Consider the following 60,948-nt stretch of genomic DNA (forward strand, 5'->3'; position numbering starts at 1 on the left):
CGCGTCAACCACATCAACGCGCAGGAGGCTCAAGGAGCTCAGGGCGTAGTGCTCGTTGAGTACCTAGTCAGCTCAGCTCTTGCAACGGTATTATTTGATTCTGGAGCATCACACTCGTTCATATCCTCAAGTTTTATGGAAAAGCACAATATACCTACAGTACTACTGAAAACACCCCTATTAACCCGGACGCCTGGAGGTGACATCAAGTGTCAACTAGGTTGGCTATGGGTAAGGATCAATTTAAGTGGGGTAGAATTTTCAGCAGACCTAATAGTACTTAAGTCTAAGGGAATAGACATGATCCTTGTAATGGACTGGTTAAGCCGACACAATGGTCTCATAGGTTGTACTGACAAAGTGGTACACCTAATGAACCCAGAAGGAGTACGAGTGACCTGCCATACCCGGGGAAGTAGATCTGACCCAATGGTGTTTAGCATGGAAGCCAAGTCCTTGGAAGAAGTCCCGGTAGTAAACGAATACCCAGATGTTTTCCTTGAAGAACTTCCCGAAATGCCACCAGATAGGGATATAGAGTTTGTCATCGATCTTGTCCCTAGAACCTCTCCTATAGCCAAGAGATCCTATAGGATGGCAGCCTCTGAATTGGCAAAACTAAAGAAGTAACTGGAAGAACTACAACGAATTGGCTTCATCAAGCCAAGCTCGTCGCCTTGGGGAGCCCCAGTCCTATTTGTCAAGAAGAAGGATGGGAGTATGAGGTTGTGTGTAGATTACCGGGCGCTGAACGAAGTTACCATCAAAAATAAGTACCCCCTCCACAGGATTGATGACCTTTTCGATCAACTAAAAGGGGCCAAGTACTTCTCCAAGATCGATCTGAGGTCAGGATATTTTCAACTCAAGATTAGAAAAAGTGACATCCCAAAGACAACTTTTGTCACCAGTTACGGGCAGTTTGAGTTTACCGTAATGTCTTTTGGACTAACTAATGCACCTGCTTATTTCATGAACCTCATGAACAAGGTGTTTATGGACGAGTTAGATAAGTTTGTCATAGTCTTTATCGACGACATACTTATTTACTCCAAGAGTGTCCAGGAACACGAGCAACATCTGAGGGTAGTATTGGAAAAGTTGAGAGCAAGCAAACTTTATGCAAAATTCAGCAAGTGTGAATTTTGGCTAGAGAAAGTGGCTTTTCTTGGACATATTCTGACCGCAGAACGAGTAGCAGTCGACCCTGAGAAAATCGAAGCGGTTTCCAATTGGCAGCAACTAACTAATGTTAGTGAAATCAGAAGCTTTCTTAGATTAACTGGGTATTATCAAAGATTTATTGAGGGATTCTCCAGAATAGCCCATCCCATGACGGAACTACTTAAGAAGGAAAAGAAGTTCATCTTGACAGAATCCTGCGAAAGGAGTTTTCAGGAATTGAAGCGAAGGTTGACAACCGCTCCAGTACTAACCCTACCGGACATTCATCGGGATTTTGTCATTTATTGTGATGCATCCTGACAAGGATTAGGGTGTGTACTGATCCAAGACGGGAAAGTTGTTGCATACGCTTCCCGCCAACTCAGGCCTCATGAGCAGAATTACCCAACACATGATCTAGAGTTTGCAGCTGTAGTGCATTCCCTCAAGATTTGGAGACATTATCTAATTGGAAATAAGTGCGAGATCTACACCGACCATAAGAGTTTGAAGTATATTTTCACCCAGCCAGACTTGAACTTAAGGCAAAGAAGGTGGTTAGAAGTGGTTAAGGATTATAATGTGGAAATTCATTACCACCCTGGCAAAGCTAATGTGGTAGCCGATGCCTTAAGCCGGAAATCTTATGGACCCAAGAATGCCCATCTGCAGGAAGAAATGGCAAGATTGAATGTGCACATTGTCCCTTGAGGTTCCATTCGCAAGATGAGCATTCAACCTACTCTGGAGGATAAAATCAGAAAGGCCCAAAGTTCGGACAAGGACTTGATGGAAATCCGAATGCAGACTGGAGAAAATAAGGCACAGGATTTTAGAGTGGATAATAAGGGAACTTTATGATATAAAAATAGAATTTGTGTGCCCCAGAAAGGAGACTTCCGGCAAATAATCATGGATGAAGCCCATAACTCGGCCTACTCCATCCACCCAGGATCCACCAAGATGTATATGGACTTAAAACAAAAATATTGGTGGAAAGGAATGAAGGCGGATATTGCACGGTTTGTCACCCATTGTGATACTTGCCAAAGGATCAAGGCCGAACATCAGAAGCCAGCAGGATTGTTGCAACCCCTACCCATTCCGGTTTGGAAATGGGATGAGATAGGAATAGACTCTATAGTGGGTTTGCCCATAACACAGAAAGGACACGACTCCATATGGGTAATAGTGGACCGACTCACTAAACCGGCTCATTTCATACCCGTGCGGACCAATTACGGTGGGGAAAACCTAGCTAAGCTTTATGTGGAAAATATAGTAAAATTGCATGGTGTACCTAGCCGAATTGTTTCAGATAGAGTGACCCAATTCACCTCTAGGTTTTGGAAAAGTTGCATAAAGCCATGAGCACCAAATTGGATTTCAGCTCCTCTTATCACCCACAAACGGATGGCCAGACAGAAAGGGTGAATCAGATTATGGAGGATATGTTGAGAGCATGTGTCCTTACCTATGGCAAGGATTGGGAGCAGAGTTTACTCTATGCAGAATTTTTGTACAACAACAGTTATCAAGCGAGCCTGGGCATGTCACCATTCGAGGCTCTCTATGGAAGAAAATGCAGAAGTCTCCTAATGTGGTCAGAAGTTGGAGAACGTGCCCAAGTCGGACCCGCACTCATAAAGGAAGCAAAAGAAAGAGTGTCCGAGATTAGAGAAAAGCTGAAGGTCGCCCAGTCTCGACAGAAGAGCTACGCAGACAAGAAGAGACGAGAAATAAGCTTCAACCCGGGAGAGTTCGTCTACCTTAAGGTTTCACCTATTCGGGGAACTCGAAGATTTCAGGTACAAGGAAAGTTGGCCCCTCGGTACATTGGACCGTACCAAGTTCTGAAGAAAGTCAGAGCCGTAGCATACTGACTGGAGCTACCAGAAGGAATGTCGGATATACACCCGGTGTTCCATGTGTCCCAGCTAAGGAGATGTTTGAGAGTACCGGAGAAAGAGCATGTGCCAGAAGAAGAGATAGATCTACAGACAGACCTTCGGTACCAGGAAGTACCTGCCAAGATTTTGGACAATGTCACTAGGAGAACAAGAAACTCTGAAGTACGGATTTGCAGAGTTCAGTGGAGCAGACACGGAGTAGAAGAAGCCACATGGGAGCGCGAAGATGCTCTGAAGAAGGAGTTTCCCCATCTGTTTAGGAGCCATCCGAATCTCGAGGACGAGATTCATTTTAAGTGGGGTAGGTTTGTAACATCCCAAAATTCACGTAAAGAAATTACTCGAAATCATTTCAAAATTTCGGTTCGTCGTTGAGCTCCCCAATTCCCCGGAACCCTTTCCAATCTCTGTCCCGACATCCGAATCTAATCACTGTCATGTCTCCCTGTTCCTCCTCGTCCCGCTTGTCACGCCCGACCGGCGCGCGTGCACGACCAGTCGCGGTAGTCGCCGCGATCGGCGCCGGCGTGATCTCCTTCCCTATCTCTCTCTCTCCCTCTTTTTCTTTTTCCCTCCCCTTTTCTTTTTCCTTTTTCATTTTTTTTTTCTTTTCCCTCCCTCTCTCTCCTTCCTCTCCTCTGCCGCGCTCTCACACGCGCAACGCGCCGTGCGCCGCTCGCCGTCCACCGCCCTCACCCCGGCCGCTCCCCTCTCCTGCCCACGCGCACGCGCGCACCCCGCTCCCGGCCGACCCCACGCGCGGCAAGCGCACGCGCGCGCGCCACTGCTCATGCGTGCACCATGCGGCCGAGCCACCCGCCGCGCCGCTCGCCGCTCGCAACTCGGTGCTGGCCGCCCCTGCCACCCCGCCTTGCTGAGCCGCCGTGCCGCTCGCCTGCCTCTTCGCGCACCGCGCGCCCCACGCACACCGCGCCAAACGTCGCCACGCCGGCCGTCGTCAAGCCAGGGACACACAGCGCCTGCTCCACGCGCGCACGCGCACACGCGCTCTGCGTGCCTGGAAGACTCGTCGCGCACGCTCTGCTCCCCGCCCACGCGCATCCCTGTGCGCCCTGGATGCTCGCCGCGCCGCTCGTGCCTGCCCGAGACGTCCCGTCGTCCTGTGGCCGCCTCACCGCCTGCGCCGCTGCTCCACGACACCACGGTAGCAGCCAAACGCCATTAAAGGCGCCCGCGAAGCTCGCCGGCCGACCAACCCGCGGCCACCGCCCCACCTCTCCCCCACCGCCTTGCTCGGCCTATAAAGAGGCCCCCGCGCCGCTCCCTCAGCTCCACAACCACCTCCACTGCCGCACGCCCTCCTCCTCTGCGCAGCAACGCTGCCGCCCGAGAAAGCTTTGCCCGCCGCCGTCGGCCCCCGTGGCAAGCACGCTCCGCTGCACCCCAGTCCATGGTGAGTGGGGGAAAAGAATCCCACCGTCGCCCTCTTTCTTTTCCCCCTAGCCTCGGCCACCGCCAGGACCTCTAGCGCCGCCGCCGCACCGGCCAGGGCCGCCCGCCGCCCGCCACCGTGGCTCCCCTCCCTGCGGGGCCCTCCTCCAAAATTGAGGAGGGGAATCCATTCCCCGTGCGCCTCTCCTCCTTCCCCCTCCCTTTCTTGGCCGTCGCTGTGCCTCGGACGGCCGGCAAGGGCTGCCGCCGCCCCCTCATGCGCCCTCCCCTGTTTCCCAGTCGGGAGGAGGAAGAAGGAAGGCAAAATTGCCTTGAGCCCCCTCCCTTTTTCCTAATTCCATTAAGAGCCCCACCCTTTCTAACCCTTTTTCCAAAAAGGCCCTTCCTGTTTTCCCTTTTTGCAAATAAACCCTTCCACTATATGAAGATAATTCTAAATAGATCCCTGCTCTTTCCAAGAGTGACCCTGACATTGTCAAATATTATAATCAAGCCCTTGCCATAATTACGAATAAGCCCCTGAACCCCCAATTAACCCCTAACCACTCCTTTAACTCGTCATTTCATGTGCCAAAAATCCTCCGATCGACCTGAAACTTTACCACGCTATTTCTTATATACCTTTGACCATGCCATTAGAGAACCGCCCAAAAATATTACTCCTATCCTCATATCTTAATTATTTCCGATTCGAGCTCATCGATAAAGCCTTTATTTCTTTTTCTTAATTGTGTGCCTGTTTGTGTTCGTCGTAGATCACGGTGTGAACGAGGGAGAACCCGTCGACGAGCAGTACTGCGAGCAAGTGAACGAGGACCAGTACCGCGACGCCGAGCCCGAAGGACAGTACCTCGATCAGGACTTCCCGGAAGGCTTTGAAGACGGCAAGTTCAATCTCATCCTTTGATGCATGTTTTGTCCTAGTTTTTATAAACACAACCTATTGACCTGTTTTACAAAACTACATATGGTTTGCCTGCTGAAAATATGGTTGGATAGCCACCCTTGATTTGTTATAACCATTCCTTGACCACCTAGATTAATGTCTGAATGTGAATTGTTTGGACGTTAATCGCTGCTAGAACGCTTAGGACCTTAAACACGATACAATTTGTTTTATAAAAGGAAAATGCGTGAGTGTGGGAAAGGAAAAATATGAAGTTTTCGAAAGATGAGTTTAGATGGAATGGATGGCACTTCTGTGTGAACTGCCGAATGGTGTGCTCCAACCTGTGTGGTTGAGCAAGGAAGAGAGATATCCATCTTGTCACAATTAAAGACCGAGTTGGTGTGTCATCTCACCTAACTCCACCATCGTGCAAACCACTCGACCGTTGTATGGGCAACGGCTTAGCATAAACCCCACTAGTTAGTCTGATAGCCATCAGGAGAGCTGAGAGCAACAGGTGATCAAGGAGAAGGGATTAGCTTTGTGTGACTTATGCCCCGGTTAAAACCTCTGTGATAGGTCAATGACCCCTTGGTGGATCCCGTGATGGCTAGTCAGGTCTAGCTAAGGTGGGTAATGGCTTTATTGGGATCTGCACCGACACTACGGTTATCGAGCTGTGGTACCCCGCTTGTGGGTAAAGTTGCACACCTCTACAGAGTTAAAATCTATTCGAATAGCCGTGCCCACGGTACTGGGCGAGTTACGGTGTGGTCACATAACTAGTGTTTCTTCTGGGAATGGATGGGTTGGCGTGAGTTGTTTTGGAAAAATGTCCGGCAGTTGTGCCGTGTGCTACGGCGAATGAGGAGTCCGGTAGTAGTTTAAAACTTGGATCCTGTGTGGGTCAACACTATGTGTTACTCGGTGCAAGAAAAACTTGCTTTGAAAATCCTTTCTTTCAACTGAATCCCTGCATAAAAATTAGCTTTCCGCAAATTAAACCCTAGCCTTATCCTTGATTTACCCTGTGCATTATATTCTGTTTATACCCCTCCGTGGGTGTGGTTGGACTTGCTGAGTACGTTTGTACTCACCCTATTCTTAATTTTTACAGAGGAAGATCCAGACTTCGTTCCCGAAGACGTTGAGTAGAGGTTCCGTCCTGCACCCAACTTTGCCTGTGGATAGAGTCACTCGCAGGAAGTTCCGTATGGCGCAAGACTCTGATGACCCCCTTTTCGTAGTTAATATCGTTGTGTGGGTGTTGGTTGTTATCCTCGCGATAGTGGCGCTTCACTGCCTACTTCCGCGTAGAGTTGTACGGTGATGTACCATCTAATGTAATAAAAGTGTTATCAGTCTCCTGGGACTGATATTGTATCACTTTTAAGTATTCTCTTATGAGGGGACGCTTCAGTATTCGAGACTATCTGTGTTCGAATCCGAATCCGATAAAAAATGTGAAAACAAATACAATATTGACAATATCCGTCCGTATCCGATCCGTTTACATCTGAACTTGACAACATCACAGCCTATGTTTGGTTTTCCATTGCTACCACTAGTAAACTATTACATAGTCAAATCCTGCGACCTAGGTACCGTCCGAGAAAAGACAGTATCCGACCTGAAAACCCCCGCAAGGGCCCAAAGCTTCTCCTCGGCAAGGAAAGATTCAGAGAGAACCCACGGCATGGACGCCTTCCTGTCGAAGACACGACTGTTGCGTTCTTTCCAAATCATCCAGACGGTGAGCAAAACAAAAGTGTCAAATAAACCCTTTTCTACTCTGTTTTGGTAAGTGCTTACTACGAAGCAAAACTCTCGTTGACAGCTGGGCTGAGCTGCTGAAGGCTGGCCCGTTGCAGGAGCCTATTCCACACCTCCCTGAAGGAACAGCTCGCAAGAAGGTGGTCATTGTCAAGCGTCTCCGAGGCCTGATCACAGAGGGCCAGTCTCTCTCTGGCTACTTCAATATAAGGCACGGACAAATGATCACAGAGGCCTGATCACCTCTTAGGATGTCTTTTCGCTATAAAAAAACAAACCGTAGCAACATTTTAATTTTTTTCCAGAGACGAACCAAAATATCACCCCTACAAAGTGATCGAAGTTATTGTAGCAACTAAACCGTCTCTGGAAATCTATTTATAGTAGCAGATCACCCCTCACCCGCACCCCCTACAAATGGGCGCTATTTTCAAGGTGCGGTTGGAGGGGCACAGTCCATTTGTAGAAAAAACATGTGGAACGAAATAAATTTCACCAAACGACCATGAAGAAGGTTGCGACCTACGTATCTCTTATAATGTCACGATGGAAAGGTATGAGTGTCATATATGAGTTACACCACGCCCCGTAAGTCTAATATCAATAGTTTGGTATAATAAACACTTACTCCCATCCATCCTACAAATCATATATAATATTTTATAATATCTTTTTTCATAAATCATTGGATTAATTTACACCTACAGCCAAAGTTTGGAAAAATCCTCGTATTGGACTCTTTGGATTGGCCAAAGAGTAAATACAAAAAATTCACAGACATTCTAGAAATATGAGTGAATTTTTTATCCTCCCTATGTGCATCATCGTAATTTCTTCACAGAACTATACATATAAATTGACTTTCTATTTCTTTTTTTAAATAGGGCTTACTGGTACTACGTCCATAAAGGATGAGCTCTTCCCACCGGCATAACAAAGCAAATGACTATGCGCACACGCTTCCCATGCCACAAGCAACCTAGCGGTTCTGTGTACCATGGGTACTACATGTGCGAGCATATGAGGGTGCAAAGGAAATACACTACAGATCCCGAACCTGTAAGGGGCTACTCTTTATTAGGGATAAATGCATATATATATATATATATATATATAATTTTACTATAACTAACACTTGCTTTATTATTTTATTATGGATCCAATAATTACAGATTCACCCAAAAAATGCACAGTGACCGGTTCCACGAGAAACAACTTCTAACTGTAGTCGACGATTTGTGGCATTTCATCTGCAAGAAGTGGTTAACATGAGGGGTAAATTTTTTCATGAAGCATAAGAATTAGCAAATGTGAGAAGAATTTCAATTCAACGTGAGGGGTAAATTCCAAGTGAAAGTTCACAATCCACTCTGATCTCTAACTCCAGAAATTCTATTTGTTCTCTGTGTGTGGTTGCTCACTGGTCACAGCTCGATCATCGGTGTCTCAACCTAGATGGGCTGCTGTTTGAACACTGCTCTAGCCCGCGTGCTCTCCTCGTAAAAACACCTATCATTATCATTATGGGATCATGGGAGCAGCGTACCATCGTTACGGGAGCATGGCCCGGACCAGCGTGGGCAGGAGGTGATAGCTCATCACGGCAGGTCTGATGCGTCATGACCAGGTTTCATCTGACGGGTATGTAAGTGCAGCTCTTGACTTGGACGGATTTTTTCTTCGTGTTTAGATATTCGGAGGGGACCCGTCATATCAAACTATATTTATATATAATACCATATCTTATGGAGCTGAAGGCTAGAAAGCGATTCCGTACCTAGAGACAAATTAATCGATAGTGAGCTCAGCATCTAAGATCCCGTTTGTTTGATCTTCTGATAACTTTTGAACTATTAGCTTTCAGGATGTCCAAAAGCCTGATGTCCCTAAAAGTCCGAAGCCGAAGCTCATGACTGGATACTTCTTGTTTTTGGTTTTTGAGGCTATTTCACTATTGAAGATTTCGATAGCTAATGGTCGAAAAGTGCCTATAAGCTCAAGCTCATACAACATTGTCCCTCCTTTCAAAAAAAATACAACAGTCCCCATCAACCATATTACTAAGTACTCCCTCGATCCCAAAATAAGTACTACCTCGTCTCAAAATATAACAATATTTTGATTTGGTGAAAGTCACACATTTTCATTTTTGACCAATAAAAACTAATTGCGGAACTCCTGGACTAATTCGCAAGATGAATCTAATGAACATAATTAATCTATGACTAGTGGATATTTATTGTAGCATCACTGTAGAAAATAAGGATTAATTAGGTTCATTAGATTCGTCTCGCGAATTAGCACTATGCAAAAAAGTTCAACAATTAGAATTTATTTAATACTCTTAAAATAGTAAGATTCTTTGTGACGTGACACAGCTAAAGTTTGCTTTTGTGAAAATGAACAGAGTGGGTACTAAATATAAACTAATTGCAAAAGTTAGGACTAATTCTCAATAACAATCTAATGAGCCTATTTAATTTATAATTAGCATAAGTCTATGTTTAATACCCTTAATCATCATCCAAACATTCAATGTGATTGGACTAATTTTTTTTTGAAAGTAGGCAGAAACAGTGGCCTAGGGTGGAAAAGGCCAAGATTTTGAACTAGAAAATCTAAGGGCCGGACTCTAAAAAAGCTGGGCTCTAATCTTATACAATTTTAAATTAAAAAATTTAAAAGTCTTGTTAAGCTATGAAGAGACCACTAGGATTATGGGCCCATGACTCATTACCACCTTATGTAAGAGGTTAGACACCCACGCTAACCAAGTAACACAGACGAGATTGTCCGAAAAAAATCTCAGGACGCGACGTACCGAAGCACTCGCACCACACGCACACAACCACCCCCCCACCCACGCACGCACGGCTCCTCCGATCTACCTCCACCCTTGGCCAAAGACCGTCCAATCTAGAGATGGCAGACCGTATCCTGACGCCCGTCTTCGCATTGTTTTACGTACATTACAATAGGGTGCGCGTGGTGCAGATGGGGAGCAGCGATCAGCTCACGTGGTCCTTTCTTTATTCGTATCACATGGCCTCTGTCGCGCCGTTCGGACGAGAACGCTTACCAACTTACCGTTGATCCATAACAATTACCATCTTTACCCACTAGCGATCTCTCTGGACATAACAATTACCGACTGACCGTGGGATGCGGAGCTTTACCTACCGATAAATATATAGATATTTTTACCCACTAACGATCCCTAAGGACATAGTAACAATTACCGACTGACCGTGGGATGCGGAGCTTTTACCGGCTGACTATTCATTGATAACACTGCACTTGTACCAACTAGTGTCTGTTGATAATATGGTGCACTGCCACCCCAAGATGCAAGTGGGTACCCAATAATTTTCTATCATCTAATAATTAATTACGATAGCATACCGCCACTGCCTTCCAAATTATTTACGCACAATGCTATTATAGTTCATTTTATCAAGTTTTAGATCGATCCATTAACTAAGGTCGTGTTTGGTTGGGGAGCTGAGTGGGATGGAGCGAGTCCATCACGCGTTTGGTTCACGAGTGTGAGAGTGGAGTCATTCCAGAGACCGAATATTCGCTCCAGATTCGGGATGGTTACATCCCGTCAAATTGGGCGAACCAAGCGGCTCTAGTTGAACGGCGTCTCTCGCCGTGACGCTCCAATGCGACGAGGCACCGCGTGGGGGGAGGGGGGGTTGGAGTGTGGCGGCCGGCGCTCGCGGGCCGAGCAGGAGTGGAGCTCCGACGGCGCTCGAGCAGAAGCGGACGAGGCACCGCGTGGGGGGAGGGGGGTTGGAGTGTGGCGGCCGGCGCTCGCGGGCCGAGCAGGAGTGGAGCTCCGACGGCGCTCGAGCAGAAGCGGAGAGGGCAGAGCTCAGTGGGGCAAAGTCAGAGCTTGGTTGGGAGCGATGGGGCGGAGCTTGACTGGAGCTTGGTTGGGAGCGACGGGGCGGAGCTTGACAGGAGCTCGGAGTGGAGGGAGTAGGTGGAGCAGAGCTCCGCTGGAGCTCGGGGTAGGAGCGGAGTGCGAGGGGGAGCAGGGAGCGGACAACCTCTGCGGCCGCGGCGGCGCGGCGAACCGAGGGCGCACGACCTCCACGGCGGCAGCGCGGCGGCCCGAACGACTTCTGCGACAGTGGTGGGGGGCCTCGGCGGCGGCAGCATGCCGGCGGATCGAGCCAAAAGGATGGGAAGCGGATGGTGGTAGAGGAAGATGATATGGCTAACACGTAGGGCCAACAAAATAGATGTTGACCGACAAAAACTTCTGTTATCTCATCCCTCCAACTCCTTTCAAAACAATCTCATCCCTCCAACCAAACAAAAAATGAAATTGCTCCGTTCCTCTAACAAAACAGTTGTATAGGAGCCATTTCATTCTAAAAAATAAAGATGGAACTATTTCATCCAACCTCGCTCTCCAAGCAATCGCATCCTAAAATTATATAACTTTGCATCTGCAGTTACCAAACTTCACGGGAAAACCTCCTCGGGGACACACGAGACCTCACGAGTCACGAGGCGATTCCACCATTTTGAGGGGAATCTTTCCATGGTGGGGCTTTTCTGTCAGGGTAGTCCCGGCCCATTTGTGAATCACAAGGGATCGGAGACCCCGGTCCTGAACGTTAACAGTATCCGATCCGTCTAAGTATACAGGTCCTTTCCTAAAAAAAAAGTATACAGGTCCTGCATATGAAATTGAAATGATTATTTATCATATAACTGTTAAAAACGAAATGAGATCGTCACAATGTTTGACTTCGACTCCCTAGTTTTCGTACTCCCTCCATACTCAAAATAATTGACATTCAAGACACTGACACGGTCTCCAAAACACAATTTTGACTTCTTATTTCTCTAAAAATATTTATCAAAATGTGATATATATATATATATATTTATAAAAGTATTTTTCAAGACAAATCTATTCATATAATTTTTATATTTTCAAACTCAACAACTTGAGAGTTATCCGTGATTTATAATTTCAAAGTTTGACTCAAATCTTGTCCAAAACGTCAATTATTTTGGGTATGGAGGGAGTAACAATTTACTAGAAAACCCGACAAACTATGAGATTATGGAAGTAATTTTGAAGGCAAATATACACAATTTACCGTGCGTTCCAGTGTCTCACGTCTCAGTACCCAAGTACGCAACCCTGTGTTTTTGGGTTATACACCTATAAAAAGGGCGGCATCATCCTAGCTTTTTCATTAATTTTCCGCGCTGCGCTTGTAGACATCTATCCAGCAGAGCGCAGCAGGATGGTGTACGCGCTCCTGCTGGTCGCCTTGGCGGCCGTCGCCGCCGCAGCGGTGCTCCGCCACTACCTCCCGCTGCTCCGCGGCGGCCTCCCCAAGGGCAGCTTCGGCTGGCCCCTCATCGGCGAGACCATCGGCTTCCTCCACGCGCACCCGTCCAACACCGCCGGCGGCTTCCTCAAGGAGCACGTCGCCAGGTACGGGACGGTGTTCAAGTCGCACCTCTTCGGCTCGCCGGCGGTGGTCTCCTGCGACGAGGAGCTCAACCACTTCGTGCTGCACAACGAGGAGCGCCTGTTCGAGTGCAGCTACCCCGGCGCCATCCGCACCATCCTCGGCGAGTCCTCCGCGCTGGTGGTCACCGGCGAGCGCCACCGCCAGATCCGGAGCATGTTCCTCGCCCTCGTCGCCTCCACGGGGCTCAAGGCCTCCTACGTCGCCAGCGTCGACGAGTCCGCGCGCTCCCTCATCGCGTCCTGGCGCGGCCGCGAGACCATCAGCTTCTGCGAGGAGGCGAGGAAGTTCCCCTACAAGGTGATCATGGAGCAGGTTCTGGGCCTGCCGCCGGACGGCCCGGTGGCCCTCCGGATCCTGGAAGAGTACCAGATCTTCATGAAGGGGATCATCTCCCTCCCTATCACCCTCCCCGGGACAGCATTTTCCAAGGCCGTCAAGGTATTCACTTCTTTTCGAGCATCGATCGATCTTGAGTTTATTAATTCGCAGGCTAGCTATAGCTATAGCTGCACATCCTCTGAGGTTTGGACGATGACCTGCGGCAGGCAAGGAAGAGGATATCCGAGACCATGGAGAAGTTCATCGAGGACAGGAAGCGCAGCCCAACCAAGCAGGCCGTCTTCCTCGACGTGCTCCTCGCGAACAAGGAGCTCACTCACGACGACAAGGTCGCCTTCCTGCTGGACTCGCTGCTAGCAGGCCACGAGACCACCTCTGTGCTGCTCTCCATTCTCGTCTATTTCATTGGGAAATCTCCCAGCATCATCGACCAACTCAAGGTAATATATGAGTTTACAGTGTTAAACTACTACTACTACTACTACCACTATTTTTACTTGTGCTGATGATCTCTGCACCTGCATGCCTGCAGAAAGAGCATGAGGCCATCAGGTCCACAAAGGGGAAGGAGGAGCCCTTGACGCCTGACGACTACAGGAAGATGGAGTACACCAGTCGTGTAAGTAGCTACAGACCACACATGTGTGGCCAAATCCATCCGCGGTTTGACTTATCTGTTAAACTTTTAGCGATTTGGGTTAAATGTTTGCTGATTCTTTTGCTCGCCCTGCTGCGTCGTTCCAGGTTATCAATGAGGGACTGAGATGTGGCAACATCGTCAAGCTAGTGCACAGGAAGGTTCTCAAGGACGTCACCTACAAAGGTAAAAACTACAGACAAGCTGCGGATGTTACGGCTGAATGAGAACTAAAAACAACACGAAACCACGTTATTTCTGAAACTCTGAACTCTGAAGCAAATAACATAATACAATGGCTCTCTGATTGATGTGTTCCCTGTTCATTTATGATGGGTAGGATACGTGATCCCGGCTGGTTGGAAAATCCTGCCCATCTTGGGTGCTGTCCACGTGGACCCATCGCATCATCTGGAACCCGAGCAGTTTCAGCCTCGCAGATGGGAGGTACATATATCTATCTATCTGTTTCTGTCCTCCGTGTATCTTTCTTCTTTTAATTTGGTAATATACATCAGGGTTGAGTGAGAGATCTCTTTGATCCATATGATTCATCTGTCTTCCGAATTGCAAACAGGGGCTGAACCAGCCGGCTGGCAAGAGCTTCGCGCCGTTCGGAGGTGGACTGCGGCTCTGCCCTGGATCGGAGATTGTCAAAGTGGAGGCTGCTTTCTTCCTGCACCACCTTGTGCTCAACTACAGGTCCTTGTTGTTAAATAAACTGAACAAGATTTCAGGCGTCAGTCATGAAAAACCCGAGGAAAATCGGGCAAAACCAACCTGCGGTTCTCTTCTTTCTAGTAGTCGTTTTAAGTAGGACTGCAGTAGAACTACTCTGCTATGCAATTTTGTTACCTAATCAGTAACGAAATTCATGTTCGTCCTTAGTGGAAAATTATACTATCTTGCACAGTAGCTGAAGGTTTTCTTTCTTTATCAATTCAATTCAACAAGTAAATGCGTGCAGGTGGAGGATGGGTGAAGAGGACGCTCCCATGCTGCACCAGTACGTGGAATTCAAGAAGGGCCTGCCCATACAGCTCGAGCCGGTCAGCTGATGCTCATCAAGCCTTTGCCTCGCTCGCTCTTCGTCAAGACTCCAAGAGAGATGAAATAAGTTGAGACGTCGGACCCCCGCCAGCCAGCCAGTCCTGAATCGCGATTTACAAGTCACAAAAAAACAAAATAATAAAATAAAAATAGCTGTCTACGTTTATGTAATTTTATTTTTTACGCGTAATTTACTGTTATTATGATGCATAGGCATCATGGTTTATGTATCACCCGAGATGGGGGACACGTACGGTACGGGGTTTGGCACGAGTCATGCAGGTCTCAAACCTGAACCTCCAGTTGTAGCACTCGCCATATCTATCATATCCTCCCGTTGGTTTTCCATTGCTACCGCAGTCATCCATTTACAATTATGCATAATTTGTCTTGTTTCGTATGAAAAAAGTCTTTAATCAATAATCCTCTTAATGAAAAACATGCTCAGATATATGGTCGCAAAAAAAGTCTTTAATCAACAAACACCTATTAATATATAATTTTTTTACACAAATTCATGACATGGTGTACATATGAAAACAGTGTTTCTCTAAACAATACACTTTATCACGTAAATTAGATACTAATAGAGCAATTATTGATCAAAGACTTGTCCTGAAAAAACTAAGTACACTTTTTTTCTAAATTAAAAGAACGAACACTATGTAGTCTCTTCATAAGTTTTTTTTTTCAACCTTTTTGAAGCATGATTTGATCCATACGGTCTCAAATCTGGGCGGAACCAGTAGAGGTGCATAGGTGTACATCTTCCCAATAATTTGGACAAACAAAATTTCAGTAAGTATTTATATACATATAGGAATGCAGGTAATTGGGCCAGATCTTGTTTATTTGAGCCCGAATTAGAGAAATAGGCCTGTGGGCTGGCCTGCGTGCTCAGCTTGCTGGTGCCAATGCCCTCTGCGGCTCGGCAAGACGGAGAGGGCAGCAGCAATTAATGCTGTTTGCTACCGGTTGCAACAAGTGTTGAAAAGGCAATTTTCAGCTTTGAATTTTTTGAAAAACAAGCTAAAAAATAGCATGGGAGTCAATACTTAAGTGATTGTTTGGTTCCATTTACTGAAGAGTTTTTCTATATGATGCTAATGAAGACATTAACTCATCGATCAAAGATTGAACCGAGAAGGATGATCAATTGGTTCAGAACGCAAACTCATCTCGTACCGAATGAACTGAACATCGATCAGACTAGTTCTTCCCGTGCGGCTGCGTCTCATACCGCTACAGACCGCACAGTCTCACCCGCCCCCTCCCACTTTTTTTCCCCTCGTAGTCCCGAAACTGCTTCGGTATAAGAACTAAGGCACAGACAGATTACACAAACTGAGTGCACTCAGCACTACAGCAAATTTAGTGCACCGGAAAGGACGGACAGGCTAGTGAATAAACTTCTATCACCGGCCCAAAATTCTTGGCAGCACAAGCACAAAAATCACTAATCAGCATAAACTTTCGCTTAGTGTGCAGTAGCACAAATAGGAATTCTTACTCTTCCATTCCCAGAAGGAACAAACCATCATTGTCACCCTTATATGTACATTTTATTGCTCATAATCTGTAAACTGCAAGTCTGCAATGGTACTCCATCAGACGGCCGGCAAGAATTTCTCGCCTTCGACAGCAGATTTTGATTCCTCACCCACCTTCCGGAAAACAAGCTTTTGCTGTGGAAGCTGGCCATTCGATGGCACTGTGACCTGGGTGTCTACCAAGATGCTGTCCTCGTCCTTGAAATCACCTCTGAGGATGCCCTTTGCGAGTTCGTTCTCCACATACTGTTGAATAACCCGCTTCACTGGCCTTGCGCCGTAGTTCGGGTCATACCCAAGGCTTCCTAGGAATTCAATTGCTCCAGGTGAGACTTCAAGTTTGATCTTCCGGTCAGCAATCCTCTTTTGTACTCTTGCCAGCTGCATCACAGGAAGAACCAAACCAAGATAATACAACATATGATCAGTATTCAGTAGAAAGATGATTATAGTTTATTTTTTGCATCTCATAGGCACCACCAATCTTGGAACATGGTTGTTTTCACTATCTTATTATTCCAGCTGAGGTATTTGTAGATGCAAAATATTTTGAAAGGTATTAAAATTGAACCCTGCAGAAGTACAAAACTTTACCTGTAATTTGACGATACTATTGATTTGTTCTCTCTCCAGAGGCTTGAAAACAATGTACTCATCTACACGATTCATGAACTCAGGGCGGAATACTGATCTTGCAGCATCCATAACCCTCTTCTTCATGTTCTCGTAGCCTGAATCAGATGATCCACCTTCATCATCCATGTTTAGTATGTACTGTGACCCAACGTTGGATGTCATGATAATGATAGTGTTGGTGAAGCTCACTTTCCGGCCTTGGGAGTCAGTAACCCTACCATCATCCAATATTTGAAGGAAAACATTGAAGACATCTGAATGAGCCTTCTCAATCTCGTCAAACAAGACAACAGAATATGGCCTCCGGCGAACAGCCTCTGTTAGCTGACCACCCTCTTCATACCCAACGTAACCCGGGGGAGCACCAATCAATCTTGAGACTGAATGCTTCTCCATGTACTCACTCATGTCAATCCTTACAACAGCTTCCTCAGTGTTAAACATAAAAGCAGCAAGGGCTTTTGCTAGCTCCGTTTTTCCAACTCCTGTAGGTCCCATGAACATGAAACTGGCAATAGGACGATTCGGGTCAGACAGACCAGCTCTGGATCTCTGAATAGCTTCTGCGACTGCTTTTACAGCAGGGTCCTGACCAACAACACGCTTGTGCAGCTCTTCCTCCAGATACAGCAACTTCTCTCTGTCGGATTGCTTTAGTTTAGAGACTGGAATACCTGTCCACCTGCTCACTATTTCTGCTATATCATCTTGAGTCACCTCTTCTCTTAGCATGGATTTTCCTGAACTCTGATATTCATCTAGTTCATTCTCTGTTGTTTGAAGCTGGCGCTGCAAGGCATTCAAACTGCCATACTTCAGTTCAGCAGCACGATTGAGATCATACTCACGTTCCGCCTGCTGTATCTCCACATTTACCCTGTCAATCTGTTGCAACAGTAAATGTAAGTCAGTTGTCTGCTCCATTTATCAATCATACAGCAAATCTTTGTGGACAAGTCATCTTACCTCTTCTTTGATAGATTGAATTTTAGTCATCACTGACTTCTCATGCTCCCACTGCTCAGTCAATTTACGTTGTTTATCCTTCAAGAGTGATAGTTCTGCTTCAAGACGGGATAGTCTGTCCTTTGATGCTTTGTCTGTATCATTTGTAAGTGAGAGACGCTCCATCTCAAGCTTCAGGACAGCACGATCGATCTCATCCAGAGCAGTAGGTTTTGATGTTATCTCCATTTTCAACTTAGCAGCTGATTCATCAACCAGATCAATTGCTGCAACAAAGAATAAACTACTATTAGAAAGACCACACCTTGCAGTAGTAATAGCTAGTCAGCATCTAGTAGGTTACAAGCTTCGAGTAAGAATGGTATGGAGTCAGATAAATCACCTTTGTCAGGCAAGAATCGTCCACTGATATAACGGTCTGAAAGAACAGCCGCAGCCACAAGGGCACTGTCAGATATGCGCACACCATGGTGCAGTTCATATCTCTCACGTAGTCCCCGTAGAATTGAGATTGTATCTTCAACTGAAGGCTGATCAACATAAACTTGTTGGAAGCGCCGCTCTAGTGCTGGATCTTTCTCAATATATTTGCGGTATTCATCAAGTGTTGTTGCACCAATACAACGTAACTCTCCTCTCCCGAGCATTGGTTTGAGAAGATTACCAGCATCCATTGCACCATTTGTGGCACCTGGAATACGATGAAAACCTTCATAAATTTCCTAAAAATAATGATGGATAAGACTGGAAAAGGCATGTAAAAGTTGCCTAGAAGTTGTAGAACAACAAATATTTCGAAAATCATAAACAAGGCAAAAACAACAAGCCTTTTGACTTATAAGGAATATAGTTTGCCCTAGAGCATCTACTTTTTCCACCAACCCACTACAACCTACAAACCTAGTACCCCAATCCCTAGACCTTTTACACTTCATACAGGAAACCCATTATGAATATAATTCTAAAAAATAAAGAAAAATAGGTGGGCTAACACCCTCAAGTTAAATGATATCAGAGTGGTGCAAATGCCAGCCTAAGTGGCATTGAGTTCAATGGCCTGTGTGAGATGACGATGGGCTTATGCAAAAATATAGCTATAGCCTAGGCTCAGCTCAGAGCAATTAAATATGGTGTTAAATACTGGGGCCCTACAAGGAACAAAGGATGTATAAAATTTTTTTATATAAAATAATGGTCTCAAATACTGAGGCTCTACTAAGGGATCACCAAGGTAAATTTGTTATTCATAATATTTTTTTGAAAAAAACAAATAATGGTATTACCAAATAAAATGATTTCACTTGAAATTAATTAAATGTGAGGCAGAAAAGATCTAATAATAAAAGAAACAACAGAGCATCCTACATATAGTTACCTGCTCCAACAACTGTGTGAATCTCATCAATAAAAAGAATGGTCTGTCCATCAGAGTCTGTAACTTCTTTGAGAACAGCCTTTAGCCTATCCTCAAATTCTCCACGATATTTTGCACCAGCAATCAAAGCACCCATATCAAGTGCAATGAGCTGTTCAAAAGAAAACAATAGAAAGAATATAGAAAGAAAGTTAACAATGACAGGTTAAATTCTAAAAAATTAGCTACAGAAAGTACAATAGTTTACAGTTTAAAAAACACTAATACTTCCGAGATCAGTAGATGGTGCATTAAAACAAACAATAAACTTTGTTTAGTGATAGTTGAATACTTCTGAAAATGATTAATTAAAACATCTAAAGATACATGAATACATCGCCAGAAATTGCCCATAATATAAAGGACTCAGTAACTTCCAAGATATTTCAATCTCTACGTAAAATGCATGTACAGAATGAATTTGTGTACATCAAACATTAACATAATACTAGTAGCAACTTAAAGGTCAAAGAAATTGAACAAATGGATAGCCTATGTACAAATCACAAATGAACCATTCAAATGTTAGTTGCAACATGAAAAAAATTGTCATAATGGCAACTGAATTTAATTTTCATATATATAGTTGGGAGCCAACAAGGGCCACCTCTGTGCAATGTATTCCAGAACCATGATGAAAAAGAATTATGTTAAACAAGGTTTTCTGATGTCTATATGACGACAGAACATGATACATTAATGAATAACTTACTCGACGGTTTGTCAGAGCTTGAGGGACATCTCCTTGTACAATCCTCTGAGCAAGCCTAAACAAGGAACAAGACTCAAGTTAGTGGAGCTGTTTCAATACTCGGTGAGATGCTGTGTAAAATGTACTGTTCACCTACCCTTCAGCTATAGCTGTTTTTCCTACACCAGGTTCACCAATCAAAACCGGGTTGTTCTTAGTTCTCCGCGATAAAATCTGTATGCATCTTCGAATTTCATCATCCCTTCCAATAACTGGATCAAGCTTCCCTTGGCGTGCCATAGCTGTCAGGTCCTTTCCATACTTCTCCAAAGCTTCGTACTTGCCCTCAGGATCTATTGAAAATTCATAATTTCAGGTGAAAATTTTCATATCTAGCAAGTATAATATGCACGGAAAGTTCGCTCCTAATTCAGCACACATTGCATTACTTCCCCAGTTTCATCATGCAGGTTACAAGAAAATACATCATGCAATTTTATTGGGGCACAAACAGGGAAACAAATGAGTTTCAAGCATTCTAATGTCAGTGTCGTTATAGCAGGGAGAACAAATCTTATTCTGACACTGTTACAATTTTTTCAAGAATTAAGTCGGCACAGAAGGCCCATACCTTGATCAATTACATTTTGCTTCCCTCTGATTGATTCAATGGCCGATTTCAAGGTCTTCACGGTAATCTGAAAATCCTTGAATAGTTGTTTCCCAAACCGCTTATCTTCGGCAAAGCCAAGGACTAGATGTTCAACTGAGACATATGAATCACCATACTCTTTCTTGAAGTCCCTTGCTCTTTGTATCAGAGCTTCCAAGTCCCGCCCCAACATGGAACCAGGATCTTCACCTAATACCTGAATCATTGAACAGAACTTAAAAAAACTCTCACCGGAAGATTAAAAAAAAAACAGTTTCAAGCAATAATAGTGAAATAAAAAAAATGTTGGTTCAGTGAAGTGAAATAAAATGCATTTTTCATGTTGTAACGTGCAATATACTCGTACTAGTTCATACTTCCTCCGTCCAAGAAAGAATGCAACTCTCACTTACCAAGGAGTCAAATGATTTCAATTTTGACCAAATTTATGCACAATAGTATTGATATTTGTATTACAAAATAAATATCATTGGATTAATTATGTAATATATTTTCATACTAAATTTATTTGGATATAAAAATGATAGTATTATTTTATATAAATTTGATCAAACTTGAACTTATTTGACTTCAGTCAGCAAGATGTACTGCCCTCTGGAACTGGAAGGTAAACTTCATTGGATATAAACATTATCGAACTGTGTTTAGGATAAACTACCTTAGGCTGTCTCTGGATGAACTTCTCTGTAGCATCAAGAAGCCTTGTGTTGTCGACTCCCGCCTTGGAAAAGATCCTCCGGGCAAGCCCATTCCTTTGCTCCAGCAAGGACTTCATCAGATGTTCAGTCTCCACAATCTGGTGTTTACTCTCCTTGGCCACCTCAGGTGATGAGACAATTGATTGCCATGCCATCTCGGTGAACTCTTGTTGTGTAATCTGTTGACGAAGTAGATAACCAAAGTTAGCTGCAGAATCTGCTGTCTCTTCAAAAAAAAACATACGTAGTACTATAAAGCTGTCAAAAAACACTTCTCTTTAATAGAAATGGGATGCAAATAAATGCATTGATTTTCTAAAAGTACATACGAAGAATGTGACACCGGAATTGAAAACTGAACATGCCATTATTCTTCCAAATGAAAGAAAATGGTGCCCAGGACCGAAAAAAAAGGCAGGCGAGCAAACGGTGTCCTACCCTGCCGTCCCGGCTGGTGGCGTCGCACCGCACGGAGAGAGGCCGCCGGTGGGGCCTCCTCCTCCCAACCACCGGAGCCAGGCCAGCTCCTCCTCTCACCATCCTGAGCGCCGCCTTGCCCCTCACAGACCCCGCCCTCGCCGCGCCCCACGCCGCGGCGACGACCGGCGTCGGCGCGGCGGCGGACGGGAGGAAGCTGAGGACGTCGGCTGACATCGGCGGCGCGGCGGCCATGGCGGGGCCCTGCGGCGGCGGCAACACACTCCCCCGGCGGTTTACCAGAGGGCTCGGAGAGAGGATCAAATTCGGAGTCTGGAAGACTGGATGGAACTCTGGATTGGGCAGAGGAGTGAACAGATGACGGTGTGCGGCGGGTGGAAGGGTATAAATCGGTTTGCGCGGGGCCTTGGATGAGGAAGGAGGCGTGCGGCGTCGCGGCGCGGAGACGGAGGTTCTGGGAGGTTCAGGTGGGAACCAGGAGGCCGTGGAGACGACGAGGCGAGAGGAAGATGATAGGGGGAAGAGGGGGTGTGGGGCGCGCGCTGTGCGCGCGCGGCGCCGTCGGATCTCGCGCTGGGCGGCCGGGATCTGCGCCGAGGGCTCGGTGACCGAGTTGCTCCAGTCCCGCCCGGCTGCTCTCCGTGTGCTCCTGTATATTTGTTGCGTCCCGAAATCCACAGCGAAGGAATTCACGTTTTTTGGCACAAAAAAAGCGTTAATTTCTGCGTTTTCTAGCCACAAAAAAACACACACTACTGTACTACTGTAGATCATTCCTGCACGGCTACACACACGACAAACAGCTCCGATGGAAAAGAGTTAAAGAGTACAGACTTACCCACAGGAAATCTAAGCATAGAATTTTCATTCAGTCTAAAGATCCAGAAAGATAACTGCAGTTTAACAAAGTTCGACAGCATACAACCTATCAGACATCAACTGTTACCGGACAGGTAAAAATACCACCGTCACTTGTATTATTGCAGTGCATCTGGTCACCTGATGCATTTTGATGCCACTTGGGGCATTACAGCCTCATGGCGATTGTTGCAGAATGAGATCAACAGGCAATGGACTGATGGCTGGTCTCAACTTGTACGGTGGACAATAATTACAAAACATATTCATCGTAACTTCAGAGGATATATATAGCCAGCAAACGGATAGAGGAAGATCACGTACCAGATTGCCATTGGTTTAGTAGTAAAAGGTGGAAATTGGATAACTGATGAATTCAATGCCATTCCATGAAGTTCATCTAGCATGTCAGGCATACATTAAACACAAGTCACCGGGGTGCAATATAGAGAAGAGAATGTGAAACCATGCAAAATTGCATAAGATGGATCTTGTAAATTAGACACTAATGGCTGCCTTCAAACTGTGTGCTCGTCATAACTCAAGATCAAGGGCAGTTACCAGCCAGCATTCTTCAAATTTTGTACTTGACGCAACTCATGATTAAAGGGTGATTAACTGCAGCAGCAGCAGCAGCAGCTTGCCCGCGATACATGAAAGGGAAATAAAAGAGAAGCGCCTCGAACATAATACAACACTCTAGCGAGAGCGGGAAAAAGGGGTAAGGAACAAAGGGGGGAGGAACTGAAATAGCCACATCTTTTGCTACTATTCACAATGTTGTCACATGATGGCACAACCGCACCTGAAATCTTTCGCTTTCTTTGCTGCTCTTTTATCTGTTATCAGCACATGGAATACAAATCATATTCAAAGACATGTGATGGAAACAAGCTACATGGCCTTGCAAAAGGAAGAAAATTTACCAGACTGTTTGCCTGAAGTCGGTGCACGGACAACGACATGCATTGTTGTCATCCCAGAGAAGTCACAGATCGGGCTTTTGCATTCTGACAGGGTTTTGTTGTTCTCCAATATCTTCCCAGCATTAATAAGCTTAAGATCGTTCACAGTCCTCGGACCTTTTTCCTTATCTGTTGACAAGGAACAGTAAGAACACTGTAAACAAGCTTAACAGAATTAGATAACAGGTACTGAAGGGAAGTCGACTGCAGTTTGGTGGTGTACAGAGACACAGCACTAGATTGAGTATATTCAAGTTGAAATAGCCAAATGAAGTGAACAGATCCAGCAAGATAAAGGGATAAAAAGGATAGGATAGCCTAGCCAAGCAGCACTAAATTGGTTCCCCTATCTACTGTCCAAGAGATGTAATAATAAGAAGGCTAGGATGGGCAGATGGCACTAGAAAATTTTCCTAGAGATTCACTCTGGCTCGAGAGTATTATCAGACTAGAAGATTGGTAGCATGATCCCCTTGTTCGAAACCTTTATTCAACTAGAACCGTGGAACTTTAAATTAGGTTTTGATTTTGTCACTCCACTCTTCCTAACCATGTAAAAGTATGTCACATAATGGCCAGCTGTGAGATAACTCGTTTAAATGGCCACATGAAGTTATGTTAGGTTTATTTAAAAAGCAGAAATATCAAGTATATACTATCTAGTTAGCAGGCAAGATGCAGAAGTCTGCATGGATAGTACATCAACAATGATGAACTAACAACTGAGTTTATTCTGCAAATGGGTATGTTTATGCTGAACACGAAATAACAATAGCCCAGTTTCACAATAGCAAATTGTTATAGCAAACAGCTACAATAATAAACATTAAGAATCATAAAAAGAACCAAGATTCAAATTTAGATAAGCTACTTTTCTTCTCAGTTTCCTGAGAAAAGCAACTAATTCAGGATAGCATCCCTCTGAGTACTGGCATCAGAGCATTCCCGCCAAATTTCACTAAAAACGAGCAAGTTCAGCACCAGTTCCAGTACTATCAATCAGATATCATCTGCTAAAAGTAGGTCTACAGCAGGCTTACAGAGGAGAACTGAACATTGGACAGTATCCCATGTTACAACTGAAATTACTGATGTATACTTAGGTCTCGAACATTATGAGATAAAGACATGCAAAATTGTTCGATTCAAGCATATTTACATTGTGCACATATAAATTTCGTCTTCTTGGTAGAAATATTTATGACAAGCATACTTGTTAATTCTAGAAATTAAACAGCAGAGCATACATGTGATGGCAACACCACTGACTTTCCTATTAACATAGGCCTACACCAGGGTCAGCATTGAGCCCTTATTTATTTGCTTTAGTGATGGATGAGGTCACAAGGGATATACAAGGTGAGATCCCTTGGTATATGCTCTTTGCTGATGATGTGGTGCTAGTTGACGAGAGTAGGGGAGGGGTTAATAGGAAGTTAGAGCTGTGGAGACGCACGTTAGAGTCGAAATGGTTCAGACTTAGTAGGACCAAGAACCGAGTACATGATGTACGATTTCAGCGCGACTAGGCATGAGGGGGGAGACGTTAGTCTAGATGGGCAAGTGGTGGTCCAGAAGGATACTTTTCGGTATTTAGGGTCGGTGCTACAAAAAGATGACGACATTGATGAAGATGTTAGGTATAGAATTTCAGCTGGCTGGTTGAAATTGCGGCAAGCTTCTGGCATCCTTTGTGACAAGAGGGTGCCACAAAAGCTAAAAGGCAAATTCTATAGGACAGCAATTCGTCCGGCGATGTTATACGGTGCTGAATGTTGACATACAAAAAGGCGACATGTCCAGCAACTGAGTGTAGCAGAGATGCGGATGTTGCGGTGGTTTTGCGGGCACACAAGGAGGGATAGAGTCCGGAACGAAGTTATTCGGGATAGGGTCGGGGTGGCACCAATTGAGGAGAAACTTACCCAGCATCGGCTGAGATGGTTTAGACATGTCCAACGAAGGCCTCCTGAGGCGCCGGTGCGTAATGGGGTTCTTGAGCGGGTCGATAATGTAAAGAGGGGTAGAGGTAGACCTAAACTGACGTGGGATGAGTCGATTAAGAGAGACCTTAAGGATTGGAATATTTCTAAAGAGATAGCTTTGGATAGGAGCGCTTGGAGACTAGCTATCAATGTGCCTGAACCTTGAACTTATTTCTTTCGGGTTTCATCTCTAGCCTACCCCAACTTGCTTGGGAAAAAAGGCTATGTTGTTGTTGTTGTTGTAACCTGCTCTTGTTGCTGCATGTGCTGCTAGGTGCTAGACACTATAAGCACAAGTATTTCTGTAGGACCACATACAATTAGTAGTCTAGAGCACACAAGATTTTTCACTCTCTTGGGATACAATTAGTAATATGTTGTTACCAAGACATCCTGCGGTTCAAATTGGAAGCAGAAGCCACTAAGCATTTGCAGAGAGTAATTTACATATATACAGCGCTTAAGTGGCTGTAATATGTATTAATTGGAGCATCACAGCAATTACCGGCAGTAAGAGCATGAGATCTCTAGCACTTTTGCCTACTATGATGGTTATTCCTCTTAAACCCTGGTGTAACAATCAGTCTTTACTCATTAATTAGCTTGATCTCAAACCATCAGAAATATTTGTGCCTGGCGAGATTGAAGCACTCGTTAGTGATCAAAAGAAAAGTTCTAAATATTGAAGCTGAAATCCAATAGCCTAGCCTTTAGCATGTAAGCACAACTGACCATTTATTTCTTCAAAAGAAAACAATAGCAGTTAGGAAAAAGTTGCCATCAATCAAATTGGCCTAACACAATATCCTTGTAATATGGTGTGGTTTTGTGTTCAATTCTGAGGTTACAACCACCCTCATTCAGCTGTGATGTTTCATTAAAAAAAGCGAAGCAGGATTAAAGCTCAGATTCTTATATGACCTTTTCCCTCACTGTGATCTGCTCTTGTTTTAAACACCACCCATTCTCCATGTATTTTTCTAATCAGAAACCATACAAGCAGTTCAATATACATGATATTCAACCTGTATCAGCTTATCATGACGTCATTTTGTTTCAAGCAGAGCCTAACCTTAGCCCTAAAGGACAACCTTAAAAGCAAAAAATAGTAGTTGGGCAGAATTTTCCACCAATCAAATTAGCCCGACACAATCCTTATATCATGGTTTGGTTCTGTGTTCAAGGCTGAGGTTACAACCACCATTACTCTGGTGCCATATTGCATCAAAGTTGTGGATACTTGCTACAAAGGTAATAAAGTCCAAAATACTTGATTCTTATACTCTTTATCTCCTCTGAAATTTTTTGACGTTTTAGCCACAATCTGTTCCCTATGTATTTTTGGAAACCATACAAGCAGCTTACTAGACTTGGGAGTTCAACCAGCAGCTTATTATGATGTCCTTTTGTTTCAAGTGTAATCAGTAACACAAAAAGTCATGTACAAACTGCTAGCACTAGGAGTGGTACAAAAGAGTAGTAAAACATGTGCAAATCAGAAAATTAATTGCTAGTTAAGCCATAATGTAACAGTTCCTCAAGTCAACTGTACTTTCTCAGCTGCCCCGAGGAAACATAGAACTGCTATCCTAAGCACATGGCTTCATACAGTCCTAGGAACTCCTCCCTTCGCTTAAAATGTAAGGTCTCCTCTCCTCTACTTTCTGCAGTTCTAACATTCTCCATTTGTTAAGCTCCTATCAATGTCACTGTCACTCAAAAGTTAACTTGGATCGATGATGTTGCTGTACCATATATACACACGTTACACAAGGAATGGAAGAGATTCATTTCGATACGAACACATCAGTACATCAAGCAAACATCGAGCACTGAAGGTTCCAGCAATGACAGCACCAAGCCAATGTGATTGGCAGCCAAGCTCAACAAATTACTCTGATAAAAGCATACTGGTTCGCATTTTGGTGGAGACCACAATGCCACAATTATTGGACTGACGGATTGGCTGGCCGCTGCTGACGGCGACGCCACAGTGCAGTACACCTCAAGATTCCAAACTAGATGGTGGGCGTCCGGGGGGCGGAATCCGACCCGAGAAAGCGACGTGCGCGCCAACACCGATCGCACAGCTCCGGTGCTAAGAAACTACACCACACGGCGCTGGTACCGTAAGGAAGGGAAAGCGCGTGCGGGGGCTCACCTTTGGGCCACTGGGCGATGATGGTCTCCTTGAGCGTGGCGACGGTGGACGCCGGCGGGAAGCGCCTGGGCCCGATGTCGGTGCCGTCGGGCAGCCGGAACTTGATCTCGAACTGCTCCTGGACGGCGGACATCTCTCCAGGGACGGGAAGCGCCGCCTCCAACCGGATGCTGCGGAGAGCCGCGGACACCTCGTACCGTCAACGCGGGAGAAAGGAAAGCAGGGGGCGCGCTGCGACGGCGAGGGGCCGGGTGAGGAGCCGATCGATTCGTTACCGCGGACAGCGGGGGGTGCCGACGGAATCGAGGCGCCGCGCGGGGGGCTGGAGGCGTGGAGCGTCGGAATCTCGGCCGGGGTCCGCTTCCTCGGGCCGGGGCGCGGATCAGGAGGCCCGCGGCGGGGGGCAGCGGGGGCGGATCATAGGTGCCGCCGCATCGACGGGGGAGGGGGAGGCGGGCCTTCCAGGCGGGAGGAGGTGGACGGGGAGGGGCCGAGGGAGACAAGGAGAGGAGCGGCGACAGTGGAGAGGGTGGGAGCTGGGTGGCCGGTGGCGGGTCAAAAGAGAGGAGAAGAGGGATCGTCGCGTCTCGTCTGGCCTGTGTGTGGCCAACCGCGCCGCGCCTGCGCCTGCGCCGAGCCAAGGAGGCAACGGGCTGCTCGTCTCGGCTGCCGAGCCAAGACCGCGGTTTTGTCCTGGGATGACGGGAGACCCGCGCGGCAAGGGCCCAGGGGTCAGGGGAGAGGGGCCCCACGCAACCAGGTCGGCAGGGCTGGCTGGAAGCTGCGGTGATGCATCGAGCACGGCCGCCGCCGCCGCCGCCGCCACCACAGCCGCTCGAGCTAATCAAAATCTCAAGAAATGTTGATCGAAAAAAGTTCTCAAGAAATGGATCTTTTGGTTATCTTGTCAGTGTTTATTGAGCGGGCACAAAATATTCCAAGTCTGACCCTACTACATCAGACCATAAAAACATATTGATGGATCTGATGGTTCCCATTTCGTCTAGCAAATATTTATTTTTTTTCTACAAACTTAGCCAATGAATAGATTGACTCGGGAGAAACTCAAGTATACTTGTACTTCGTCTTGCATGGATCTTTAATTTCTGTAAAGAATACATCGAATGTTGTGAATTAAATGGCAATGAAACTCGTACTAGTTTAAAGTAGTAGTTTGACGAACCAAAATTATAAATCATTAGGGCATGTTACTTGTGTTTTTTTGGCCAGTTTTAGTGGGAGTTTCATGAGTACGATTATCTAGACTAAGAATTAGGTAATACTAGATGGGTTTCATGGTGATAAAACTCTCACATACCATGAAACTCTATCTTTCTCTTTTCTTGTCATGTCAACAAAATTGATGATATTTAATGTCATGAAACTCTTCATGAAATCCTATTAGGACTGGTCTTAGTGGCGTGAGCTATGGTTAAAAAACATTTATGGTACTACTGTCAACTAGAGTTTATTGTAGCAAAACCAGACTTATTATTTTAGTGGTACATAAGATGTTTGTTAAAAGCATTTGTGATTTCATCAACTTTAAGATTTATGAATCCAATCTCTCATATGTGCCATACAGGTTGGGTGTGGGCTTGTGCATTTGTAGGAGTGGGTGTGCAAGCGTGCCCGCATGTGCATGTGTGTACAAACTGCTTTAAATTTTTTTAAAATAAAATTCACCACCTCATAAAGCACAGATTGTTTAAAAAGTGTATAAGATGTTTAGGTTTATGTAAAATAACTAAGGAGAGGTAGCAAAGAAAATGAGCTTATTATTTATATTGGTACATGAATAAATGGTGACACATATCGTGGGTAGTATTTTATATAAATAATATATTAATAATGTTACTATTTATAATTTTATATTAGTGCATTTTAATATTTTATTATAATTATATAATTTAGATTCAGATTTAAATGTTACTTCACCTTTAATAATGATATAATTAGATAATTTACATGCAAATTTAGAGGGTTATTTGTATTATTTATATAATAGTATAGCTAGGTAATTTACACAAAGATTAGAGAGCTACTTTATATTTTTTATAATGATAAAGGTGGGTAATTTAGATACATGTTTAGAGAGGTTATTTTAGTTTATTTTTATAATAGCAGAGGTAAGTAATTTATTAGAAAAGATAACGAATGCAATGACTATTATAATTAGAGTTGTCTGATTAATGACCAAATATTTCTAATTTTTATAACAATTTTTAAAATTTCTCTATTTTTTAAAGGTCCACCTAGAATTAGATTGCTTCATGTGAAGACTCAAAAAGAGCCTCCAATTAGTAAGACTAAAATGTAAGAACATGAACAACGAAACTCTAGTGCAGTTTTCTTTTACATCTATATACTTCTTATTTTGCTACTTAATCAATGTAGTAAACAAACTACCACTCGAACGTGTTTGGTTTTGTAGCACAGGGTACTGTAGCCAACTTTGACCATTATAACAAGGTGGTTCAAGTGGCGATTTACAAAACTAACTTCACAATTTTTGCACTACATGTAACACCCGGTGTTAATTTTTTGTGCTAATCATGTGTTTAGTCGCTAATCATGGTTAATCACCGTCATTAGTGCTAATCGAGTTTGCATAGTAAACATCGGCTTAGCTACGTTCGCTCTCGTTTTTCTCACTAATCCGAGCTTCGAATCAACTTTCGCCCAAAAGCAAAGTTGTAGATCTTTTCTTCCTCTACAACTTTTATTTTGGCCAAATTTCAAATTCCTATATGGAATTTAGAGTTTCAATTGGTCAAAATCCGGTCAAAATTAGTCAAAACGACCACTGTTTCTTCCTGTTTTCCCCTGTGCCCGTACCGAGCCCATGCCGCGACCGACCGCCGGCGACTCCACGCGTCGCGCGCGCCGGCGATCCTCGCTCTCCGCGCTACGCCGTTCTTATCCCGTGCGTGAGCCTCATCCATTTCCCCTCCCCTCTTCTCCTTCCTCGCGCTCACGCCGAGCCAAACCGAGCAGAGCTCGTCGCCGGGCCTTGCGCCGGCCGTAGCTCGCCGCGCCGCCTCGTTTCGCTGCGCCCCAAGCTGCGCAGCCTCACCCCACACCTGCTCCGCCCCTCCACGAGCTCGATTAAGCCGTCTCGCGGCCGAATCTAGCCCGCCATCGCCGGCCGCCATTGCCAACCTCGCCGGAGCTCCGCTCCTCTCATCGATCTCCCCTCTCCGGCCACCCTCCGCCTAAACCGAGCCCTCGGTGAGCATCTCCGCGCGTCCCTCACCCTTCCTGTTCTTTCCCCCGCGCGAATCCCGCCTCGCCGGCGCGGGAACGTCGTCGCGCCGCCGGTGGCCGCGCTGCATCCGCCGCCGCCCGCCGCGGGGTGCCCCTGCGCGGGCCCGTGGGCCAGCTCCGCCCGCCACCGGCCGGCCGCGCCGCCGCCGCCGCCGCGCCAGCCAGGGCTGGTCGTGTGTGCGTGCGCGAGCACAAAGCAGAGCAGGGGAGCTGGGGGCTAGGCCTCCCACTGACATGTGGGGCCCAGTCGTTAGCCCTCCTTTTTAGGTTATGTTTTCCAAATTCGTTTATTTATTTTGGCTGAAATCTTTGAAAATGTGTAGAAAAATATGGAAAAATGCGAAAAATGCAAACTAAATTTTGTTGGGTTTCTTAAGTTAAGATCTTCAGAGCAAAAATACTCATGCTTGTGAAATGTCACTTTTGCCCCTGCTAAAATTTTGGTTTGTGCGTAAGCTAGTTTAAATTGTCCCTGCTGTTTGGGTGCTCTAAAAATTATGAAATTTATTCAGTAAATTACTTTTTGTATGTGTAGTTCACTGAAAAATTTTCAGGTGCATAGCCTATGTGCATGTTTGTGGATCTATTGTTGCTCAGTTTATTTTGCTAGGGCAAAAATAAATGTTTTCCTTTTTGCAATAAAAGTTAATAAATTTTTTCTTGCATGTGTTGTCAATGTATTTTCATGCTAGTAAAATGTTGCTGCTTTATTCATGTCGGCAAGTTGAGTTCCTGCACGTGTTTCGCTCCTAGCCGCAGTTTTCCTTTTTGCGCTGCCAAATAATCTTCCTTTCGGTGTTGTGTCACACCCTGAAATTTTTGAATTTCAGGATGTGATTAAAATTAAAAATAAAACAACAATTTTCTCAAAATTTTAAAATTTTCTCAACATTTATTTTTCTTCACAGAGAATTTAGTGTAAAAGAAAATAAATATTGGTTGTTTTTCAAATTAAATGATGTTGTTCTTCTGGTGATACATTCATGTCACATGCATAGTGTTGTTGAGTGTGAAAACCTTTCAAAACGTGTTCTATCATCAAAAATTCTTCCCGGGAATTTTCCGGATTTTTCTGGATTCTTTTCCCATTTTCCCTAGAGCAAACTCTAATTTTTAGAGGCTCTTCCAAATCTTCTCATGAGCTCCAAATATTTTATTTGAGTTCGTTAGGTCCCAATATATTTCTAGGATTTTTCCTAGAATTTTCGGGCCATTTGGAATATTTTTTGGACTTTAAATATGAATTCTAGATTTTTCTAGAATTATTTTAATTTCGAAAATAATTAATTCCGAAATTTTAAATGGGCTAAGTCTATCAAAAGTGCATAAATCCCTAATGGACCTCAAGGGCCCATTCATGTGTTCCCTAATGGGCTAAAGGCACGTAAAGCCCATTAGCATGGGAGGGAGGTTTAGTACCACATTGCTAGTTGATGTGGGATGGCGAGACTTTTCTCTCTATATATTAAACCAACCTCTCATGGCAATTCCACACAAAAATATAGACTACCCGTAGGGAGGCTCCTTGTTTGGGAATCCCTAAAATAATCTTTTCCCCAGAATCCCACCATCCTCCGCATCCGTGCATCTCCGGTGAAATCCGACGCCACCCCAGTTCTCAGCTCGTTGTCCTCTTCGTCGTGGTGTCTTCCTTCTCGTGAGTCGTCGCCATTTCGCCGTCGACCCCGTGCCTTCTTCCTCGACTCCGACGATTTCCTTCTTCTCCGGTGAGCAACTTCCTCCGTCTTTTCTTCCCTCTCTCTCGCTCTGCTCCGCTCGGTCTTGTTCGCCGTCGCCGCCATCCGCCATGCGCCGCCGCGAGCTCCGCTCCGCCCGCTCTAGCTCTGCGCCGCCGCTAGCCCACCCCAATCCACTCCCGCCGTCCGATTTAGATCCAGCGGCCCAGATCTAATATGACCCGAGTCAGCTAAACCAAATACCGTTCAACCGTGGTCATTTTTGCAAATAAACCCCTCCGTTTTTCCAAAATCAACCCTCCGTGCATCGCAGTTCAAAACTATTTCTGTTTTAGTCCAAATCTTTACGGAAAACACCCTGAGCTTTTCCAAAATAGAACCTGCCATCCTTAGTGCGTTGTTTTGCAAGCTAGCCCCTGTATCTTAGGTTAAATCTCATTTTAGTCCCTAGTTTCTTTAGAGCTAGCCCCTGAAAGTTTAAATCTATTGCAAACAAGTCCCTAGAATCTTGTTTTAGCCATATCTTTCACGTTTCAACTCCGTTTTCAGCGATTCTTGCGCTCACGTGATCCTTATGACGTGTGCAATAGCTTTGTAACTTTTTATCCTCTGTGAGCACACTTTGTTGTGTCTTACAAATCTTTTCTGTTAGCTCTTAACTCAATAGTTAATCGCGACTAGATCCCTGAAGCATCGTTTATCCCATAGAATCGCCGTTTTAGTTCCGTTTTCCGCGTTTCTTGCGCTCTCATAACCTTAGCTGCGAGCTCTATCCTTTAGTATGTTCTTTTAAAGCCTTTCTTTTGTTCTGGTGTATTGTTCTTAGATGTATCTTCCTGTTTGCTTTGTATGTTTGCCCGATGATTGTTTCGAGTAGAAGAATCGCTGTTCGAAGATTGAAGATCAAGAATTCCAAGTGAGCAAAAGCTGAAGAGCAGTAAGAGTAGCTTTTCGTTGGAGAAAGGCAAGTGACCCTAACCATACTTCTATCTATGCTTTATTTACAAGAGTATATTGATGATTTAATTGGAACATGGAGAACCACCCAAGAAAACAGTACAACCACAATACTAATGGGCTCTGGTCTTGGCTAAGTAATTAGATGAACTATATGTTGTGTTGGGGTTGTTCCGCTTGGTGGTTATGAGTTTGTGTTGTGGAGCGGGTGAAGGAAGCTGCGTCTTCTGAGGGACCGCACGGCAGGGACCAACACATACATATAGGAATTCTTTGTAAAGGCCTCGTAGCGTCCCTATGCAATCACACCTCGGAAGTGTGGTATTGTGCCTGATCAGCACATATGCGTGGTTGGGTTCAAAGTTCTTCGGAACTTTTACGCAAATTGTGGTGAAAGTGTACAACCTCTGCAGAGTTAAAACTAACCGGTTAGCCGTGCTCACGGTCAAGAGCGGCTTGGACCCTCACATGATTAATGAACTTAAAGATGGATATAAATCATTTTCTGGTTATTTCTTGTGGCCTTGCTGAGTACCAACCATAAGTGTACTCACCCTTGCTTACTGCTGCTCAGAAGAAGAAGGTGTGAGAAGTATTTTGAAGATGATGCTGAGTTCTAGGCGTACGCAACCCCCAGTCGATTGCCTGTGAAGTTTGGAGTCTCCGTTTCCAGGATAAGCTGTAAACTCTGATAGTCTTTTAATTGTTTTAGTTTTTCTTTTTTGTGATACTGTACTGATTATTCACTTATGATGTCTCTATATGTATGAAACTTGATCCTGGCATACATATAGTTATGCATTCGGTTTTGTCCTTAAAACCGGGTGTGACATGTTGTCCTTGCATCATGAACACTTGTATCATTTCATTGCACCATTTTAATTATTGCATGGCATCCTTTTCCATACATGTAGACGTCACGAGCGAAGCCGTCTACGAGTTGGTCGCTGAGCCAATCCAGGAGCCGCAAGCAGGGGAACCGCAAGCCGAAGCAGCCGTCGAGCCAGATCCAGAAGTCGCTAACCCCGCTGACTGGCAAGGCAAGCCCCGGAGCATAACCTCTATTTTCAGTATTCAACGTTATTATTTAAATATTGTGCATTAAGTTTTCTAGGAGTTGAATGAAACCCTAGTATGCATGTTTCTCTCTATGTACCTATGGGTCTCTACTAGTATACAGGCACCGTTAGAACTGATTTGCTAATTAGGAACCTGGTAGAAGCCGAGTGATTCCTGTCACTCGCGAGAGATAGGTCTGGTTCTTATGAAAATATTATTGGAGAATGAATCTTTGAGAAAAAGAAAAGAAAAATAGAGACCGGGCGGAGATGGATTTGGTTATGGATATGGAGTGGATGGAAAGTAAGCCTCCGCTTGTGTCGATTGAGGACCGTACCGTTGTTGGCCGTGCTAACCGAGTTTGAACAGTACTAACCGCATGCCGGGAGTAGGAGGTAGTCGAAACCGATAAACTCAGTACCATATGTGCACTGGTAGGCGGACTTGATACTGTCTTCACCAGTGGAGCTAGTATACAAACTCATGGCTGACCCTTCGTTGGTATCGGTGGGGCTAGCAGTCCCGGGTCGCAGGGCAGTTCAGCTATTCGGTGTGCATATGTGAAGGATTGCCACGTATGGTCCGACGGGGCCTATATGTGACGTGTGTGTTAGGTCCACTTTGCAAGGTTAAATCGGATCGATTCGCCGTCTCTCTCGGTTAAGAGAACCTTGGTCACTTCGTCACATCGTAGTAAAAAAGTGGAATGAGATTGAACTGAAAATGTTTGGCTGTGGTACTCTGAAAAGATAATGTGATCAACTAGGCGTGCTCTAGATGTTCAGACAAATCTAGTTGGTACTGGTATAATGAACCTGAGCTAAAATACTGAAAGTAAGGATCCACTAATAGTAGCTTTTCAGCAAAACAACTCCAGAGCCAAAAAGCTTGCATGATTAGGAGTTGGCTAAGTATATACCAATAGTCGGGTAAGCCTTGCTGAGTATTAGAATACTCAGGCTTGTTGTTGTAATATATTTTAGCAGGATGCGTTCCGGAGGACTTCGAGGAGATCTGCGCCTCGTGGATCGGTCAACCACTTCCTCTGGGTTGGTCGGTCGAGTGGGTCCCGTCTTCTCCGTGAAGTTCGGGCAGGTGAGCCTCACATCAGTGGGCAAGATGTGAAGCTCGTCTTCTGTCATCAACGTTATCTATCGTATTGTTTTTTTAAGCTTGTTTTAAACTCTAAATTACTTTTCGCTGCATTTAAACTCTGAGGTTTGAATTGTAAAACTGGCTTGTAAACACTTACTGTAGATTAAGTTGGTGCTTCTGTTATAAACTCGGGTTGTAAGTGGCTTTGAACGCTTTTATCGCCGGTAATCATCTGTGCTCGTCTTTTGGCGAGAGTTCCTGTGTAATCGATCCTGGTTACAGCAGGCGTTCTGAATGTACTGGTTGAGTGCAGAAATTCTGGTTTGAGTTTAAGTGTTAATTATTGCACTTGATTGGTATTATTTGGACTGTTCTGTGACACTACAATTCGCGAGACGAATCTAATTGTAACGACCCGATCCGGAATAACGGCTAAGATTTACTCTGCATGTTGAGTAAATTATACCTACTAAATAACTCTCTTGCGCTTTCGTCCTCGCTTCGCGCAAAAGATTCGAACCGGAGTTACTAGCTTCCCAGGGCCAGCCTTTTAAGTTGGTCTGGTTACTACCGTTTCCGGTATGGGACTATCTCTGGCAATAATGTGCTGGATGAACAGTACCCGTCCAGCTACAGTACACGAGTTACAGTATTTTTCTACAGTAACTTTGAAACTTGCCCGGCCCATTGGGCTAGGATGTTACACTAATGAAGCTTTTGAGTGCATAATTAGAGGATGGTAGCCAATCATGAATTAATTAGGCTCATTAGATTCGTCGCGCAAAGTTGCACCCATCTTTGAAATGATTTTGCAAATAAATTTTATTTAATACTTCATGCATGTAAGATTCCATTATAGCGCTAGGAGTAACCAAATGGGGGCCAGGTCTGATTGCCAAACTCAACTATGCTAATGCTTCGCCTCGCTATGACGTACTCCCTCCTTTCACTTTTATAAGGCATAGTGAAACATGACACGGCCTTCCAAATAATATTTTGACCATTTATTTATCATACATTATATCACTTCTGGCTATAAATCTATAATCATTGTAAACTATATTTAATTACGAATCCAATCATATAAAGTTTATGTTATAAAAATAAAAAATTATTAGTCAAATTATTAGTCAATGATAGTAAGGTTTGAATCTTGATATGTGTGTGCCTTATAAAAATAGAAGGAGGGAGTAAGTGAATTAGGAGGACCTGAATATGGATAGTCCAGGCTTAGATCCACGGCCATAAATGAATTGCTTGGTATGAGAAGTCTAAAACAAAATTTGGACTTCTAATTGTTGTGTCAAACACCACACACGCTAGCAGTATATATTTTTTAGATTAAGCAGTATATTATTAAATTATTGATTATTGCTTATACATCACTCGGCCCATATAAGGCCCCTTAGCCTATCTATTGCAGCCCATCCATAAAGGACCCCAGTACATACCAAGCTATTTCCCCTCTTTTTATTTGTTTTATTTTTTCATTCGAATCTATGAATCTATATAGCTAATCATGTTTATTGGTTACAATTTTATATGTTTATAATATTTCGGTATTTTAAAAACTTAGCCAACAATCAATGAAACCTAACTCACTCAAATATCAAATAAACTAGTTCAAAATTTTATTAAAACATTAAAATAGTGCATTCAAAATATTGAAGTAGTACATCCGAAAAGGTTAAAAATAGTAGAATTAAAATGTAGACTTTTTCATACAAAAAGTGAAACAAGAAAATTAAACACATTATATCTCATTTATTACATTTATTCTACATAACATGGTGATTCAAACGGATTTCAAACATACTCACGATCTAAAAGAAAGGTACATTTTCAAGTTTGATATTCAAAATTAATTATTCATTACAATATTATATATAGCATCTCATCAAATTGTGACATATGGCACGCAACGATTATATTGGTTTGCTTTCACCCACTTCATCTCATCAGCTATATCTATCTTTTATCATAACATTAAAATTAAAAGTTTCGTAAAACTCAAGTTTAACTTCTTTTTATATATAAGGATAAACTGCCCGACGGTTAGCATCTCCCTTATCTCCGTGCTTGTTTCGAAGGCTCGGCAAAAGAAACCCGGCCCTGGCAGTACCAGACCCGGCGGCACTCCCGTCGTTCCCATCCATGGCTTGCATTGCCAGCTACGCGGCTGTGTGTACGTGGGCTTGCGATTCGTTTTCTCTCTCCTGTCAGTTTGCTAATTTTGCTTGCTTGGTTGCATGCTCAGCAGAGATTTCTCCTGCCCAACCAACCGCGCATACCAAGCATGACCTCCTCCTCCCTCTGCTGCTTCCTGACTTCCTCCCCTCCTCCCATCTACTGCTACTTTAGCTGCTCCTCACCTAGCAGCTTCCCCTCGCAAGCTCGATCATCCGCGGGCGATGCCCATGGATCCGTCCTCGAGCTTCTTCATCATCTTCTTCACTTGACCTCTTCTCTTCTCCTTGCACCCACTTCCACTCTTGCCTACTTATTGTAGCTGATCGATCTTGATCCGTCGCGATCAAGCTGCTTAATTTTAGTTTCACATCTTGGGGATCCGCTCCATCGATCCATCCCGAACAACCGCCATGGGCGATGCGGCTGTGCTTGGTAGCAGGAGCAGCGCCACTCGGCACAGCTGCAAGGTGTGCCGGAAGGGCTTCCCCTGCGGCCGATCGCTCGGCGGGCACATGCGCTCGCACTCCCTGGCCGAGATGGAGACCGCCGTGGAGGACGATGCTGATGGCAACGGCGAGGAGCAGCAGCAGCAGCAACGGCGGGGCCCGGATTGCCTGATGGTTCCAGGCGCCGGGGGTTATGGGCTGAGGGAGAACCCCAAGAAGACGCGACGGCTCTCGTCGGGCCTCGACGGCGGCGACGAGAGCGGCGGTCGCCAGGACGAGTGCGGCCGCGGCGACCGCGGCGAGCTGCTCCCGGAGGTGAGCCACGAGCGCCGCCACGCTAGTCTCGGAGCTGTCATGGAGGTGGAGGTGGAAGCGGAGCGGGAGCAGGAGGACGCCCCGACCGAGCCGGCTGCCGGCCTGATGCCGGCGCCGAGGCGGAGGCGGCGCTCAATGCGCGTGCCGGCCCCCGAGCCGCCGCCTGCGTTCGACAAGGAGCCGGAGGACGTCGCGCTCTGCCTCATCATGCTGTCGCGCGACATCCTGCACCGCCGGGACTCCACCGCCGAGTACTCGCCGGAGAAGGACTACAGGAGGCGGCGCGATCACCACCACCACCATCACCACCACGACACCGACTCCGACGACGCCTCTGCTCTCTTCCAGTACACCGATGTCGAGATCAGCACCAAGACCAACAACAAGAGGAAGCCCAACAACAATCGCAGCCTCGCCGGCGACGAGAAGCGGGCCCGGTACGAGTGCCCCGGCTGCGGCAGGGCCTTCCAGTCCTACCAGGCGCTCGGCGGCCACCGCGCCAGCCACAAGCGCATCAACAGCAACTGCAGCATCGCCAAGGTCGCGCCCGATCAGGCCGAGCTGAGCGTCGAGACGGCCAACGCGTCCTTCAACACGGCGTCGCCGGACGCCGACCACGCCACCGACGTCGCGCACAGCACTGCGGTGGTGGCCTTGAAGGCGAAGCCGCACAAGGCGATCAGGTTCGAGTGCCCCATCTGCTTCAAGGTGTTTGGGTCGGGGCAAGCGCTCGGCGGGCACAAGCGGTCGCACTCGATCGCCGGCGAGCTCTACGAGCGCGCGCATGCCGACGGAGACGCTGGCATCGATGAAGCCAAGCAGCCTATGGTCGCGGATGGGTTTCTTGATCTCAACCTGCCAGCTCCAGGTGCTGAGGATTGAAGCATGGCTGGTTGAATTGGGTATGTACAGACTTGGATTCAATTGATTCTTTGGAGTTTCAGGTTAGAAGTGAGCTTGGGGAATAAACAATGCAACTTGATAGTTTTGCTCGATTCAGCAAGCTTTTTCAGGCTATTCTTTTTACTAGGTCTTTTTGGTCTTCTTCATATGCAGAGAGTAATAACAAACAGTAAGCATTTCATCTTCTGAAATTGGAGAAACTGAACTGATACAATGAAAGGCTTTCAATTTGGCTCGGCATTTACCTTCTCGCTTTGAGTTCAGTCAATAATTTTATCTTCAAATTTCACATGAATCTGCTCATTATTTTGCTTTGTTGCCTCTGTATCTGATTTTAAGAGTACATGGTTTATGCTAGCCTTTTTACCGATTCGAATTCATAGCAAGCACTGGCAGCTTACTGGCACAAGGACTGCATTCTCCTGATACTGGTGGTTGGTTAAATTAGGCAAAGATTGAAGCAACAAGCAGGTCTATCGACCACTCCCTTTCCATCTATCATTTCTCCCTTGCTCTTTATGCGACACACACCTGACACAACGAATGAATTGTGACCCACCTTAACAGAAACAATGGGTAAAAATAAAAGAAAAGAAAAGGGAGAGCAGCAAGCAAGAAACTTTTCTGAACACACAGATGGAAAAGTTCAGTCAGGAGCTGAAATAACAACCATGGAGTTGAAATGATTAGTTTGTAACTGCAGTGAGCCGATCAGCAGCAAGATCTTTGGTAGAGATTGATTCCAGATGAATAGATTATGGGTGCAGTGAACACACACACACACACACACACACACACACACACATACACATATATATATATATATATATATATATATATTAGTCCGATTCAGATTATACTGTCCCATCTAAGCACTACGTTGGCATATGTGGGTGGTAATGTTTGTTGCTTCAGTCTTAATATTAGATGTTGTTAGAACTTTATTCTATCTTTTTTTAAAAAAAATACATTGATTGGTCCAATGAAGCCGACTTCTGTTTCCATATATAGTATGGTAAACTGGAGCAAACCAGCTTTAGAAAACATTACTGGTGTCCATTAGTATTTCCTGCTTAGGAGTATTGAAGTGGGACTACGCTATTCCATTGCTGTTTATGTTCAAAGCTTCCAAAGCTAGCATGATGATGGCATAACATGACTTCCTTGGGATGGGCTGACACGTCCCTAAACCAATTTTGGAAGAAATGAGCATCTTTCACAGAATAGTAGGTGTCTCTAGAAAAATAAAACGAAAAAAAAGGAGAGTAAGGAAGAAACTATTTATAAGATTTGTGAGATGCGCAGAGAACTTCCTATTTCTGGCTGCAGTAGACCTGTGCTCGCCAAAAGAACACATGCCCTCAACCTCCAGCTGAAGCAATTGAGGCTGTTGAGCCAGGACAGCAGCGTGGCCAGTCTATTTTTGTAGAGATCCAGATCTACAGCAAATGTGTGTTCAGAAATCTGCTCCCTTCACTCCTTGACACTTGTACTGTCTATGAGTAGCTCAAGCTTGTTACTGGCCAAGAGAGAGAGAGACTCCTGAAGGTTTGACCAAGTAAATTGGCAACCAGAAGCCGGAACTGTTGACCGACAAACTTGATTTTCTATGTTATTTTTGGCACGTTTCGGTGTATCATTGGCTTGAAGAAAAGGGATTAAAGGGGATTAAAGAGTATTCCTAGTTCCCTACTACTCTAGATGTTTGTTGATTGTAATTATTTGGATGGTTGATTAGTTAGTGAGCAAGCTTTCCCAAAGAAATTAAAATAAAGGTTAGCGTCTTAGCGAGCAAGATCACTTTCACAACAGCTATGCTTGGGTTACACTCTTCAGAAAAAGGCTTCAATCTTTTTCTTGCATCTATCTTGTGCGCACCATCATAGCCTCATCTCACTGGCAAATCTGGCCTTATTTCAGTCGGCAAGCTATCACGAAAAATAAAAGAATGAAACAAGATGTGGTTGTCATTGAAAAGAAGAGAGAATGAGATGGTAATTTCAACTTCTCTGTAAGAGGAAGCTTCTGCACCATGCTGTCATAGTGTGTGGTGACACCGCAAGACGCATTGGTATGGCTATATATATATATATATATATATATATATATATATATATATATATATATATATATATATATATATATATATATATATGCTGACTAGTGTAACCAGTAACACCTGAAAAAAACTGCAGCTCATCTTTGGGCTCACCCTTCGAAAGAGAGCCGATCGTTCAATCAGAGGGCAACGGTGTCACTATCTAATACATTTCACCTTTTTTTAGCAGAAACAGTAGTGGTGTCCCCATTATAGTAATAAAAGGAGCAAAATGTACAGGGACGGGAGCCTAACGGAAAGAAAAACACTATACATACAGCAAGAAAGAAAACTAAAAGTAGCAAATTCTCAATTCAATACAAAATCAGCATCCATGAAGAAGAGATGTTGAAAGTTTTACTTAGCCTGTATCATCACATCATAGAAGGGTCGATCCCCGTGTGTTGCCAACATGCTGACATCAAAGAAAAGATGAAGCTGTTTTCGCTGTCTGAGCGTGGCATAGCCCACAGTTGCGGTCATTTCTATTAATCCTGTACTTCTTCATTTTTTTAGAATATTTATTATGTACAATCTAACACAGTAGAAGCCATATGAATACTTTTAGCTTGTTGCTGGCCTATAATCACAAGCGACCACTGACAGCCAGGAGCAAAGCAAAGAAGGAATGCCGCTTGACAAAGCGTCAGATTATCCGGATAGCAGCAACTTTATAATGTGCGGTTACAATATCTGGACATGAATACATAGGGCATCCCGCGAATAATGACTTTTTACATGAACACAACACGATATATTGTACATACAATAGTATTAATTCAACGAATGTGGGGGAGAAACAAAAACCCCGTGGAAGCCCAGTTTGGATCCACATGCACTTCACAAAATGCAGTAGAAAGGCTCGACATGCTGAAGAATGTACATCTCCATGAGGCTTCCACAATCCATGTCCACTTAATGGATAAGCGGCCGGATGTTTCAGCTACATGAGCCACGGCACGTCACAGCATCTCAGAGCAGAATTCCAGTCGAGCAGAGCAACAGTCTCAAGGAGATGTCATATTCAAGCTTCTGCAGAAGTTCTGGCTATGCATTACTAGATTGCTGTTCACAGTTCTTTTTCATAACTTGCTTGAGAAGCAATACTTCAATGTAATCTCTGTTGGAGAAAACAGTACTCCAGATTATTGGAATACCCTCTGTACAACATCTACACAGATGCACCTTGGTTCCCAAGGTTTCTTGTAGGATGATTCGGTGAGCAAACTGAGCTCCTTTAGGAGCATCAGAGCATGAGCTCCATTGTGTCAGCCGTCAAACGATGCTTGCAGCTCATCTTGGTTGTAGATATGTTCTATATTCTCTGCAGTTGAATACAGAGGCATCTGGTTTGGTAGATGTCTGCACTCTCCTGCATTTTCAATTTCCTCCCCATGGAAAGAAGGTCGAGCAATATGTTCTCCTTCATATTCTTTATGGTTACCCTCTATGGGCAGAGAATTGTTGATGAAATATTCAAGTTTAGGGGACTTCACTGCAGAATCCTCTTCCTCCTGCCCAGGTACTGGACAGTCACCATGCAGTTCATCATCATCACTGTCCACTCGCAACAGGTCTGACCTGTTCTGCTGAGCCCTCTTCCGGAGCATGAAGACATTAAAGTAGTAGCTAACAAGATCCTTACTAGTTTTACTAGGAAATGCATGAGGGAGGTGATCCCAAAAGTTTTTTCCCAAGGAGACAGGATTTGAGAAAACAACTCTTTCGAATCGCTTCTCCTCATCCTCAGTCCATCTCTGAGCGATATCCTCTCCCATTTCACAAAGACCTAACTCACGAAACTTGTCTTGTCCCAAACTCATTTTGAGAGATCCCCTTGCTTCAATAACATGCTGTCTGGCACACCTAACAGAACCTTCATCGCTGCAGTCACAATCTATTTTGCTGTCTCCAACCCAATCTACAGGAGATGAGCAAGATGATATTGGAATGACACAGTCCTTGACCCACTTGTCACTCTCACAGTCATAACCTTGGGAAACAGGTTCTGAAGTAGATGCAGAATTACAACCCAGATCAGCACAAAAACCAGAACCACCAGATACACCCACTCGGGGTCTCCATTCTGGAATGACAGCCTGGTGCTCAGGTCCAATTGGTACAGTCTTTCTAGGGAGGTGCTCATGAACAGGCGAATCAATGTCACCAACCAGGTTATATTCAGCAACTGGCACACAATCTTCAAAATAACCAGGGAAAGAAGTCACCCAATCAGGCAAGTGTAAGTTTTCCACTCCAACTGATTGCTCGCGGTTAGGACAAGGGATGCCTGAACTAACACTGCAGGTTGTGGCACCATTACTTGCTGGAATGTGATCCGGTTGTCTGGTCTTGACTAATTCATCAGCCAAAGCTAAAATAAAAAATAATAGTTACAACTAGATATCTTTCATATCAATTAATATTTTTTAGAGTACTGAACACAGAAGGCTAGTGGAGTACAAAACCTGAAGCAGATATTTCGGCCTCCCTGGTGAAAGGGTGTTCCCCAAAGGAATATAACCAGGCATCGTGGTCTGTTTGCTTTGGACGTTTGCAAGCAACTTGGCATGGCTTGACATCAGAATGAGGCCGCTTGTCATGATTTAGTGCGGCAGATTGGCAATTCTCTACAGCGAGCCAAGGGAAGCTGAAATTCTCAGGAGAAATTGAAGAACTGTCCTTACAGCCATTTCGAAAATTGGATTCCTCAGAATCTCCACTACTGTCTAGTCTCCTCATGTTACCATAAGAAAGAACATCAAATTGGTCAGCATTCTTCTCATGTGTGAACAACATATTATCCTGCAAAAAGACAAAATAGATTATTGAATATTTGAATGTACATCCAAGAAATATTCAACTATGGCACTGCCAATGACATACAGAAGGAATGCCACCACAGAGGTTCCTGCAACTCTGATTTCACGCACCATATAGACAAATTAATGTCCCTCTCTTACCAGATAATAATAAAAAATTAAACAATACAGCAATTGATTTTACATGCAACAACAGGTCATGTCTGACTACCTCACGCATGGAAGTTTATTCCAAGCGGCTTAGTTGTCAAAAGTCAAAATTGCATCATACATGGAAGCCCATATACAGGACATTTGAATAATTCTTAGGCAACGCAGTATTCAGTAAAGTTTCAATGCAACATTTTTCTTTACTTTCCCACTAGGATTTTCTTTTACGAGGACACTAGAATTTTTCAACAGTCGGCTGCGACAAAAGGGCCACGGACTGATTAAAACTACATCGACAAAGGCAAGATCACTAACCGCGGCCTCTGGCTCGCAACATTCATCTCCAAATCACGCCGACTCCGCAATCGCATCGCGTTCACGAGAAGGCAAACCCTAACCCTAGAATGCGATTAAAGGAGCGCGGGGAGGGGAAATGGGTACCGATAGTAAGCCGGCGGCGCGGGCGGCTCGGATCCGCGGCCGATTCGGGGAACGGGGGCTCGACGCGGACGGAATCTCAGCCGGAGCGGGGCGGGGAATCGCGAATTTGGGGGCGAATCGCGGGTTGGCGTGGTGCCCCCCTTTGTTTATTGGCGCCAGTGCCAGCTCGTGCCGCGGTCGGGAGAAGTTACCCGAACGCCCCTGACTGCCTTGCCTAATCGCGGCGCGGGACGCAACTGCAGCAGCAGGTCAGTTCTAGAAGCACCGAGGGGTAAATCCGGAAGAGGAGGTGGGAAATGGGGCCTCCGGTGGCACGAGGCGGCTGTACCGTGGCCGCCAGCTCGCCACGTGTTACGCGCCGCGGGAATCGCCGCCAGCGCCTTCATGCTCAGCGAAACAGGGACGCGAAGGGAGGGAGTGAGGGAAGACGGCGTTCACGAGCGACACCTTTGCCCACAAACTTGCGTAATCTCTAAATAAGATTCACGCATCAAATCGAGCCCAAGCAGCGTGGCCATGTATACAGTAAAAATTTCGGCAGTACATCTGAAATCCAATGGTCTCCGGCCTCCGCCCTCCCACTCGCCGCTCGACACCAGCGCCGCCACCCAGGCCGTCGAACCGACCCGCGCCACCACCTCCGCCCTTCAGCTCCGCGCGGTCGGACCTGAGCAGGCCACGACCCCCGCCAGCTGTCGAACCCGCGTCACCGAGGGTACTCAACGGCGTGGCCCCGCTCTGTCGCCTCCGTGGCACCGCAGCGCGCCGAATTGCCCCCCAGGCCGCCATGGAGGAGAAGAGTGGAGGAGGAGCCACTGCCGAGCTTCCCATCGGGCTACCGCGCCGCGCCACCACCATCTCGGCTCCACCGTCGTGAAGCCCTGCTCACCGCTGTAGTCGGGACGCACCGGCCTGGCCGATCCCCGTAGCAGTGACGCTCTGCTCGGTGCCGTCGTTGGGACGCACCGATCGCCTGCACGCCTCGCCCGGTCTGGCCTGGCCGCAGGCCGCAGCCGGCTGCTCCGCCGCACGCACGCCCGGCCGCGCAGGACTGGCCGCGCCGGCCACTCACCACACCTGGGCCACTCCAGCCTGGCCTCCCCTAGCCACGCCGGCTGCCCGGCCTCAGCGGCGCTGCGCTGCATGAGAAGGGGAGAGACGAACTGCCTCTTGCCTACTGCTGCTCCATGAGGGAGAAGCAGAGGAGGAGGTTTAGGTGGCTACCGCAGGTGAGCAAGAAGGCAGAGGAGGTAGGTGAGCTGCTGTAGCTCTGCAGGGACAGGAGAAGGGGGCGCCGGCCATAGCTGCTTCGTGGGGATGAAGCAGAATCCACTGCTGCGCTGCTTGTTCTGCGACTGGGCGGAGATAAGGGCCCTGTTGGTTTTGGATAGCACAAGTATCACAAAAAAATTTGGCCGATAATTAGGGGTATTAAATGAAGTCAATTTATAAAACTAACTTCATGCGCTACTTCGCGAGACGAACTTAATAAGGCATTTGACCGCACGATTAGAGAATGATTACTGTAGCATCACTGTAGCCAATCATAGATTAATTGCTGTCATTAGATTCGTCATTAAAAGTTACACCCATCCGTGAAAAGGTTTTGCAAATAAACTTCGTTTAGCACTCCATACATATGAGATTTTTTTCTCGGAAATCGTGTGTTGTAGTTGTAATACACAACCAAACAAGGCCAAGGCAGAGCAAGACAAGAGGATAAGGTGCAGTAGGCTGCGGCGGCAGCGTAATGTGGAATTTTCTACTAGGGTCTTTAATGGAATTTCAAGCTGCATTTTTTTAAAGGATCAAGCTGCATTTTGGGCAGCGAGCTTGGCCTGACACACCGAGATAATTTCATGTCAAATGGTGACCTAATATTCCCAATTCATTCGTACTAGATACGATCCAAAGGTTTCAATACCCATGAATTTCTAGAAATTAGAATATTTCTCTGCAACAGAAATTCAACGGTGAATCGGTGGTGTCAAATATCTAAGTTCTAATAAATGACACTATTACTGATATTTTTCCTACACCCAAATTTTTTTCTACAGTTTAGAAAATTCATTTTCAACTATACTGAGTTTAGAAGAAATGCATCTCCCACCATTGACCGCAGCTCGCCCTTGCGTTCGGACTTCAGGGGCGTGCAGGTGCAGACAGGATCGACGAAGATGTATGCAGGGGCGTAGCGGTGTGTGCTTGTTTGGGGATTGAAGTTGTGGTTTTGGTTCTACTGTGAGCGTAATAATTGTTGGATCCAGTGTTCTAAAAAACATTTTTAAACGTCGTTTAATCTTGATTAAACGCTGAACGGTGGCCAAGCGTTGCGTTTAATCACATTGTCGTTTAATCACAACACACGTTTAATCATGTTCAATCTACGTTTAATCACAAAAAACTTTAAACCATAGGTAAGCGTTCGCCTAGCGTCTAGCGTTTTTTAGAACCTTGGTTGGATCACTCTTCAAATATTCTTCAAAATCACAGTAACTACTGTTCATATTCACTAATAAGATCCCAATCCTGATTAAACAATTCCGAGCTCATAGCAAGATCCAAAATTATAGCTCCAATTAAGTGTAGTTCATGCAAAACGTGATAATAATACGTTCTGGACTGACAAATTCCATGCTTCGCAGTGAAATTGACCTTTTGGTTTTCCTCCTTAATAAATATTTTTATACTTTCTTTTCCCACGATAAATGTAGCCAAAAATATGATAGCCATATTTTTATTCCACAAATTATATAAACAAGGGCAACAACAGGCTGCGAACCATAACTACTATACGAAAATAACAAAGCCGTAGATTCGTTTTACAAATGTTGCAACAGTAAAAAGGGTACATTTGACGGTGCACGTATACTATTCCACGCAAGAAATAAAAACCCATTCAGTGTAATAATATCACAAAACACATAAACAAATATCCTGTTTTTAACTTCACAATTTCAATCTAAAAATTATTTGTCCCTCCAACTAAAGACAGTTCCAAGAACATGTCTCCTGCCGAGGGGATACGTAGATGGCAAAACATAAATCCTAACTCAAAAAAAACAAAACAAAATAAATGTACTATGAAAATCAACGCATCTATAGCTCAAACTGCCAGTTCACTGGCCCCACGCGGCAAGGCCGCAAACATTTCTAGTTCTTACTGTATCTTTTAGATCACTTACCTTCAATATTAATATATATCGCTTACTTAGGCCGGTCTCAGTGGAAATATCACCGACACAGTTACCTAGACTGGAATCTTAAGAACTGTGTCAGTAGAGTGTTATGGTGATGACACTCCTCTCACATTTCATGACACTCATCTCTTCTCTCTCCTCATATTATTAGTACATTTTAACAAATTTAATGTCCATGACACTCTTATAACACTCCCGCTGATATTAGCCTTACTCTCTTATATTTTTATGTCAAAACCATCTGTAAGCTTACAACTCGTTTCCCCTCTTTCTCCTCTTCTCATCTCACCATTCAGCCTGTTAGGCCAGACTTAGTGGAGTTTCATGAGAGTTCCATCGATATTTAATTTTGCTAATGTGACAATATATTTATAAAGAGTGCGAAGGAAGAGTTTCATGAGATGTGAAGAGAAGTTTCATCTCCGTATAACTGTGCAATAAAACCATTCATTGAGAGTGGCCCTATAATACTTGCTCTCATTAGGAGATGATAATCATTGTTCATTCATAACTCCTAGCATTGAATGTATTTGATTTAATTGTGCTTAAGTAGACCAAATTTAACCTAATTAAATCCAATATTTTCCATCCTTCAACTTTGCTAGAGGTTCAATCAGGTTGCTAGGTCGATCAGTCCTCAGTTCCTTTTTGAGGACGAGACACGAGAGCATATTCGGCTAAGATGATGCTTTAGCATGTGTGGAACTTTATTACAACCAAGAAATCACATTTAATAATTTACAAGTGAGGCGCCAGGCGAATTGAACAGCGGTACGGGCAAAAGTCCGTATAGGTACAGGCGTACAGCCAAACAAGAACAAAATGGCCAGCCGGGATTCCAAAATATGCCATGGAGCATGCGGCAGCAGGCAGCTCCATGCTATATATGCACTGCACACAACACACATCCACACATCATTACTTGGTGTTTTCCACAAGGAAAACATAACCAAAACTCGCTTCTCCCCGGGTAGAACAGGATCCTTAGCTTGCTGCTGGGAGAGAGAGACCGGAGCTCCTCTTGGGATCACAGGTTCTCTCATTATCTGTACGATATCTGACAACATGAACCTCTCTGCAGCGCACATTCGGATGAGTTTCGATTCATGCCAGCCTTAGAGCCACTTCTTGGAGGAGGGCTCTCTTCTGGGAAGCAGTGATTACGTGGCTGGATTCGGCATGCTCAAGAACATCGGTGATGATCGCAGCAGCATGGCCAAGAGGCTCTTCGACCGCCCTCCTCAACATGAACGCCTGAATAGATTTCACTCTGTCAATCATCAGGCATGTGACTCGCATTGCAATAAGCCAAACACACCGCAAGAGCCACAGAGGGGCTAAACCTGTCCGTGATGGGATATTTTGAGCGTGCAGGGCTGCTGGACCCAGGGTTCGCCATCCACTTGAACAGGGAAAGGAGCAAACATCTGCATCTTGATCGACTGGCCTTGCGCGATCCTCCACGCCCGAGAAAGTCCAACCTGAGTTGCGGCTTAATTCAATTATTTATTCCTCGAGCATTTGCCTCATTGTCGAAAGATTACTGAACTGTGATCACTCACCTGGAGCGTTCCAAGATGCCAAGTTCCGGAAATACTAACCACTTCGAGCATCTTGTCATGGATTGACTGCGGGTCAAAGTTTTCAGGATCCTCACCCTCATTTTGCCACAGGTCAACCCCTCCCATGTAGCTTGGGATGTTTGCGACAAGCACACCTTCTGAGCCCTGAAGAATTCATAGCATAATATGTGAGTGCCTAGTAAAGATAGTTGGCTCTTTGTGTAATAATCAAAAAAATTATCTTATACAACCTCAGGTATATCAATCTCAGTGCCATCAACTTCTAACCGAACTTGCCAAGGTAGGTCCACAAATGTCTTATCGATGATACTCTTGGCGCCTTCCTTCGCATATAGCACCTTATTTAGGAACTGAGACCAAAGAAAAAAAACAAAAAGAACCATTACAAAAATCAGATTAATCAGAATCACAATGATAAAGATACCAAAACGCTGCAAAACTATAACGATTTCCAGCTCAGTTGTTTGACTTGTTTCACTCACGACCGCCTAATACACTCAATAACAATCTGTAGCTCGAAGAACATACATGGAGATAATAATATATATTTTTTAAATATCCCGAGTCTACAGGAGAAAAGTTCAATCTTCAACAAGAATGGTGATTTTGGAGAGCATTACTAGGTCCAGAGTGTTCAGATCACTTGAGATTGAAAAGCTGCTTGGTTCTACCTAGTTAACAGGTAACTTGTATAATTATTTTTCTTGTTTACCTATTTCTCAATGCAGGCTGCAGCTATATATCTTGATACTTAGTATTGATATTCCGATTAGCACATAGTTTGCGCAACAAAGCACATAAAAGATAGAATCTTCCAGTCACAGTGTGCCAATATTTTGTAAAAATTGAAGCAGAGCACTTTATGGATATAAATTATAAACATACAGGAGTTATGAAATTTGAGAGGTGAACATTTGTTGATTGTTTACGACAGGTATTGATACTACCTGACTGTAAAACTTCTCAGGATTTTCTTCACGGAGATTATGAATGTCAAGAGCAACCTTTGCGTCACAACCAATACCTGTCACCATGGTAAAAATAACGTTTCTTGAATAAGAGATACTGATAACAAAGTTTCTATGTACCTACCAAGATGGTTGTTCATGTACTTCACTAGAAGCACATTCTTTGATTTCTTATCTTCTACTGTCACCTTCCATCTATCTAGGATAGTGACTGCTGCATACTCTATGTCATGTAAAACTGTGCAGAGACCACCTTGCTTCTCAACAGCACCAAGGCCACCTCCCCATGATAAAACTCTTGAAAGATCATTGCCTGTGCCAGCTGGAAGGATTGCAACATGGGGAGGTGATTCATAATTTTGCTTATCTATCGCATCAAGAACCCAACCAACCGTACCATCACCACCACACACAAGTATTCTGAAATGTGGTACCTTTCTGAACAGAATTAATCCTGTTTCTGGCCCTTGTGAAGGACTCAATTCAAAAACCTAAAGTAATAACAGAGCACACATTAGCATCACAGAAATCACAAAAATCGAACAGCACTTTCTAAGGTGGGTGCCGAATTACAGCTGAAAACAAAACACAACAACCTTCAATTTGAAAACACACACTCACAACTTACAAACTAGTTGCTGATTCAACTGTGCCACCATTCATAGGTGTCAAAAACAAGCTTTTTATACACGACTCTACAGCACCAGATTTAGGCGATCAAGTTGTTGTTTTTCAAAGGACACACTGTTTCCAAATTTTACACTGTTATATCCCACTGTAGGTGCAATATATTGCGCTAATTGGATTACCTGAAGTGGAAAAATCTAGACTCCTGAATCACTCGGACCAAGCAGTTACTACTGACTAGCACAAATAAACTTTTTTTTTAAAAAAAAAGAGTGAACATGGTACTAGGAAAATGAGTAAAGATTGATTCATGTTCTTGGGTAACTTCATATTACAAAGCTTTTTTTTTTAAAAAAAAAGAGTGAACATGGTACTAGGAAAATGAGTAAAGATTGATTCTGTTCATTACATCACAATAGCTTTGTAATATGAAGTTACCCAAGAACATGTGGATGAGTTTACGCATACACCCAAAGCACAATGCATTTGATGTATTCTACAAAATTGTGCGTATAGATAGCATAAGTTGACTGTAATTTAATAAAAAATCATTAATAACCAAACTTTCAGTAAATTGTAGTGTGAGATTTATCATGACCTGCACCGGATTCAAAAGGAAATGTAGCTTGTGCTTGAGCGAATCTCCACGCTGAGCCCCACTTCTCTTGTTGATAAAAACTAAGAGAGGCCTGGCATCAGCAGGCAACTCAGATAATGCATACTTAAGTTTAACTCCAGCAGTCTCATCACTACTGAGTCTTTTGGGCTCCGATACGAATTCCCTACCATCACTCTCACTGCTATAATGCTCATTTTCAGCACTCCTTTGAGCACTGCCCCCAGTTGCTTTTGATTCCTTAGCCTTCTGGTTAGAGTTCAATGTGGTTTCACTAGATGAATCATCGTTACTGTCGTCATGGGCAGACTCAGATGACATTCCCTTGTGATGCTTCACCTTTCTACTTCGGCTCCCAAGATGTACCCGCACAGTGGATGCCAACTCGTTTGCTCCCTGAGTTATAGAGCTTAAGATACCACCAGGTTTGCTAATGGTTCGGACAAAAAGCGGCGAAAGAATAAGGCGTTTGAATGGACCAAGGTCACAAATGTCACCTGTTTCAGCAGCCATGGCTGACTGACAATCAACATGCACCAATCGTTGGCACCACATGCAACAATAGATGGGAGGACCTCCAAGAAAAGATTCACTGCATAGGTCCTCACAGTAACAACAATACTGGTCTTCTTCAGACTGATCAACTACATCTGTCCAGAGTACAGTCCATTGATGGATCACATGTTTGGACCCAAACATTGAGACACATTTGCAGTCTTTCTGAGAATTTGGAGAGCATATCATGTGTGCAGCTACACCACAAACATTGCAACGGTGAACCATATTTTCTGAAGTCATCATTTGCCCAAGGGGTTGAACGGGTGAAATAAATTCCAAGCATACACAGCACTTCAGCCCTTTTGCACGAATCAAAGATTCTGTATTCCAAACATGTTCAGAAGTAGGGATCTTGTGGTTTCTTTCAAAATGCTTTCTCTTTGATTTGGCAATAATTTTCATCCAACTTAAACTGATCTTTCGCCGCCACAGCGAAAAGAAGTACCAAAATGTCCAAAGACCAGCTAAACCAATAGTGAAGGAAGCTGCAATTGGTATCCAGAACTCTGGTAGAATAGGGGGTCTACTGTACCAGTGGAGATTATCCATTTCGAATTGGTCTTGCAACCAGGCCATTCTCACAATAGATGTCCAAACAATACATAACCTTGGACGTGCACAATAAGAACTTACATCCTTCCAACCTTGAAACCAGTCATTATCAGAAGAGTAGGGGCAATCACATCTCTGGAAAACCTGAATAGCCCCTGGTACTATGTGCTGCAATTGGAAGACATATGAATCAATAAAGGGCACATATATGACAGGTAGAACCAATATGAATATCCGATCAACTGGGTGAATAGGTCATGCTGGACAAAAGGCTCTGTATCAGTTAGTGGTCAAAATTTAGATGTCCTAACAAACATATAATCATTGAATTAAGTATCACATGGACCTATGGGGTACGAACCACAAAAAGGAGATATGCCAACTACACATGTATGACAATTCAAATTCATAAATACATGAAGTGAACCCATCAGTGATACACCAGATCAAACAAAAAAAAAACTTAGTAGTAGTATTTTCCTATGGGTGGCTCGACTGCAGGGCTTAAAAAAAGATTAATTGGTTCAGTTGCACCTGAGATTGGTTGATAACTGGAATGGAGTCATTTTTGTATAAAACAACTATACTCAGACTCGGCTTAGCTCCTATCATTAGCTTGACCTTGAAATTGCATCTAAACCATACACAGTAGGTGCGAAACAATTTCCATCGAGGATTGACTGAACTCACACTCAACCTCTATAACCAACCTATCGAATCGACTACTACCTATTATAAGCCATAATCACAACAGAGTAGAAATAACCATATCCATATCCTTGGCACACCTGTTCATCGTGGGCATTTGTATCCACACTCAAGGACATAGCTTGGTGGTAACTAGTAAACAACAATCTTGAGTCTGTGGCCATGAACAGCACAATATTCTATCTGCACATATTAGTAAGGCTGGGCGTAACAGTTGGCAACATCCCATCAAAATCAAAGGCGGGATACTTGTCCATTCTACTGTTGAAAGTACGCACAGAGTAGTGCTGAAGCGTCAAAATCTACCCGTTAACAGGGCAGTTAACCCAAGCCATTTTAGTGGACGCGTCCTGAATTCCTAACACCAGAGCTGAGCACATAACTACAGCCCAAGCTAAATTTGTAGAGGAAAAAAAATCGTAGAGGAAGCAGGGACTCGGCCGAGTTCGGGCCCAGAAATTGGGGGAATAGATGTGAGCAAACAGAGAGGTCAGGATCATCCCCAACTCACCCAGCGAAATCAAGAAGGAATGGTGCGGGGATCACCTAGCCTGCCCGGCTTTCCTCCGCGTCTCTCTCTCTCTCTCTCTCTCCCCCCCCCCCCCCCTCCGTGGCTCCGTTCTTCCCTGCCGGTCGTCCTCTACCTCCCTCTCCCCTCCGTACCGTTGCGTCTTCCCTTAGCAAAAGCGAAGAGGCGTGTTTCCAGATGCTTCCACGGGGAGCCGGAATATATTCCTCCCCAATCCTAGCCGTTGGTCCGAGGCTTGGGCAGCTCGGACGGCGGTGATGTGCCCACGATGGCCGACGGAGTGAATCTTTCGGTCAGGAGAAGAAGATACCCTCGTTTTGATTTTACACAAAGGCCCCTTAAGAACGTAGTAATTACACATAACTACAAGATAAATAGCAACAGTACCAAAAATGACAGAAAAATCCGAACTAGTAGCACATGAATTTGAATACGTATTTGATAATGATAACATGCAGTAGGATAACCCAGCGATAGGAAAGCAATTTTGGTAAGGGTGTGTTTAGTTCCCACCCTGTAAACGCAAAAACACAAAAACACAAAATTTTGCAACAGAATCTTGCTAATTTAAAGCACTAAATGAAGTTTATTTACAAAACTTTTTACATAAATGGGCTGTAAATCGCGAGATGAATCTAATGAACATACTTGATTCATGATTTGCAGTAGTGATGCTACAGTAATCATCCACTAATTATTAATTAATCATGGATTAATTAGCATCATTAGATTCGTCTCGCGATTTACAACCCATTTGTGCAAAAAAAATTATAAATAGACTTCATTTATTCCGTTGCAAAATTTTTTGCGTTTACAGCCCGACGAACTAAACACGGCCTGAGATGAATGAAAATGCCTGGCTACTGACCTGCAGGCCGGCTGATTGAGAATTGATTACTGGAGATGGGTCAGCTGCGACGAGGGCTCCATCAATTCGGTGGGGTCGGAGGATCTATGTGTGAATCAGTGAATGTGTGATACTGCAGCCTGCCGCTGCCGTTGTACGAGTACCTAAAAGAGAAGGGGATCCGCGTGGAGGGCGTGGGCGGCCGCAGCGGGTGGGCCGGGAGCGCGCCCAGCGCGGGCGACCTGGCCGAGGGTTCCAGCAGCCACCGCGCCCTGCCGCCGCCGCTGGTCCGTTGGGCAGGGTGGAAGACGGCCGCGTGTCAGGGCGGGCCGACACGTGGGCCAGACAGCGCGGCGCTTAGGCCCTGTTTAGTCCACCCCGTAAACACAAAAACGCAAAATTTTGCGAAGAAATCTTACTAATTTGAAGTATTAAATGAAGTCTATTTACAAAACTTTTTACATAGATGGGCTGTAAATCGCGAGACGAATCTAATGAGCCTACTTAATCCATAATTTGCAACAGTGATGCTACAGTAATCATCCGCTAATTATTGATTAATAATAGATTAAATAGCACCATTAGATTCGTCTGGCGATTTACAACACATCTGTGCAAAAAAGTTTTGTAAATAAACTTTATTTAGTACTTCAAATTAGCAAAATTCTGTCGCAAAATTTTTTTTGTGTTCACAGGGGGAGGAAACTAAACACGGCGTTAATCATGCATGCGACATCTTGAGCCGTGGTGTCGGCAGCAAGGGTGGCATAGGGCGGAAAGTCTTCTCCGCACTGCAGGGCGACTCTCCCGCTGACATGCGGCCCTCTGCAGGCATGAAATCTATCATAGTCCCTCCACGGTTGCTGCAGAGAAACTACTTTCAGTATATGGGTTAGAGGTGTTTGGCTACGCAAGGCTATCCTTTTTACTCTTGTGTGTACCAACATAAATCGGGATCGTGTGCAAAACTTTAAAGTGATGACTAATAGACTAGTGGAATAGAACAATCAATATTAGATATAATATAATTAATATAATATATTATATAAGAACAAAACATGTCAGAAATAATAGTACATATCTAATCTTAGTGGCATAACCTTTACTTAAACAACATTATTTTTACCATGTTTCTTGAAACAAAATCCTCAATGATACATGGTCAATCTATCCCAACATGTTACTCTCAAGTGGTATCACTAGCCAAATCATTAAGTGTAATTTGCTAGAATCATATTTTCAAGATCGATCTGCATAAGACATGACTTCAATCAATCTTTATCACACAAAAGACGAAAAGAACAAAAATTAAGTTAAAACTATTAAATAAAGATTTAGAGGATCTAAAGCAGATAATTACAGTCGGAGGATAAAAAATTTAATTTTAGTCCCTAAGCATAAAGAGACTAAAAAGACTAGAGACCATTAAATGAAATACACAAAGGACCATAATACTCCTACCTAGATAGCATGCATGCACCAGCGCACCAATCAAGCACGGGGCAGGGGACGGGTGGGGCGCACGGGGCACAGGACAGGCGCGGATAGGGTAGAACCCCTAGATCCATGTACATGGAAGCTAGAAGTCCTAAAAAGCTCATCTTAAGGATTTTTTTAAATTCTCTAAGGGACTTTTAGCCCCCCAAAAGTTCCAGCTTGTTTCTTTAGCCCCATAAATTCTTGAGACTTACGCAAAAGCTCCATAAAACAAACAGGGTCTTAGTCTAACTGGCAATTGCTTGCAGTTGCAAAATGCACTTTGAAAACGTCGCCTGCCTGCCCTAGTGCCGCCGCTCGACCGCCATGCCGCGTCGTGACCGTTGCTTGCCGCCTGCCCTAGTGTCGCAATCGTCTTCGCTTGCCGCTGCTGTAGCTTTATCGGCTTCGAGCGTGTGAGTCGTGATGGCGTGATTGTATAAAGATGAATCGGTAACTGGCAAGATTCGAAGGCAACTGGGCAAGTTAGCAGGCGGTTGGCCTTTTGGCCGGGTGTGTCCAGCGTCTGTCATTTACATTTGGGTAGAAGCTGATTAGTAATTTGGGAGCCCCCAACAAATGGGGGCCCTGTGCGGCGGCCTGTCAAAAGAGAATCTCATTTATTTAAAATTATTAAATAAAATCTAATCATGAAATTAATTGTAGAACCTTTCGCGAGACCAATCCAAGTTATATTAATCCATGACTAGTGGATGGTTACTGTGACGTCACTATAGCAAATCATAGATTAGTTTGAATCATTAAATTCGTCTCGCGAATCAGCTCTGTAAAATGTTTTGTAAAACAGATTTTATAATACTCCGCAAGATTCTTGTTTATAACACTCAACACACAAGTTCGAGGAGGATGACAGTTTACTAGTTTAACTATAAATCCTATATTCTCTTTTTGTAATGCTTTGTATTCCTATGCAAAATCATTACTGATGATAGAAATTGACAAATTGTTCTACCTTTGTGTTGTACCGGTGGTTATCATGGTGATGATACCATAAATTGATGCTGTGCATGTCCAATGGGTCATCACAAGGCCATTGTTGTTAGAGCTGTGAAGCTATTTCTCAAGACATGCATGCATGGGTCTGCCTATGGCTATATCCATGTTCCTGTCGACTATTGAATAAACTAATCTCCCTCAGGCTCGACAATGTGTTGGATCAAAGGTCCGTTTGTAGTAGTGCTTCGTTCTCAAATCTCAAACGATCAGATCAGTACACTATAATTTAATGACATGGCTATAGCTGCAACTGTGGTAGTAGCTAGCGTTGCTTCTCCATACTGCAGTAGTCATTCATCAACATCTTTAAAGTCATGTGGCTCCTGCACGGCTGCACCACCATCTCGCCTGATCGTCGCATTCACATTACAGCAATGGCTTCAGCTGCTAAGCATAGCAAGAAGCTGCGCATCCTCCTCATACCCTTCTTCGCCACCAGCCACATCCGCCCCTTCACCGACCTCGCCTTCCACCTCGCCGCCGCCAGGCCAGGCGAAGTCGAGGCCACCGTCGCCGTGACCCCGGCGAACGCCCCGGTCGTGCAGGCGGCCCTCTCGTCCCGCGGCGGCCCTCTCGTCCCGCGGCGGCCAAGGCGGCCACGCCAGGGTCGAGGTCGCGACCTACGCGGCTACGCCTTCCCGGACGTGGACGGCCTCCCGCCCGGGGTCGAGAACATGTCCACCGTCAAGGCCGAGGACGCATGGCGGATCACGGCCGCCGCCATCAACGAGGCGGTGATGCGGCCGGCGCAGGAGGGCCTCATCAAGGCGACCTCCCCCGACGCCTCGTCACCGACCTCCACTTCCTCAACTGGAACGCCGGCATCGCCGCCGAACTCGGGGTGCCCTGTGTCGCCTTCAACGTCGGGGGCATCTTCCCAACGCTAGCCTTGTGGCGCCTTCCCGCCGTTGACATCAAGGACGCCGCCGGCGGCTCGGTGACCATTCCTCAGTTTCCCGGTCCAGATATCTCTCTCCCGGTCACTGAGCTGCCGGAGTTCTTGAGGAATCAGGAGCTGGTAGCTGAATTCGACCATGGCGCAGAAAATCGGTTCATGGTGGAGCTCAAAAGGTGCCTGGGATTCGCCGCCAACACTTTCATTGATCTCGAGCGGGAGTACTGCGAGAGCTTCATCGACAGCGGCTTCGTGAGGCGCGCCTACTTTGTCGGCCCGCTTTCATTGCCGCCGGTGGCAGCAGCGACGCCGGCAGCCATCACCGGCGGCGAGAAATCATCATCAGCTTGCCTGGATTTGCTGGACACGACGGGAACCCACTCCGTCGTGTACCTGTGCTTCGGCAGCCTGACCAACATGCCGGAGGCTCAGCTCGATGAGCTCGCCCTCGGGCTGGAATCCTCCGGCGTGCCGTTCTTGTGGGTCGTCAGGCTCCCAGCGTGGTCGCCGCCGGCAGGGTGGAAGGAGCGCGTCGGGGGCAGAGGCATGCTCGTCACGGGGTGGGCCGTGGGCCCCGCAGACGGACATCCTTGAGCACCCGGCGGTGGGGGGCTTCGTGACGCACTGCGGCTGGAACTCGGTGCTGGAGATGGTTGCCGCCGGCGTGCCCGTGCTGACATGGCCGATGGTGTTCGAGCAGTTCATCATCGAGAGGTTCGTGACGCAGGTGGCGTCGATAGGCGAGCGCCTGTGGCCGGAGGGCGCCGGGCGGCGCAGCACGAGGAGCGAGGAGCACGAGCTGATCCCTGGCGAGGCGATCGCGCGAGCCGTCGCCAAGTTCATAGAGCACGGGGGTGCCGCCGACGCCGCGAGGAGGAGGGTGGCGGAGCTCTCTGCCAAGGCTCGCGCGGCTATGGCGGAAGGCGGCACCTCCCACCACGATCTGCATCAGCTTCTGGATGACATTATGGCAGCAAGGGCGTCTGCTGTTGGGACTACGGCGCCATGAAAAAGACTGTAAGCACTACTATATCCATAGTACATACAAATACATGTCCAAATGATACATTTTGTAAACTTAAATTACAGACAAATATCAAATGTGTCCCTAGGATTTTGTATGCGCGCTACTTAGAAATGCGACTGTTTTTTTAAGAAATTAAGCAAAACCTGATATTAGATCATTTTATCGAAGTTTAAAATCTAATGTGGAGCATGGCAGCAGGAGAATCAGGATGGAAGCCAAGGTTTCGAGTAGACGTAATAAGAAATTTATGGTTCCAAGAAGATACAAGAATAAGAAATGTATTGTCCTGCAACAAGATATGGTTCGTGGTGCCATGCATGCCTGGTTTCGTGCGGGTTTAAGCAGTTAAATGTGCTTTTTGGCCGCACATTTATAACAAGGGTTAATTGCATATGTGCCATTATAATTCTACCGTATTTGAAGCGCTTTATTACTTTTCGAGAAACTATGTCAGTACTATTACGATTCACTAGTTGTTAGAAATGCACCATTATGTACGCCCGACACCGTATTGGGCCCAGTTGCAAGCATACCCATACACCCCACTCCCTCCATATTTTTGTATTGACCAAAATACTCCTGCTACTATCATCTCTCTCCACTCACAGACACGTGGTCCCTACATGTTGTCCCCTTTCTTCTCCTCTCCTCATTTGGTTGTCCCCTTCCTTCTCTCCTCGTTTGCCCAGCCACATTAGGCGGTCCCCCATGGGCTCCTGCTCGCACGCCGGTTCGATCCGCTGTCGCCGCGCTCGTCCTACTCGCCCGCTGCTGGCCCGCTCTGCAGCAGCGCCAGGAGGAGCGCGCATGGCAGCTCATGAGAGGTCTGAATTCGGTGGTCTCACTCTGTCAGGTGAAGTGAGGTGTTGCAGCAGCACTACAGCGGAGGATCTCGCAGATTGCGGGCTTCTTGGTGTGGTGCAGACACAAGGTCAAACTGCAGGTTTCGGCGACTAAGTGAGCCTGTTTTGTTGGTGTGGGTCTCACGTCTGATGGGGCGGAGTTGTTGTTTCAAGTCCATGCCGATGTACTAATCTGATCGGGCAGAGTTGGCTCGGGGAGATGTGTTGTGCGTGTTAGGAACATGGCCCCATCTAGGCCATTGTAATTTTAGTGATTGATTGACAACATAATTAATGGGACTAACAAGTTTGTAAGATCACATTTGTAGGAGTTTTTAAATCCCAT

The 60,948-nt window shown here is 45.1% G+C and overlaps 6 protein-coding genes and 1 pseudogene across 11 annotated transcripts; 3 read left to right on the forward strand and 4 right to left on the reverse strand.

The window, feature by feature from the left end:
- Nucleotides 1-12,287: 12,287 nt before the first annotated feature.
- Nucleotides 12,288-15,036, forward strand: LOC120652021 (cytochrome P450 724B1-like). 2 transcript variants are annotated; one of them, XM_039929702.1, is made up of 7 exons: nucleotides 12,288-13,094; nucleotides 13,202-13,435; nucleotides 13,528-13,614; nucleotides 13,740-13,818; nucleotides 13,973-14,079; nucleotides 14,210-14,445; nucleotides 14,600-15,036. In XM_039929702.1, exons 1-7 carry the CDS (start codon nucleotides 12,423-12,425, stop codon nucleotides 14,688-14,690), a joined length of 1,506 nt encoding a protein of 501 aa, XP_039785636.1. In that variant the 5' UTR covers nucleotides 12,288-12,422; the 3' UTR covers nucleotides 14,691-15,036. The 2 variants fall into 2 exon arrangements, with proteins under 2 accessions (XP_039785636.1, XP_039785637.1); XM_039929703.1 differs by having other exon boundaries at nucleotides 14,210-14,334.
- A 1,095-nt stretch (nucleotides 15,037-16,131) lies between these two features.
- LOC120652023 (chaperone protein ClpB2, chloroplastic) lies at nucleotides 16,132-23,072 on the reverse strand. 2 transcript variants are annotated; one of them, XM_039929705.1, is made up of 11 exons: nucleotides 22,931-23,072; nucleotides 22,695-22,830; nucleotides 21,271-21,489; nucleotides 20,571-20,808; nucleotides 20,097-20,292; nucleotides 19,961-20,015; nucleotides 19,210-19,360; nucleotides 18,217-18,525; nucleotides 17,835-18,100; nucleotides 16,827-17,753; nucleotides 16,134-16,613 (listed from the first exon to the last, which is right to left on the reverse strand). In XM_039929705.1, the coding sequence occupies exons 2-11, from the start codon at nucleotides 22,737-22,739 to the stop codon at nucleotides 16,290-16,292; spliced, it is 2,730 nt and encodes a 909-aa protein (XP_039785639.1). In that variant the 5' UTR covers nucleotides 22,740-22,830; nucleotides 22,931-23,072; the 3' UTR covers nucleotides 16,134-16,289. The 2 variants fall into 2 exon arrangements, with proteins under 2 accessions (XP_039785638.1, XP_039785639.1); XM_039929704.1 differs by lacking the exon at nucleotides 22,931-23,072 and having other exon boundaries at nucleotides 16,132-16,613; nucleotides 21,749-22,804.
- Nucleotides 22,966-28,326, reverse strand: LOC120652024 (membrane-anchored ubiquitin-fold protein 1). The gene is made up of 4 exons (XM_039929706.1): nucleotides 27,993-28,326; nucleotides 27,718-27,887; nucleotides 23,533-23,700; nucleotides 22,966-23,445 (listed from the first exon to the last, which is right to left on the reverse strand). The coding sequence occupies exons 2-4, from the start codon at nucleotides 27,848-27,850 to the stop codon at nucleotides 23,390-23,392; spliced, it is 357 nt and encodes a 118-aa protein (XP_039785640.1). The 5' UTR covers nucleotides 27,851-27,887; nucleotides 27,993-28,326; the 3' UTR covers nucleotides 22,966-23,389.
- Nucleotides 28,327-37,873: 9,547 nt separating this feature from the next.
- Nucleotides 37,874-39,886, forward strand: LOC120652025 (zinc finger protein ZAT4-like). The gene has a single exon (XM_039929707.1). The coding sequence runs from the start codon at nucleotides 38,393-38,395 to the stop codon at nucleotides 39,623-39,625; it is 1,233 nt and encodes a 410-aa protein (XP_039785641.1). The 5' UTR covers nucleotides 37,874-38,392; the 3' UTR covers nucleotides 39,626-39,886.
- Nucleotides 39,887-42,366: 2,480 nt separating this feature from the next.
- On the reverse strand, nucleotides 42,367-45,321 carry LOC120652026. Of its 2 annotated transcripts, none has more exons than XM_039929709.1 (3): nucleotides 45,158-45,321; nucleotides 44,213-44,549; nucleotides 42,367-44,118 (listed from the first exon to the last, which is right to left on the reverse strand). In XM_039929709.1, the coding sequence occupies exons 2-3, from the start codon at nucleotides 44,541-44,543 to the stop codon at nucleotides 43,013-43,015; spliced, it is 1,437 nt and encodes a 478-aa protein (XP_039785643.1). In that variant the 5' UTR covers nucleotides 44,544-44,549; nucleotides 45,158-45,321; the 3' UTR covers nucleotides 42,367-43,012. The 2 variants fall into 2 exon arrangements, with proteins under 2 accessions (XP_039785643.1, XP_039785644.1); XM_039929710.1 differs by having other exon boundaries at nucleotides 45,032-45,269.
- Nucleotides 45,322-49,029: 3,708 nt separating this feature from the next.
- Nucleotides 49,030-54,672, reverse strand: LOC120652027 (diacylglycerol kinase 1-like). Of its 3 annotated transcripts, none has more exons than XM_039929713.1 (8): nucleotides 54,481-54,672; nucleotides 52,134-53,429; nucleotides 51,033-51,399; nucleotides 50,888-50,964; nucleotides 50,171-50,290; nucleotides 49,920-50,084; nucleotides 49,701-49,838; nucleotides 49,030-49,611 (listed from the first exon to the last, which is right to left on the reverse strand). In XM_039929713.1, exons 2-8 carry the CDS (start codon nucleotides 53,283-53,285, stop codon nucleotides 49,462-49,464), a joined length of 2,169 nt encoding a protein of 722 aa, XP_039785647.1. In that variant the 5' UTR covers nucleotides 53,286-53,429; nucleotides 54,481-54,672; the 3' UTR covers nucleotides 49,030-49,461. The 3 variants fall into 3 exon arrangements, with proteins under 3 accessions (XP_039785647.1, XP_039785646.1, XP_039785645.1); XM_039929712.1 differs by having other exon boundaries at nucleotides 54,516-54,533; XM_039929711.1 differs by lacking the exon at nucleotides 54,481-54,672 and adding an exon at nucleotides 54,050-54,378.
- Nucleotides 54,673-58,148: 3,476 nt separating this feature from the next.
- Nucleotides 58,149-60,166, forward strand: LOC120648769 (annotated as a pseudogene).
- Nucleotides 60,167-60,948: the final 782 nt, after the last annotated feature.

Source organism: Panicum virgatum, chromosome 9K, assembly GCF_016808335.1.
Source record: "Panicum virgatum strain AP13 chromosome 9K, P.virgatum_v5, whole genome shotgun sequence".
NCBI classification, from domain to species: domain Eukaryota; kingdom Viridiplantae; phylum Streptophyta; class Magnoliopsida; order Poales; family Poaceae; genus Panicum; species Panicum virgatum.

Excerpts from the sequence above, each read along its gene's own strand:
- LOC120652021 (XM_039929702.1), top strand. The coding sequence starts at position 12,423 with ATGGTGTACGCGCTCCTGCTGGTCGCCTTGGCGGCCGTCGCCGCCGCA. Across the intron at positions 13,095-13,201 it reads CATTTTCCAAGGCCGTCAAG|GCAAGGAAGAGGATATCCGA; the intron begins GTATTCACTTCT and ends GACCTGCGGCAG. Across the intron at positions 13,819-13,972 it reads CAAGGACGTCACCTACAAAG|GATACGTGATCCCGGCTGGT; the intron begins GTAAAAACTACA and ends TATGATGGGTAG.
- LOC120652023 (XM_039929704.1), bottom strand. The coding sequence starts at position 22,522 with ATGATCTACAGTAGTACAGTAGTGTGTGTTTTTTTGTGGCTAGAAAAC. Across the intron at positions 18,101-18,216 it reads ACGATTCTTGCCTGACAAAG|CAATTGATCTGGTTGATGAA; the intron begins GTGATTTATCTG and ends TCTTTGTTGCAG. Across the intron at positions 16,614-16,826 it reads ATAGTATCGTCAAATTACAG|CTGGCAAGAGTACAAAAGAG; the intron begins GTAAAGTTTTGT and ends CCTGTGATGCAG.
- LOC120652024 (XM_039929706.1), bottom strand. The coding sequence starts at position 27,850 with ATGTCCGCCGTCCAGGAGCAGTTCGAGATCAAGTTCCGGCTGCCCGAC. Across the intron at positions 23,701-27,717 it reads CATCGCCCAGTGGCCCAAAG|ATAAGGAAAAAGGTCCGAGG; the intron begins GTGAGCCCCCGC and ends CCTTGTCAACAG. Across the intron at positions 23,446-23,532 it reads GACTTCAGGCAAACAGTCTG|ATAAAAGAGCAGCAAAGAAA; the intron begins GTAAATTTTCTT and ends TGCTGATAACAG.
- LOC120652025 (XM_039929707.1), top strand. The coding sequence starts at position 38,393 with ATGGGCGATGCGGCTGTGCTTGGTAGCAGGAGCAGCGCCACTCGGCAC.
- LOC120652026 (XM_039929709.1), bottom strand. The coding sequence starts at position 44,543 with ATGTTGTTCACACATGAGAAGAATGCTGACCAATTTGATGTTCTTTCT. Across the intron at positions 44,119-44,212 it reads GGCCGAAATATCTGCTTCAG|CTTTGGCTGATGAATTAGTC; the intron begins GTTTTGTACTCC and ends TTTTTATTTTAG.
- LOC120652027 (XM_039929711.1), bottom strand. The coding sequence starts at position 54,133 with ATGGCCACAGACTCAAGATTGTTGTTTACTAGTTACCACCAAGCTATG. Across the intron at positions 50,291-50,887 it reads CTGAGAAGTTTTACAGTCAG|TTCCTAAATAAGGTGCTATA; the intron begins GTAGTATCAATA and ends CTTTGGTCTCAG. Across the intron at positions 49,612-49,700 it reads AAATATCCCATCACGGACAG|GCGTTCATGTTGAGGAGGGC; the intron begins GTTTAGCCCCTC and ends AAATCTATTCAG.